Here is a 72,089-nt window from a genome sequence, read left to right on the forward strand (position 1 = left end):
GCACAACATTGGAATAACCCAAATTTAAGCAAGTCAAAGTGCATATAAGAAAGAAGATTTGGATATTCCCACTCTAACCTTTAACTTGTCACCAACCATTTGAAAAATTGTTTTGTGGAAATGATTTAACAACTAACTGAACTTCACTAACAACGGTGTATGCATATGGATCCAGATGAGTCAAGGTCTGCAAGATACCGAAGGAAGATCATCCTTTAGAATAAGTTACACAAAAAACTACCAAACTTAAAGATAGAACCTCATATGCCGTTTATCTTTTTGTAATATAGAATTTAACTTAGCCTTGATGAATTGATTTGTTGATGTAGTTGAGATAAAAATTAGACCAAACAAAGTCCTCAAACCATATCAATTTCTTCTGGAGAAGCAAATTCTGTTTTAAGAACAACTAGACGAGGTTCTGATTGTTGGTTATTATTTAGTGCTAATGTATTAAAATGAAAACTGTATTGCAGATGTCAGTGACAAATCAAACCACAATCCAACAAAGAAAAGGAAGATGGTTTTTAAGCAAGAATCCACAAGCAAAAGGAATAAGTTAACAACTATGTCATATGGATTAAAGTACACACAAAAGGATGTTTCTGACATAAAGAGTATAAAAGAGTTGTGTTTGTCAAGTGATGCAAAGTTACACAGAAAAGCTATGAATATTTTCAGGTTTGGTCTTATATGCAGTATATTTGAAGGAGTTTAGAATCAAAGTTTTATCAATTAACTGCTAACGTTTTGAATATAAAAATGAAAATTTTTCATGCAGATGCACATGACAGTTCATTCAAAAATCTAACAGAGGAACCTACCATTGTTGTTACCCCACGAGATACAACACAAAAGAAAAACTTAACAACTACAAATGTTGGAGAAGAGTGTAATTTTTCACATAATACAATATAGGACTTAGAGAATAGGCAACCCTCATGTCCTTTACGTACAGGTTGGTCTTACAGCTTATCTTATAAAGTGATATTCCATATCATTATATAAATTAGTGATTGTTTATAATATCCTTTAGTCCCACTTAATTTCTCTTCTAATCAAAACACACTGCAATAAAATGCACAAAGGAAACCATTTAACTACTAATTGAACTTCACTAACAGCCATATATGCATATGGATCCAGATTAGTCAAAGTTTGCAAGAAATCTAAGGAAGATCATCCTTCAGAATAAGTTACACTGAAAGGCTACCAAAGTTACAGGTAGAACATCATATGGTGTTTATCTTTTTTGTAATATACAATTTAAGTTTATCCTTGATTACTTGATTTATTGAGATAAAAAATTAGACCAAACAAAGTCCTTATACCACATCAATTTCTTTTGGAGAAGCAAATTCTGTTTTAAGAATAGCTAGATGAGGTTCAGATTGTTGGTTATTATTTAGTGCTAATGTATTAAAATGAAAACTGCACTGCAGATGTCAGTGACAAATCAAATCACAATCCAACAAAGAAAATGAAGATGATTTTTAAGCAAGAATCCACAATCCAAAGGAATAAGTTAACAATTATTTCATATGGATTAAAGTACACACATAAGGCTGTTTCTGACAAAGAGAGTACAAAAGAGTTGTGTTTGTCAAGAGATGATAACTTACACAGAAAAACTATGTATATTTCAGGTTTGGTCTTATATGCGGTATATTTGAAGGAGTTTAGAATCAAAGTTTTATAAATTAATTGCTAACATTTTGAATATAAAAATTTAAAATTTTCATGCAGATGCACATGATAATTCATTTAAAAATCTAATAGAGGAATCTGCCTTTGTTGTTACCCCACAGGATACAACCCAAAAAAGAAAAACTTAACAGCTACAAATCTCGGAGAAGAGTGTAATTTTTCATAGAATGCAATATCAGACTTAGAGAATAGGAAACCCTTATGTCCTTTAAGTACAAGTTAGTCTTAAGGCCTTTCTTATAACGTGATATTGCATATCATTATACAAATTATTGATTGTTTATAATATTTTTTACTCACACTTAATTTCTCTTCTAATCAAAACACACTGCAATCAATTGCACAAAGGAAACCATTTAACTACTAATTGAACTTCATTAACAGTCGTATATGCATATGGATCCAGATGAGTCAAAGTCTACAAGAAACTGAAGGAAGATCATCCTTCATAATAAGTTACATAGAAAGGTTACCAAAGTTACAGGTAGAACCTCATATGGTGTTTATCTTTTTTGTAATATACAATTTAAGTTTATCCTTGATGACTTAATTTTTTTCATTTACTTCAAATCAGAATTACACCAAACAAAGTCCTTAGACAACCACAATTTTTTTTGGAGAATCAATTTTTTTTAACAACAGGTACATGAGATTCTGTTAGTTTGTTGTTATTTAGTGCTAATGTATTAAAATGAAAAGTGCACTGCAGATGTCCCTTACAAATCATACCACAATTCAACAAAGAAAATGAAAATGGTTTTTAACCGAGAATACACAATCCAAAGGAACTTAACAACTACTAATCATGGAGAAGATTGTTATTTTTCATAGAATGCAATATCCGATTTAGAGAATAGGCAACCCTCATCTCCTTTAAGTACAAGTAAGTCTTAAGGCCTTTCTTATATAGGGATATTGCATATTATTATATAAATTACTCATTGTTTATAATATCATTTACTCGCAGTTAAATTTTCTTCTTATCAAAACAGACTACAATCAATTGCACAAAGGAAACCATTATCATATTTGAATTGTAGTAAGTGATGTCTTAAACCTTGAAATTTGATTGATTTGGAAACATTATTATTTGTTATAGATTTCAATTAATAGTGCATTTGTCATATGTCTTATCTTATTTTAAACATTGATGACAAATACTCCAATAGCGTCACAAATATCTTCTTTATGTTCCAAAGTTCAAAAGTCATCTGACTTTATGTCAAATAAAAAATTATATCAACTATCTTTGAATAAATTGTTGAATACATTGAAGTAGCCAACAAGAATTGATGAAGAGCACAAAGGTTGTCATTGTATACGCCCCATATGATTTTATTAATTACTTTTTATATGTACATAGTGTTGATATCAATAATTTTTTTCTATACAGGAAGAATTGAATATGTTCAATGTTCTGAAGTTGTACACCATTCTTACTCTGTCTGTCAAAAGAAAGCTATTAGATATCCTTTGAACATAATAAATTCGATTAGCAAAACATTACATTATGGTGAACGGTCTCCAAATTTTCAAAATAATGGTAAATCATACAAGTATCTTTAACATGTTTCCTTATATTGTATACAAAACTGTTCCCATGTATAAATATGATTCTTATTATGTCAGATGATGTACACAACAATTTTAGAAGTGAACTATATTCAAAATATGAATTGCAAGGTTAGCACATTATTATTACTTGGTTCATAGTACATCGTAATATAAGTCCCGATTGCAGTGTAACGTTTTATCTGATTTTTTTGTAATTTTCAGAAGTTCTTCATGTTGGTGAACCTTCAATTGAATGTGTTCATTGTGGAGCTATTCTCTAGTATGAAGAGCGTGTTGATAAACAAAACGTTCAGGAGAAGTGAGATTTTCTATATGTTGCCAAAAGGAAAAAGTACAACTACCCTTTTTACAAAGACCTCCAGAACTACTAAACAATTTATTAAACGGTGAAGATCCTAGAAGCAAGCATTTCCTAGATAACATTACAACTTACAATAGTATGTTTTCATTTAATTCAATAGGTGGAAAGATTGGTTCTTCTATAATAATGGTTCTGCACCTCCTTAGTTCATAGTGGGCAAAATTATCACCGTATTTGAAGTTTGTTACCAGTTGCAGATTCCAATCCTAAGTTTGCACAGTTGTATATATATGATACAAAGAATGAATTAAGTAATAGAATGAGCCATTTTGAGTAAGTATGTTTGTATTTACTGCTATCTAAATGTTCCAATGATCTCAATGTTTATTGTTAAATTGTTGCATATGGTTTTAGGTCAACTAACAATAAATCCATACTTGACAAATCCTTGATTGGTGATTTCATAAAGATGGTTGATCAATACAATGTTCTTGCTAAATCCTTTCGAAGTGTAAGAGATTTGTCTATTGAGGATACACCATCAGATTTTACATTGCGATTATTTAGAAATAAATTGAAAGATCCAAAAGTGTACAACATGTCGTCATCAAATGAGATAGTTGCTGTACCGACCAGTCCTTGGGCGTTGTTGACCACTGGTAATGTTGGTGCCACGTAAGCGGGGTCCCACGAGCGGCGTGAGCCAGTATCAAGCAAAACACGTGCGCCAAAGAGTGGTCAGACATCGGTCGCCAGGATGTACCGACATGCCACTAGACAGTGTGGAGAGGTCGGACATCGGGGCCCAAACAATAGAGCTGGGCCATGAGAGATGGATCCCAGACCACACACCAGTTATCAGTAAGGGAGAAGCCTAGGTCACGAGGGTCCATGAGTGTAGAGTGGATGACGCGTTTAGACGTAACATAAGTATAGAGCCACTGGAAAGATATGACCTGTGAAGGTCGTGTTCCAGGGACGAGCTGCATGCATGGCTCGTGAACAGCTAGGGCACTCCCGGAGGCAAGTGACCCCAGAGATCAGGTGCACGAGGAGGCACCAGGGTGATCACCCCGTCAGAGGTTGCACTTCAGTTAGGGACCCCACGCGCTAGGTTATCCTAAGAGTAGGGTAACAACAGTGTTGGGCCCGCCCCATCAGAAAAGCCCATTTTTGGTAAAGAGGAAACCCTAGTTTCAGTTTATAAATAGTAAGGTAACAAACTTGGCAAGGTACGCTATTCCCTTGTGCCGCTTAACAGACACAGTGACAGTGATACAGTTTGGTGTTTCCTAGCCCTAGTACTGACTTGAGCATCGGAGTGCAAATGGCCTCTAGGGCACCCTTTGTCTTTGTGTTTTCAGGCATTCATCACAGGAACGACACGTGCAAACGCATAGATTATGGACGAAAAAGTGACGATGCGAGCCCTTCAGGAAGAGATGGCCGCGTCGTGAGCAAACCAAGAACGCATCCAAGCTGACTTGGTAGCGTCACAAGCAATGAGCGAAGAACTATGCAGAGATCTGCAAACCCGTGCAGGTGAGTGTGAAGGTGCAGATCAGGAGCCTGCGACACCGCCCAGGGAGTTCCCGACGCTGTTCTCACAAGAGATCGTGGATGCAGCGATACCAACCACGCTCATAGGGCCCAAGGTGACCTTCACTGGTACAAAGGACCCGGAGGCCCACCTCACGACTTTCCATACGCAGATGATGCTGGTGGGGGGCTCCAATGCGGTGAGATGCAAGTTTTTCATGAGCACTCTGGCGGGAACAGCGATGGACTGGTTCATCAGCCTCCCTGATGGCCATGTAACATCGTTCCCACAACTTACAAAGCTGTTCAGGGCACAATACATTGCGAATCGGGCTCCCTTGTCTGTCTCTTATGATCTTTTTGATGTAAGACAGTATGAAGGAGAGTCTTTGAAGGAGTTCCTCCACCGCTTTGGAGCACAGATAGTGAGGTTGAACCTCAAAGACGAAAGGATGATGGTGCACACGTTCAGGAAGGGCATTGTGCCAGGACCCTTCAGCGAGTCACTCATCCGAAACCACCCTAAGACCTTCGCCGAAATAAGGTGCCGCGCGGTGGCTCATATTGTGGCGGAAGAAAAAGTTAGCGAAAAGCGCACATGCGTGGTTCCCATGCGCCCGGCGTGACAGGTCGTCCTCAAACCCTAAGGGTGCACGAGGCAACGACAGAGACGAAAACCCCCGTGAAGCAGCAACCCTATCAACAAAGGAAGCCTTATGCCAGGGGACGCGAGAGGGACTTTGTGGAAGAATTAAATGACCTCATCCCAAGACTCGGCCTCAACAAGAACGCCTGGTGCGAATTCCACCAAGCATTTGGCTATCCCATACGCAATTGCTTAGCACTAGGACACCAGCTAGACGAGTTGGTGAAGAACGGTCTCTTGAGGAATTACTTGCAAGAAAAGTCGGGAATCGAGGACGTGGCGGCAGCAGGGGGTGGCCCGGGGCACGAAGTCCCTGTGCATGTTGAGGTTCACACTATCGCAGGGGGGGGGGGTTCTCGGGAGGTGGTTGTACTGCTTCTCAGCGGAGGAGATACACACGAACGGAGATGTCGGTAGAAGCACAAAGGACCGACGACGCCTTCAATGTCGACCTGGTCTTCACCAAGGCCGACCTTGAGGACGTTTTCCCCCATGACAACGATCCAGTGGTGATCTCAGCAGTAACCGCAGGAAGGAAGGTGCACTGTGTGCTAGTAGATCACGGAAGCTCGGCTGACGTAATGTTCTAAACAACTTTCAACAAACTGCAACTATCCTCAAACATGCTGAGGCCCTATGGTGGCTATCTGTACAGTTTCGGAGGAGACCAAGAAGAAGTGCGCGAATACTTACAACTGAGGACAACCTTCACGGATGGCACCACGTCGCGTACGAAGAGTATCAGATACCTTGTCGTCAATGCCTCCTCTGCTTATAAAATGCTGTTGGGTAGACCAACGCTGAATAGGTTAGGGGCGGTGGTACCATCAATGTTGTTGGTGGTAACAATACTGAAGGTACAATCAATGTTGGTTGTGGTAACAATATTGATGGTACCATCAGTGTTGGTTGTGGTAACAATACTAATGGTACCATCAATGTTGTTGGTGGTAACAATACTGATGGTACCACCAGTGTTGGTTGTAGTAACAATACTAATGGTACCATCAGTGTTGGTTGTGGTAACAATACTGATAGTACCATCAGTGTTCTTGTTGGTAACAACACTGATGGTACCATCAATGTTGGTTGGTAACAACACTGATGGTACCATCAATGTTGGTTGGTGGTAACAACACTGATGGTACCATCAGTGTTGGTTGGTGGTAACAACACTGATGGTACCATCAGTGTTGTTGGTGGTAACAACACTGATGGTACCATCAATGTTGTTGGTGGTAACAAGACTGATGATACCATCAGTGTTGTTGATGGTAACAATACTGATGGTACCATCAGTGTTGGTTGTGGTAACAATACTGATGGTATCATTAGTGTTGGTTGTGGTAACAATACTGATGGTAACAACACTGATGGTACCATCAGTGTACCATCATCAGTGTTGTTGTTGGTAACAATATTGAAGGTACCATCAGTGTTTAGGGTTTGACATTCTATGGAATCATCTTGAGTTGGAGATAACTTAGGCACTTTTAATAGAATTGGATCAAGGTTCTATGTTTCAAGAACTCACCAAAACTTGCACCAAACACCAAACTCATATGGAAGATCCATCTATTGTCAATTGAATCGAACAAATTGTGTAAAAAGGCAAAAGAACCGATTGAAACTCTTAAGAAAGCAAAAGAACCGAACAGATTATGAAAAGAAGCTAAAGAACCGAATCAAAACAGAAACAATTGAAAACATCCGAACATAAGTGCAAGAAAAGGAAGATGAACCGAACAAAAGAAACTAAGACATGTTTATGCTTCATATGATATTGGAGATGAAAGAAAGAAGAACTTATGGAGATGGATGCTGTGGTTTGATGATCACGCCACTTAGAGGATGAAGGCTCCAAGATGAGTGAGCTAGTGCCGCCACTTGAGAGAACGAAATACACTCAAGATAAGACAAGGTGAAGGAGAAGACAAGTTCTCACAAATTCTTTGTCAAATTGAGTAGAGTTTCTCTATTGCTAATTTCCAATCTGATTTTTACAATGGCAAGCACCTTTATTTATAGCCTAAGAGGTGCTGAAATGAAAAGCTAATTAAACTCAAATTTCCCCCCAAATGACATAAAAGTGGCGCCAACTTAGAGCACGAGGAAGGTGTGACTTCCTCTCTTAGTTTGGCACCTCCCTATTATGCCCACACCTCTCTACTAAGCTCACACCCCCCTAGCTTCCAATTTTCCCTAAATTAAAGACCTAAAGATGCTTTTACAAAAGAGGTGTCTTATGTTTCCCTCTAAGCACCTTCTAACAAAGATATTACAAAAAGAGAAAACAACCTTCCATTATTTCCTAATGCCTTGAATTGACTTCTTGTAAGCCTTTGAGGTGGACTACCAACTCCTTGAGTGTCTAGCACTTGAGCCTCTTCCTCTTCTTGTCTTTGAGTATTGGCCTCCATTTGGTCTTGAACTTGATCTCCATCAGTTGTTGCCAGTAACAATACTGATGGTACCATGAGTGTTGTTTGTAGTAACAATACTGATGGTACCACCAGTGTTGTTGGTAGTAACAATACTGATGGTACCATCAATGTTGATGGTAGTAACAATATTGATGGTACTATTAGTGTTGTTGGTAGTAACAATACTGATGGTACCGTCAGTGTTGTTTATAGTAACAATAATGATGGTACCATCAATGTTCTTGGTAGTAATAATACCGATGGTACCATCATTGTTGTTGGTAGTAATAATACTGATGGTTCCAACAATTATTACTACCAACAACGTTGATGGTACCATCAGTGATGAAGATGTGCCTTCATAGTTTTCGGAATTTGTTGGTGAATGGCGGAAGCATCATGGATTGAAGATGAAGCAAGGTCCTCCTAAGAGTGGTGGTGACTTTGAAGGTGCATGAGAGGTAGGGATTGATTAAATTTGTGAAGATTAAAAGCCTAACCTAGGAGGTTTTGGGCAAGAAGTGAAATTGGCACAATTTGGCAGCAATTCACTAAGTATATTAATCTTACAAAACTAAGAACCAAGGCACTCCTTAAAAAGCTAAGGAGGCCGGTTCACACAATGCACAAATGAGAGGGAAATTCAAATTTTGTGCACGTGGAGATGGTGCCTAAAATTCAGCACATGGGAAGGAGGTTCTAGAATTCTATCATGTGCAATGAGATCTAGAACCTTACGCTCCTCTTTGGGCTAAGGTGGGTCGGTCCTAAGTTTAATTAGGAGTAGGAAACTCTAATTAAACCTAGGTTAGCATTTTAGGTACCATTTTGCATGTTCAACAAAATTACAAAAGAAATAATCTATGCTTCTTTTGACAAGAATGTAAAAAGCTATTCTACGCTAGAAACTTGGCTTCTTGGAGCATGTAGAGGTAGGTCTCTCTGCCGTTAGTAGCAGAGTTCCCATCCTCTTTAAGCTTTCTAGCCAGCCCTAGTGATTGGCCCAATATGGCATGGTGGTTGGCTTTCAGTTGTAGTGATGCTTAACCCTCTTCCATCATCCCCTCCCCCTTGGAAAGGATTTGTCCTCAAATCCATAGCGTCATTTTCTTCATTGGTACCTACATAAGGAGACAAATCAATGACATTAAAAGTATCATGTACTCCATATTCGGTAGGTAAGTCAAGTTTATAAGCATTGTTATTAACTCTTTTGAGGACTTGGAAAGGTCAATCACCACGGGGACTAAGTTTAGACTTTCTCTTAGTTGGAAACCTATCCTTCCTAAGATGAAGCCAAACTAGGTCTCCTTCCTCAAAAATAATTTCTCTCTTCCCCTTATTGTAGGACTTGACATATTTCTCAGTTTGTTGTTGTATTTGGAATTTAACCTTCTCATGCATTTTCTTAACAAATTCAGCTTTGATAGCGCCTTCCTTATGCACAAAAGCTTATGGATTCGGAAAGGGTAGCAAGTCTAAAGGAGTAAGAGGTTTAAAACCATATACAACCTCAAATGGAGAAATATTGGTAGTTTTGTGAACTACTCTATTGTAGGCAAATTCAATATGGGGAAGGTAATCATCCCAAGATTTATGGCTACCCCTCATGACTACCCTAAGCATAGTACCAAGAGATCTATTGACTACTTCAGTTTTTCCATCCGTTTGAGGATGACATGATGTGGAAAATTGTAGTTGAGTGCCAAGTTTTTCCCAAAGCGTTTTGGCTTATAAACTTTGGATCTCTATCCGATACTATGTTTCGTGGTAGGCCATGAAGTCTTACCACTTCTCTAAACAAGAGTTTAGAAATATTTTGAGCATCATCCACTTTGTGGCATGGAATAAAATGTGCCATTTTGCTAAAACAATCCACAACCACAAAGATGGAGTGAAAACCTCTTGCAGTCCTAGGGAGTCCTAAGATAAAGTCCATGCTAATGTCTTCCCATGGAGCACTTGCAATCGGTAGAGGGGTATAGAGTCTGATCCTGCCGGTTGACTTAGCGCAAGAGCGTTGCCTCGTCACAGTCTTCCTCACCAGCTTGTCACCACGTGCCCTCCAAGTCCACACAGCAGATAGCCTCTCTGAGAACCTGAAAAACACACAGTGGCACCTCTGCGGCCGGTGGCGCTCCGACGCTCAAGTCAGTGACAAGAACACCCAAGAAACTAAGAGAAAATATGCTCTGTAGGACCGTACTAAAGGCACACAACCCTAACAGAATGAGCCGTATGAAAAACGTACCTCTGCAAATTCTGTTAAGGTTACCTTTATAGCTAGGTTTCTTCTCTCTCCAGGCCGTTATGCTTTTGGACGCATGGCTCGCATCCAGCCCTGCACGTGTCGCCATCTGGGCTGGGATAGCAGGTAGCGCCCAGCCCTGCACGTGTCGCCATCTGAGCTAGGACAACTTGAGCGTCATTTCTCTATTGCACCCAACCCTACACGTGTCGTCATCTGGATTGGGGCAACTTGAACGTTATTTCTGTGTAGTAACCAGCCGCACAGCTAAGTCTTCTACTCAAGGAGCAAGCTAGCGCACAATGCGCTGTGAAACACCACCTGACAAGGCGAGTATCGGATGCAACAAAGTGCATCATCTCTGTGATACCGCTCGTCGCAAGCGGCACCTTTCTTATTGCTGCGCCGTGCATGTTCTAGCTGGGGAAACCTTGCCACCAATGAATGTCCACTCTGGGAATCCTGTCGCTGATGAGCAAAGTGTTCTCCCCAACCCACTCGACCCTCATGCCCCATGCTGGTGCAAGAATCGTCTTACTGAACTTACACGCTTGAAATTACCCTTCTGAGCCTTCAACAGCTTTAACTAAGCTTACTGGGAGATCCGGCGATGTGCTCCTTGCGGCGGCGTGTAAACCACCCGATCTCCTAGCATTCTCCGGCGATCTCTGATCATCTGATCTCCTAGCACTCTCATACGGCGACTGTGACGTAACTCTGGTGACCGCCGGTTACCACACTAGAGATCGGAGAACGCCAATTTAGCGATCGACGACTATGCCCACCTCTGAACCATTCATCTTTTCTAGCCTACGTGTTCCACTGAGCACGCCCCACCTGAGCACGTGCAAGACACGTTATCACACCCGATGACCTGGTCGGTACAGAGTCCATGAGGCATTGTTTTAGATTAAGATTTTAAACATGAAATACATCTAAAACAATGTCTTTGGACATTTCGTCTCATGTGTGGCCAAAAGAATTTTCCTTTTAAAAGATCAAGAGTTTTATCAACTCCAAAGTGGCCCATGAGACCTCCTTCATGAGATTCCTTTACAAGAAGTTTTATATGTGTGCCTTGAGGTATACAAAGTTTGCCTTCTTTAAAAAGATACCCCTCAGATACATAGAATCCTTCTTGTGCTCTACGTTCACACTTAGCAAAGATAGATGCAAAATCTTGGTCTTCTTGGTAAAGGTCTCTTATGTTGTCAAATCCAAGAATTTGGGCTCCAAGTTTTGAAAAGAGCACATGTCTCCTTGAGAGAGCATCCGCTTCTATGTTTGTACTACCCTTCTTGTATTTGATGACATAAGGAAATTGTTCAAGAAATTCCATCCATTTTGCATTACGTTTATTCAACTTATGTTGACCTTTCAAATATTTCAAAGACTCATGATCACTATGTATAACAAATTCTTTAGAAACTAAATAGTGTTCCCAAGTCTTTAAGGCCCTCACAAGTGCATAAAGCTCTTTGTCATAGGTATGGTAGTTAAGGGTGGCTACATGAAGTTTTTCACTAAAATAAGCAATTGGATGCTCTCCTTGTAACAAAACCGCACCTATACCAACTCCCGATGCATCACACTCTAGCTCAAAAGTTTTGGCAAAATTTGGTAAAGCTAGAATGGGTGCATTAGTGAATTGAGCTTTTAGCCTTTTGAAGGCTTGTTCATGCTTCTCGGTCCAACAAAATGGAGTGTCTTTCTTCACTAAGTCATTGAGTGGTGAAGCTAAACTTGAGAAGTTAGGCACAAAACGTCTATAAAAGTTAGCCAAGCCATGAAAACTCCTAACATCTCCTACATTTTGTGGGGTTGGACATTCTTGGAGGGCTTTGATTTTCTCGGGGTCAACATGCACCCCATTTTTGTTAACTACAAAACCTAAAAACACTACACTGTCAACACAAAAGGTACACTTATCACTATTAGCAAATAAATTATTAATCCTAAGCACTAAGAGAACTTCCCTAAGGTGTCTTAGGTGGTCGTCTAGGCTTTGGCTATAGACTAGAATATCATCAAAGTAAACTACTACGTATTTACCTATGCAATCTCTCAAGACATGATTCATGAGCCTCATAAAAGTACTAGGTGTGTTAGTGAGACCAAAAGGCATCACCAACCATTCATATAATCCAAATTTGGTTTTAAAAGCGGTTTTCCATTCATAACCCTCTTTGATTCTAATTTGGTGATATCCACTTTTAAGATCAATTTTAGAAAATATGATTGAACCATGTAATTCATCAAGCATATCGTTTAGTCTTGGGATTGGATGCCTATACTTGATGGTGATATTGTTGATGGCCCTACAATCGCAGCACATTCTCCACTTGCCATCTTTTTTTGGCACCAACAAGACAGGTACAACACAAGGGCTTAGGCTCTTTTGAACCCAACCCTTCTCCAATAAATCTTGTACTTGAGATTCTATCTCCTTAGTTTCCTCAGGATTAGTTCTATAGGCTGGTCTATTAGGTAGACTAGTCCCCGGAACTAAATCAATTTGATGTTCTATACCTCTAAAAGGAGGAAGTCCTATGGGGCCTTCCTTAGAGAATATATCATCAAATTCTTTTAAAAGCTGTTTTACTTGATGAGGTAGAGTCAAAGTCTCAAGATTTGTGGCAGTGCATGTAAGTGTTCCTTTACAAAAGATAAGGCTAGGTTGTTCAACAAGAAGCATATTTTCAAAGGTGTTTTCAAACGCCTTGTCTTGTTGAATGACCTTGTGGGAAGGAACACTCTTCTCCCACGCCTTTTGCTCCCTAAGGATTCTCTATTTTTCTAGTTTGATTTTTTCTCTCTTCATCCCTCTTTTGTTTCATTTGTACTTGATCTCTTACCACTTGTGAATGTGGTAAAGGATTGAGTATAAACTTCTTTTCATTATGGGTGAAGGTAATCTCGTTGGTTAGACCACTGTGCATGGTTTTCTTGTCAAATTGCCAAGGTCTACTCAATAAGATGAGGCAAGCCTCCGTAGGAACTATATCACATAAAACATTATCTTTGTAGTTACCTATAGAAAACTCGACTTTCACTTGCTTGTCTACTGTTAGTTCCCCATCTTCATTGATCCATTGAAGTTTGTAAGGTTTTGGATGAGGGACTACTTGTAGATTTAGCTTTTCGACCATCCTAGCGCTACAACAATTGCAGCAAGAGCCACTATCCACAATGAGAGAACATATGTTTTCAAAAACTTTGCATCTTGTATGAAAGATGTTCTCCTTTTGTGTTTCTAGGTTCACGCTAGTTTGGTTGTTGAGGGTCCTCCTAATCATCATTAATTCCCCCTCATAAGGATATAATCTCTCATTATTCTCCTCCTCTTCTTTTCCACTAGGTGCATCATCACAACTATTATACTCATCTACCCCCCTTAAAAACAAAGTTCTTTGATTTGGGCATTGAGCTTGCACATGGCCTCTTCCAAAACATTTAAAACACTTAACATCCCTAGTGCGAATGGGTGGAGTGAGCATATCTTTACCTATACTTTAGAGAGTCTCTTTTGGTTTTTCTTTAGGTGTACTCTCCTCCCTTTTAAAATCTCTTCTTGTATACGAGTTAGAGTATGAACCTTCCTTACGACTTGAAGTTTTCCTTAAATTTTGTTGTTCAACTTTGATACATAGTTGAACCAAATAATTCAAGTCTTGGTAAGGTAGAAGTTCAACTCTATCTCTAATCTCAAGATTAAGCCCACTTAGAAATCTTGCCATGGTAGTGGATTCGGATTACCTAATGGAGGTTCTCATCATATATAATTCCATTTTTTGCCTATACTCCTCTACACTCATGGTTCTTTGTTGGAGTCTTTGGAGCTTGTCCATTAACTCCCTATTATAGTATGAGGGAATATGGTGGCGTCTTAAGGCTCCCCTAAGATCATTCCAATATTCTATGGGAGGATCCTTATTAAGACGTCTGTCTCTCTCAAGGGTCGTCCACCAATACATAGCATTGCCTTGGAAACTTTGAGTGGCTAAGGATACTTTGTTTTCTTCACTCACATTATGACAAGCAAACAATTGTTCTACTTTCATTTCCCAATCTAGAAAGGTTTCTACATTCTCTTTGCCATGGAAATGAGGTAGATCTATCCTAACCTCTCTAGGGCTTTCTTTCTTTTCTCTTCTAACTCTTCTAGCGGGTGGTTGATAATATTCATTGATCCTAAGGCTTTGTTCCCCATATGATTCATTACCCCTAGAGCTAGATGTATGCGAACTCTTTTTGGATTTAGTGTATTCATCTTTAACCATTTTCAAGTCATCTCGTATTAGAGAAAATTGAGCATCCCTTTCTTTAAGTTGGGCCTCATGATGCAATTGTCTAAATGAAAGTGCTTGAACATCTTGGGCAACTTTTTCCAAAAGGTTTTTAAGAATTGTTACATCACTTTCATTAGAATTGCGAGATGGAGAAGACATGGTTAAAGACTTGTGTTCTAAGTATTTTACCCCAAAAAAGATAAGGATAGTAGTGAAGGTAGCTTTCAAGAGAGGTGAGTCACTAGGACTTCTTAAGTACCAAGTCTTTCCTTGCCAAAATATATCCCTCACAACTTGTCACAAACCTTTTTCTAAGTAAACTACGTAAATCACAAGTAGAAATGAAAACACAATTTTTTGCAAAGAAAACAATGCAAAACAATTAACAATACAAGCATGTAATTAAAGCAAAACAATTAACTAAGCACAATTTAAAGATTGCTAACTAAAAAGCTTAAAACTAGACGAAGCCTAAGGTGAGGCTTCTAGACACTTGGATCCATTGAAGACACACTCACCGTGTACACGTAATTATTCCACTAATTAACCAAAGTTGAATGTAATTACAACTCAAAGGAAATACAAAAGAAATTGATTACACAAAATAAAATTCAGATTTCCTAAATTATGCACTCTTTGGCTTGTGGTTGATCTTTCTTGATGTGTTTTACAATGTGTATGTGTTTGTATTTATATTTGTTGCAGCTCCTTGCCTTGACCTCTTATGGTTAGCCAATTAAAATCTTCAAAACAGTACCTACTAAGTAGGGATGGACTCACCACAAGATTAATTTCAACTTAACAAGCACCAATTTGAATTTTGTTCACCAACAATTAGAGGTCAAGAAATGAAAGCAAAGAACAATTCAAATTTAAAAATAGGACAACAGCAAATGGATTGATTTGTATGACACAACTAGAAGGCATATTGAATAAATTTGACATTCAATCAAATAGGCACTCAATAAAAAGGTGGCACACAAATTGAACCTAGAGAATGGTACTAGAATGGATTAGAAAAACCAAAACAGTACTACTGGAAATTTTAGGTACAAAAAGTGTGACTTATAAATTTTATGCTGAGCTGGCTATTTGAATTCTGAATCTGAAACTTGAACCACAAACAATCCAAGATATTAAAAAACTTTTGGCGCTGGAATCACACCAAAATTATGCACCAAATATATGTGATAAATTTTTCAAAATTCTTGTCAAATTACCGTTTCTGTTGGCGCTAGGATGTACACTTTTTTTGTTTGATTTATCATTTGTTTTTCTATTTTGTCTTTTGATCTGATTCTTTTTTTCTTGATTTTCTAATACACCAATATATATAAATCCAGATTTTCATAATTTTTCTTCAACGTATTTAAATTTCATAAGAAAAACCAGCCAGCACAGAATTAAAAACAGAGTAATCCTAATTCTGGAATTAAAAACAATTTAAAGAAACTTCAAAAACACAATGGAATTGATGTATATGAATTTGTATGGATCTAACACACAAATATGAACTCAAATCTAAAAATAAAAATGCACCAAAGGATCAAACAAACTCAGATTAAAACTGGACTCAAATCAAATCAAGAAACCAAAATTATCAAAAACAGCACTACATGGAATTGATGACAATTTAGGAGAAACATGACTAGACAAAACACAATTGGATTCAAAAATTAAAATGACTCAAAACACACAATATGAACCGATTAGAATTGCAAATAAGACTCAAATAAACCAAAATCAGAATAGCAACACAAATCTATATGGAATCCTACAAAAATTTGAAAATTAGAAGTTCAAGAACAATTTGAACACATTGCACCGATTGGATTTCTCCAAACAGCACCTAAATCAAATTAAAATGTGAAAAACAGCAAGACAATATGGAAAACTTGAAGAAGAACACGGAAACAAGATGAGCACAAAAAATTAAAACGAAATAAGGCACTTAGCTCTTGAAGACCATGGCTTTAGATACCAAATGATGGAGATGTGCCTTCATAGTTTTCGAAATTTATTGATGAATGGCAGAAGCATCATGGATTGAAGATGAAGCAACGTCCTCCTAAGAGTGGTGGTGACCTTGAAGGTGCATGAGAGGTAGGGATTGAGAGTGGTGATGCCAACTCTACTTGGAAAGGTGAAATTTATGAAGATTAAAAGCCTAACCTAGGAGGTTTTGGGCAAGAAGTGCAATTGGCACAATTTGGCAGCAATTCACTAAGTATATCAATCTTGCAAAACTAAGAGCCAAAGCACTCCTTAAATAGATAAGGAGTTGGCGCAAATGTTGTCCACATGGAGATGGCGCCTAAACTTCAACACATGGGAAGGAGGTTCTAGAATTCAATCATGTGCAATGAGATCTAGAACCTTATGCTCCTCTTTGGGCTAAGGTGGGCCGGTCCTAATTTTAATTAGAAGTAGGAAACTCTAATTAAACTTACGTTAGCATTTTACGTACCATTTTTGATGTGATTCCACTAGCACAATTAGAATGATTCTTGACATTCTTAAGAATCATCTTGAGTTGGTTATGAGATAGGCACTTTAACATAGAATTGGATCAAGGTTCTATGAACAAGAACTCACCAAAACTAGTACCAAAACACAAACTCATATGGAAGTTCCAATTATTGTCAAATTGAACCGATTAAAGTGAAAGGAAAAGCAATTGCACCGAACAAAACAGCATAGAACTGAAATGTACCGAACATAAAAGCTAGAAAATGCAAAAGAAGCAAGGATGAATCGGTAGAAACACAAAACCGAAGCAAGAACAGCAAAAGTACCGAACAGAAAATCAAAGGAAGCAAACTAGGACATGAACAATTAAAGAGAAGGAAGGAAGGAGAAGAGAAAGCTCATGAAGATGGAGGAATGGTTGGATGAGCACGCCACTAGGAGGATGGAGACTCCAAGATAAGTGTAGAAGCCGCCACTTGAGGTAACCAAGGAGCCATCAAGATAAGACTAGTGAAGAAGGCACAAAGCTCTCCAATGCTCTCTCAAAAATTGAGTATAGTTTCTCTAATTAAAATTCAAATCTGAAATGTACAAGGGCAGCACCTTAATTTATAGCCTAGAGATGCTGAAATGCAAAGCTAAAAGAATTCAAAATTCCCCCCATAAATTCAAATGCAACCGGCGCCAACTATGGTCATGAAGAAGGTGTGACCTTCTTTCTCACTTTGGCACCTCCCTAGTTACTCCTACACCTATCTACTAACGCACCCCCCTAATACTCTTAACTAAGGACCTAAAGATGCTTTAACAAAAGAGGTTTCTAATGTTCCCCTCTTAAGCACCTTCACACAAAGAAATTACAAAAAGAGAAAATAAACGTCCCTTAGCTCCTAAAGCTTTGAACATGCTTCTTGTAAGCCTTTGAGGTGGGCTTTGACCTCCATGGGCGTCCTCCACTTGAGCCTCAACCTCTTCTTGCTCTTGATGATTGGCCTCCATGTCCACTTGAGCTTGATCTCCATCAATTTTGCATATTCAACAAAATTACAAAAGAAATAATCTATGCTACTTTTGACAAGAATGTAAAAAGCTATTCTACGCAAGAAACTTGCCTTCTTGGAGCATGTAGAGGTAGGTCTCTCTGCCATCAGTAGCAGTGTTCCAATCCTCTTCAAGCTTTCTAGCCATGACCCTAGTGTTTGCCCCAATATGGCATGGTGATTGGCTTTAAGTTGTAGTGATGCTTGGACCTCTTCCATTAATCAATGTTGTTGGTAGTAACAATACTGATGGTACCATCAATGTTGTGGGTAGTAACACTACTGATGATACCATGAGTGTTTTTGGTAATATTGATGGTACCATCAGTGTTGTTGGTAGTAACAAGACTGATGGTACCATCAGTGTTGTTGGTAGTAACAAGACTGATGGTACCATCAGTGTTGTTCGTAGTAACAAGACTGATGGTACCATCAATGTTGTTGGTAGTAATAATACTGATGGTTCCATCTGTGTTGTTGTTAGTAATAATACTGATGGTACCATAAGTGTTGTTGGTAGTAATAATAGTGATGGTACCATCAGTGTTGTTGGTAGTAATAATATTGATGGGACAATCAATGTTGTTGGTAGTAATACTACTAATGGTATAATCAGTGTTGTTGGTAGTAATAAATTGATGGTACCATCAATGTTGTTGGTAGTAATAATAATGATGGTACCATCAATGTTGTTGGTAATAGTAATATTGATGGTACAATCAGTGTTATTGGTAGTAATAATACTGATGGAACAATCAGTGTTCTTGGTAGTAATACTACTGATGGTACAATCAGTGTTGTTGGTAGTAATAATACTGATGGTACCATCAGTGTTGTTGGTAGTAATAATACTGATGGTACCATCAGTGTTGTTGGTAGTAATAATACTGATGGTACCATCAGTGTTGTTGGTAGTAATAATACTGATGGTACCATCAGTGTTGTTGGTAGTAATAATACTGATGGTACCAACAGTGTTGTTGATAGTAATAATACTAATGGTACCATTAGTGTTGTTGGTAGTAATAATTCTGATGGTACCATTAGTGTTGTTGGTAGTAATAATAGAGATGGTACCATGAGTGTTGTTAGAAGTAATAATATTGATGGTACCATTAGTGTTGTTGGAAGTAATAATTTTGATGGTACCATCAATTGTGTTGTTGGTAGTAATAATACTGATAGTACCATCAGTGTTGTTGGTAGTAATACTATTGATGGTACCATGAGTGTTGTTGGTAGTAATAATATTGATGGTACCATCAGTGTTGTTGGTAGTAACAATACTGATGATGTTGTTGGTAGTAACAATACTGATGGTACCATCAGTGTTAGTGGTATCAAATTGAAGGAGTCCAGGAGCAGCTATCTGAGCTTTACTACAAGCACATGTGACTCTTTTCAAATCTTTCACTTTTATGTCTTGTTGAACAATCTAGTTTTTAATTTCTTGCACTTGTTATGTTTTGATTTATGGTTTGTAATAGAACTTTATGGTGTTTTATTTAAACTATCATGTGTGGCTATGGTATGTTCCTTTTATTCTATGCTCCCATTCTGTTTGATGAATCCAAAGGGGAAGAATAATAGCTTGATACAGGTTGTGTTAGTTGAAGAATAAATCATGTATGTTGTTGATCTAGTTCAGGTATTAAACTGCAGGGAGGTATAACACTTCTTAAATCTGTTCATCTCTATTTTTTACCTTTAAAAGTTTTATGTTTATATTTTGGAATCTAGTGCAGTACAGGTATTGACCATGACCTTCCTTTAAAGCTATGCAACGCAATGGGGATTTGCCTCCATCAAAGAGGGGGAGATTGTTGAAGATGGATGAAGTTTCTTCTCTGCCAAGTCTTAGTGTGTGTTTGATGAAGAAAATAACTAGTTTGCTTTGAAGGTTGTAATGTGTTTTAGGTGACCTTGTATATAGGTTAGAGTGAGTTTACGGTTGCCTTTTGCTTCATGACCTATCCTAGATGCCTAATTAAGGTGGTAAGATCAAGCACCAGAAGTGATTTAATGTTTTCCAAAACTGTGATTTTCATTTTCAACTTGTTGTTTTCACATTTCCATCAGTTATTTGAAAAACTTAATCTCTTAGCTTCTTCATGAATTTTTTGGAAAACATCAAGCAATTGAAAATAACTTTCACACTTATTAGAAGAGGCTGCACTTACTTGACTCGATTCAGATTCTCCCTTGGTCATTAAGCAAACTTCTAAATTGTTTTTAGAAGAGATTGAGCCAGCAGATGACTCTTCTTTATCCATCAAGTCACTCCTTGGATTCTTGTGCCATTCCTCAAGTGTGTCCCACATTCCCTTAGCCGAAGTGAATTCGGAAATCTTGAGTAATTCATCAGAGTCTAGAGCAGACACAATAATATGTTGTGCCATACAATCAAGATGTTTTATAGATGATTCATTACTTTTAGGCATATGCACATAGGTATTATTTGAAATAACATTCCAAATATTCTTATCTAAGGATTGAATAAAGAACTTCATTCTTATGCACCAAATAGGATAGTTTTGACCACAAAATAGAGGTGGTTTGTTCAAAGAGGCACCTTCCCCATAAAAAAAATTATCATCCATCAAAAGATTTTCAAAAAATAGAAATCAAAACTTGAGTAACTTTCAAGAACCTTGCTCTTGATGCCAATTGTTAGGATCGATGGCTAGAACAAGAGGGAGTGAATTGTTTACAAAAGATTTTCACAAATACTTTGCTTAGAATGAAACTTTAACAATTAACTCAAAAAAGCAATCCAGAAAGCCAATCAAATTACCAAACAAAAACAAATATCAGAATTATAATCGGTTAAAATAACTATTTAACCAGTTGTTTATGACAACGGAAAATATCAAACAAATATGGAGAGAAGAGATAGAGAGAATTACACACAAGGTTTATACTAGTTCACTCTATTCCAGAGCTACATTCAGTCCTCAGTCAAATCACTGAGTATTTCACTATGTAACCAATCACAGATTACAAACACACAACACAAAGAGGTGACTTTGAGTCCCACAAAGCCTACTCATCCTCTTTGCACACAACCAACACCTCAAGCCAGAATCACACTGACTTTACAGGATTTTACAACAGTTTTACAGAGAGTAATATGAACAATTACAAGAACCTAAACAAGGTTAGAAAACACCTGGAATCACAGTATATCAGAAACCCTATTGATCAGTTCTTGAATCACAGCAAAGCTCAAAAGCAATCTTGCTAAAACTTGGTAAAACACCTGTCCCGACCAGTCCTCGGGCATTGACCTAGAGGTTGACCTCATACATCGCGCACTGATGCTTGGTAATGGGAGGGGGCCACGTGAGGTGGGCCCCAGACGCACCTACCAGGGGGTTGGTTAGTCTTTGGGTATTGGTATTCTAAGCCCGATGTTGGAGATCGATATTGAACCTCACTAGTAGAGGGAGAAGATCGGACATCGGTCGTCAGGACATTGCAGAGGGCCACGTAATGTGGGCCCTAGAGTTTTGTTAAGATAACAGTTAAAGACAAGAGATATGTGGGAAGCCTATGTCATGAGGGATCCATGCACGTGGTGTGTATGACGCATGGAGGCACAACACGTGTGGATAATCCTAGAAGGCATTAAGACCCATTGGGGTTAGGGTTTCCAAGGAAAGCTGCATGCATGGCACGTGAATACTTAGGGCACCCACGAAGCAGATGGCGCTAGAGATGAGGTGCACAAGTTGGTACTCAAGCGGCCACTCTGTCATTCGTTGCACTCCAGTTAAGGGAAGCTCATGTGCCAGATATGCTAAGATTCTATGAATAGCTGTGCAAGGACATTCTCCAAGGAACCCTAGTCAAGGGCAACGACGCAAAGGTAAACCCTAGTTTTAGCCCATATAAAGGGTGCCCAAACCCTAGCAAGGTACGCGGTTTCTAAGACTGAAGCTAATATACACACTTGGTGTTTCTTTGTCCTAATACTACCTTGAGTTTCGGAGTGCAAACGGTCGCTAGGGCGCCCCTTTGTCTTTGCAAGTGAGAGGTTTCTTGATCAAGAATGCACGATTCTCAAGCAAGATCAAAGGGCCAATGCAGCTATTGGAGTCAACCAGCAAAGAGAGTCAACTGGCAGGAACATTTGGCGCCCACCTTGGGGCCCGTTAAATCAAGGTCCCACTCGCAATCACGTTACGAGTCTTTACTAGCAATATGAGGAGTACGAGGCAAGGCACTGCTGGATCCGCAGGAACTATGCCCCCCGGAGGGGACAATGTTACCACGCAACAAATCTTGGATACGATGCGTGCCCTCCAAGCAGAAGTAGCGACATCACGAGCGGACAACGCAGAATTGTGCAGAGCCAATGAAGAACTGCATAGGGATCTGCAACAGGTAGGGGAACACGCAGCGAGCGAACGTGCGCCACCCGTACCACTTACGGCACGTCCCATGCCGTTCTCACGAGCGATCATGAATATGGCGTTACTAACAACGTCTCTAGGCCCAAAAGTCTCCTTCACCAGAGTAGAGGACCCAGAGGCCATCTCACGGCGTTCCACACCCAAATGATGCTCACAGGAGGATCTGATGCTGTGTACTGCAAGATGCTCATGAGCACGTTGTCAGGCGTGGCGTTGGAATGGTTTGTTAGCCTTCCCGACGGGCAAATCACCAACTTTGACCAGTTTGCGACACTGTTAAGGGAGTAGTACCTTGTTAACAAGGCCCCCACCCGACTTTCTTATGATGTTTTCGATGTCAAACAGTACCACGGGGAGTCCATGAAGGACTACCTGAACAGGTTTGGGGTGCAAGTAGTGAGATTGAAACCCACTGATGAGGCCATGACGGTGCATGCCTTTGTCAAGGGAATGCTACCTGGACCTTTCGTGAATCACTGCTAAGGTTCTACCCAAAGACATTCACGGAGATTAGATGTAGAGCGTTAGCACACATCGCCGCAGATGATTGAGTGACGCAGAAGCAAGGTCTCGTTGGTCTTGTCTGACCTCGAGCGGCTGCACGACCTCAGCCTATGAGGGTGCATGAGGCGACCACAGAGAAGAAGGGGGAGGGAAAACCCTATGAACGGGCCCAGGTCGAGACTCGCGCACGAAGGGACCCACCCCCAAAGCATAATTTCCGAGTGGAGCTCAAGGAGTTGATCGTTATTCCAAACATAACGGCAAGACTAAAGGTATCGGCAAAGACCGATAGGAAGATGAGGCCCAACAAGAACGATTGGTGTGAGTTCCACCAGGCGAATGGCCACTACATACGTAATTGCTTGGCCTTGGCACACCAACTAGATGAGTTGGTGAAGAGCGGTTTCTTAAAGGATTATCTTCAAGAGCCGTAGGACGACCAGGCGTTGGTAGCTGCAGGGGCGGATCAGGGGCACAAGGTGCCTATCCACGGTGAGGTGAACATTATCTCGGGAGGGTTCTCAGGGGGAGGGTGCACTGCCTCCCAGAGAAACAAGTACGCTCGAGGCATAATGGCGGTGGTGGTACAGCAGGTAGACCAATCCCCCGATGTCGACCTCGTCTTCACGAAGGTAGACCTCCAAGATGTCATACCCCATGACAATGACCCGGTGGTAATTTCACTAGTCACAGTAGGAAGGAAGGTACACCGCGTCCTCGTGGACCAAGGAAGTTCAACCGACGTGATGTTCTTGACGACCTTCAACCAATTACAGTTGTTCACGTACCAATTAAGGCTCTACACCGGATGTTTGTATGGTTTTGCAGGGGACCAGGCGGAGGTTCGTGGGCACATCAAGTTGAGAACGACATTCACGGATGGCGCGACTTCACGCACTACCAACATCAGGTATCTCGTTGTTAATGCTCCCTAGGCCTACAATATACTGTTAGGAAGGCCAGCTTTAAACAGGTTGGGAGCAGTTGCCTCCACGAGGCACATGAAGATGAAGTTTCCTTCCCTTGAGGGCGCGATGATCACCATCAAATCTGACCAAAAAGAGGCGAAGAGGTGCTATGAAAACAGTCTCAAAACAAAGATAGGGGTGTTTGTTGTCACTACCAGACCCCTAAGAGAAGATGAAGTGACCCGCGTAGTGATCGCCCGGGAGAACCGACCCGAGCCCTCAAGAGGCGTGGTGGAGAGAGAGATCCGTGGAAAGACGTTCAAACTTGGGTGGTCCTTGAGCCAAGAGTCGCAGGATCGGGTTGCTGAGGTCATAGCACGACACCTTGACGCATTCGCATGGACCACTGCTGACATGCCCGGTATAGACCTTGACTTCCTGTGTCATCGGCTCACCATAGACCCCATGGTCCGGCCTATCCGCCAGAGAAGGAAAAAATTCAACAAAGAAAGGCGTCAGGTCGTACGAGAAGAGACGGAGAAGCTATTGAAGGTTGGCCACATTAGAGAAATTCAGTACCCCAAGTGGGTAGCAAATGTGGTACTAGTAAAGAAGGCCAGTGGAAAGTGGAGGATGTGTGTTGACTTCACGAACCTCAACAAGGCCTGTCCAAAGGATTCTTACCCGCTGCCCAGTATTGATGCTTTGGTGAACAGCGCCTCCGGATGCAGGTTACTCAGCTTCCTAGATGCCTTTTTTGGTTACAACCAGATCATGATGCACCCCAGGGACGAGTGCAAGACAGCGTTCATGACAGAACTATCTTGCTATTGCAAAAAGGTCATGCCCTTCGGGCTAAAGAACGCAGGGTCCACCTACCAACGATTGATGGACAGGGTGCTAGCCCCCATGTTGGGGCGGAATGTCCAAGCATACGTAGATGACATGGTGGTCACCTCCCAACAGAAGGAGAAGCACGTAGCAGACCTGGAAAGTTGTTCATCACGATAGCGAAGTACACGTTGAAGCTAAACAAGGAGAAGTGCGTGTTCGGGGTTGAGGCAAGTAAGTTCTTGGGTTTCCTACTCACTAAACGTGGGATAGAGGCGGATCCCGAGAAGTGCGCTGCTATAATAGCCATGAGAAGCCCGATCTTGGTGAAAAAAGTGCAGCAGTTGACAGGGCGCATGGCCGCTCTGTCCAGATTTGTATCAGCAAGAGGAGACAAGGGCCACCCTTATTTCCATTGCCTGAAGAGAAACAGCAGGTTCATATGGACCCAGGAGTGTGAAGAGGCATTCGTAAAGTTGAAGGAGTACCTGGCCAGTCCACCGGTGTTATGCAAGCCAGAGTTAGGTACCCCACCGCCTATACTTTGCAGTTACAGAGAAGGCGATCAGTTCGGTCCTGTTGCAGGAACAAGACCAGGTGCAGAGGCCAATCTACTTCATCAGCAAGGTATTGCAGGGGCCAAAGGTGAGATACCAGGCCTTAGAAAAAGCAGCCCTGACTATAGTATTCTCAGCGAGAAGACTTTGCCACTACTTCCAGAGCTTCACCGTGATAGTAATGACAGACCTTCCAATCCGCAAGGTCCTGCAAAAGCCAAATGTGGCAGGCAGAATGGTGCGTTGGGCGGTACAACTGTCTGAGTTTGACGTACAATATGAGCCTAGAAGGCCCATTAAGGGCCAAGTTTATTTTGACTTTGTGGTAGAACTCTCCTCGGCTGCCACACACCAAGAAGGAGCAGGTTTCAGATGGGTGCTTTCTGTGCACGGTTCCTCGAACCAACAAGGTAGTGGGGTTGGCGTAATCTTGGAAGGACCTGATGGGTTATTGATCGAGCAGGCCCTATGGTTTTCTTTCAAGGCCAGCAACAGTCAGGCAAAATATGAAGCCCTGATCGCTGGAATGTTGTTGGCTTAGGAGATGGGAGCAAAGGGGCTATTGGCAAAGAGCGACTCTTCGTTAGTTACAGGCCAAGTCACGGGGGAGTACCGAGCTAAAGATCCTCAGATGGCCGCATACTTGGAATATGTCTAAGCCAGAGAACAGAATGCCCAAGCTTACTTACTTGCAAAGCTCGCCAGTTCGGGCAAGGGGGGCAGGCAGAGGACTGTGATTCAGGAGACCCTGAAGACACCTCAAACCACCGCGGACAATATGGCAGAAGTCCAATAGATTAGCACAGTAGAAGGGATGAGGAGGAGTCATTGGTCGTTAACACAGGAAACGGTGAAAACACCTAGAGTAAACAGGTACTCGGTTGCTAGGGAGATAGCATCGCAAATTTACCAGGTCGAATCAAGAGAAACCTGGATGACGCCCTACCAACGCTATTTGGCTGATGTAGTACTCCCGATAGAACCCGCAAAAGCTCAAAAAATCAAGAAAAATTCGAGCAAGTACACCCTGATCGATGGGAAGATTTTCAGGCATGGATTCACCCATCCTATTCTAGTATGTGTAGATGGTGAACAATGCACGCACATCATGGCAGAGCTACACGAAGGGATATGCGGTAGCCACATCGGTGGCCGATCCCTCTCATCAAATGCCATTCGTGCAGGGTATTACTGGCCAACCATGAGGGAAGATTACACGAGGTACGTCCAGCGGTGAGCAGTGCCAACAACATGCTGATTGGCACAAGGCACCCTCAGAGGAGTTGAGATCGATCTACAGCCCATGGCCATTTCATACCTAGGGGATCGATATTCTGGGACCTTTCCCTTTGGAAGTACGGTAGATGAAGTACCTCGTGGTTGCCATAGAGTATTTCACGAAGTGGATCGAGGCTGAGCCAGTGGCATAGATCACAGCCCATAAAATCCAGCACTTCGTGTGGGAAAACATAGTGTGCCGCTTCAAAATACCGAAGAGGTTGGTATCTAATAACGGTACCCAGTTTGCAAGCCAGCAATTGGGCAAGCTATGTACAAAGCTAGGAGTGAAACAGGTGTTCGCATCAGTAGAACACCCCCAGACGAACGGATAGGTCGAGTCGGCCAACCGAGTCCTGCTCAGAGGTCTAAAGAGAAGGCTAGACAAGGCCAAGGGGACCTGGGCGGAAGAAGTTCCTAGAACTGTGTGGGCCTACAACACTACCCCTCAATCCACAACCAGGGAAACATCATTCAGCTTGGTATATGGTTCAGACGCTATGATTTTGGCAGAAATCCAGGAGAACTCACCGCATTTCCAGAATTTCGTGGTCGAGGAGTCCAACGAAGAGAGAAAGGTGAACTTCGACCTACTAGATGAAGTGAGGGAGGAAGCAAGGATTAAGGCTGAAGCCTTGAAAATGAGGGTGGAGTAAAAGTTTAACTCCAAGCTGAGACCACGGCAGTTCCAGGTCGCCGACCTGGTGATGCGGAAGGCCCACTAGTACTAGTTGGAAAACAAGTTATCTCTCAAGTGGACTGGCCCTTTCAGAGTAACGGAGGTCCTCGGGAATGGAGCATACATGCTCGAAACGTTAGAGGGTGGCGCGATCCCTCGTACTTGGAACGCGACCAATCTAAAGTTTTATTTTAGTTAAAAACATTTTGCATTGTACGTGTTTAAGGGGGCACTCTTTTTCCCTCATAAGGGTTTTTTAACGAGGTCACCCGAATAAAATACTAGTTATTCAGTTAAGAAATGTGCATTGCAGTTAATGAACCCCTCCTTTGTAGTGATTAAGCCAAGAGCAGAAGTAGTATGGTTCCTCAGTGAACCTCTCTCTTGTGTGAGTTCACCAAGGTCGAGAATAGTATGGTTCGGCAGTTAAATGAACCTCCCCCTTGAAGTAATGCGCCTAGGATGGGAATATTGAACCTCCCCCTTACGCAAGTTTACCAAGGTTGGAAATAATATGGTTCAAACGTTGAAGGCTCGTCCCATGACTTTTTGCAAGTAAGGTCGCAACCAGTTATACAAGCCTGCCCCTTGACTTTGTATAGCAAGGATGAGGCCGGTAAGAGCCGTTCACCCGAGTTAGAAACACCAAGATGGGAGAAGCATGATTCCATAGGGAACCTCCCTCTTGCGTATTAACTCCAGGGTCGAACAGCATGACTCACCAGTTAGAAAGAGTCGTTCACTCGAGTTAGAAACACCAAGACGGGAGAAGCATGATTCCATAGGGAACCTCCCTCTTGCGTATTAACTCCAGGGTCGAACAACATGGATCACCAATTAAAAAGGGTCGTTCACTCAAGTTAGAAACACCAAGATGGGAGAAGTGTGGTTCCTTGGTGGACCCCCCCTCTTGCGTAATTACTCTAGGGTCGAACAATGTGGCTCACTAGTTAAGTCCACTCTTACTACCTTTGTTATGCAGGATCGAGATCGGGAGGACACACTTCTCCCTTGTTGGTAAGCCAAAGTCAAGAATGGTGCGGTTCACCGATATTACTAGTAGGTTGTTCCCGTTGATCCAAGGAGGGTAGGGGTGAGATCAACAAATTGCCCTACGTCACAAAAGAAGATCAAGAACAGCCAGAGGGTTTACCCCCGAACAAAGGTCGAGCCAGTTAAGGGATTCGCGCGCACAAGACATACGAGGTCGAAACGTGCTACCTAAAGGGCAAACCTAGGTCGAAAGCGTTGTTAGTTGAAATCAGTACAAGCAAAGGCAGAGAAGTACATCGGCTAAGGCAAACAGTTAAATAGAAGATAAATACTTATAAAATATTTATATACAAAGGGTAGATTGTTTCTTCAAAAAGAGAGAGTTACAGATAATTACTCTCTCAGTACGAGTTCCCATCGACAACACACTTAGACTCACCGAAAGGGGTAAGATCCACCTCAGGGTGCACGCATGCAAATTGAGCGATGGCATCTTGGAACTCCTCTTCGTAAGCATCAACAACGTCATTGGTGAGTTCTTCCTCTATCTTCTTGAAGGATTCAACCTTCTCAGCGAGCTCCCCCTCAACCTGCCCTAGCAGGACCTCGCGCTGAGTCGCCCTTTCCTCCAGCTTTGCCACTTTCCATTTCATCTTAGCACCAACTCCTCTAGCTCGATCACGTTAGTACGAAGGGGCAAGATCTTCGCCTCTAGCTGGACCGCCTCCTGGCTCTTATCTTGAAGACCTTTCCTGGCGTCTTTCTCAGCTTGGCGAAGGCTTCCCAACTCAACGTACATTGCAGTCTCGCAATTGGAAAAGGTCTTGGCCTGGGTGAACAACTCTTCCTCAAGCTTCGCCATCCTAACCTTGAGATCTTCGGCCTCTTGGGCCCTATTCAGCGCGAGGTTGGATGCGATCAGGAAGTCCCCTAGGCCGTCAACCACGCGATCCTAAGTAAGGTTGCTGCTCAAGCTTTCCACCACCTCCTTGTCTTGGAAGCGGTTGAATAGTCATTGGAGCAGCAGGGTAAGCTGGGAGGTGGAGGGCATATCTTGGCCTTCGAGGGCACTCTCTCCCCCACCCTCATGAACAACAACTTGAAGCGAGGAGGAGGCGCTAAGGGGATGGTCCATGAAGGTTGGGGTCCCACCAAATGCAGAAGTCGAGGGCGTCACGACCACACCAACCCTTTGCCTTTTGAAGACAAGGCCGGTGCAAGTGTCTTCGTCGTCAGATTCAACAGCCACTACCCCAGCTTGCCTATCAACAGCAGGGGCATGCTCGGTTGGATGGGGAGCAGGAGTAGTAGAGGTTGAAGGGGCTACGGGCATTGAAGGGCCCGCCCCAGCAGCCGCCGCCTTTCGCTTGGCCAGAAGATCGGCTAGCTTCTTCTTCTTGTCTTTGTTGAAGCCCATATCTACATAAAGGCAGCAAGTTAACATAGGATATAATCAACAAGGCAAGTATGCGAGCGAAAATGAACTGAAGCAAGAGACATGGGAGCAAGAAAATACCGATATATGTTTTAAGACTCTTTGGGCTGAACTCACACTTGAGTAGTTCCAAAGTGCTGAAGGGAGCAGGGAGTCCAGAGAAGAGCTCGCATACCCCTCGCTCTTGAGGGGCAAGGTCCTTAAGACTTCGAGCCCTCTGAAGAATGGGTTTCTCTGTCTAGTACAAGGGAAACGCATCTAGGAGGGCGGGGTCCCTCCGATTGCTTCTGATCTTGAAGAAATTCTTCTTGAATCGCGCAGAGGCTGACCTCAGACATCGTGCACCGATGCTTGGAAATGGAAGGGGGCCACGTGAGGTGGCCCTCAGACGCACCTACCAGGGGGTTGGTTAGTCTTTGGGTATTGGTATTCTAAGCCTGATGTTGGAGATCGATATCGAACCTCACCAGTAGAGGGAGATGATCGGACATCGGTCGTCAAGACGTTGCAGAGGGCCATGTAAGGTGGGCCCTAGAGTTTTGTGAAGATAACAGTTAAAGACAAGAGATATGTGGGAAGCCTAATTCATGAGGGATCAATGCACGTGGTGTGTATGACGCATGGAGGCGCAACACGTGTGGATAATCCTAGGAAGCATTAAGATCCATTGGGGTTAGGGTTTCCAGGGAAAGTTGCATGCATGGCATGTGAATACTTAGGACACCCACGAAGTAGATGGCGCCAGAGATTATGTGCACAAGTTCGTACCCAAGCGGCCACTCTGTCATTCGTTGTACTCCAGTTAAGGGAAGTTCATGTGCCATATACGCTAAGATTCTATGAATAGCAGTGCAAGGATATTCTCCAAGGAACCCTAGTCAAGGGCAATGACGCAAAGGTAAACCCTAGTTTTAGCCTATATAAAGGGTGCCCAAACCCTAACAAGGTACGCATTTTCTAAGACTGAAGCTAATATACACACTTGGTGTTTCTTTGCCCTAATACTGACTTGAGCATCGGAGTGCAAACGATCGCTAGGGCGCCCTTTTGTCTTTGCAGGTGAGAGGTTTCTTGATCAAGAAGGCACGATTCTCAGGCAAGATTGAAGGGCCAAATCAGTTGTTGGAGTCAACCGGCGAAGGGAGTCAACCGGCAGGAACAACACCTTTTCACAAACAGTTGGTAATCTCTCAAATCAATCACAAATCAGAGTATCAAACTTTTATGTTTCTTCAATCTTTTCACTTTTGAAAGAAGACTAATTTTATATTACTTGAGAAGCTACCATTTGAACAACCAAATCAGTTAAAACAGGTTTTCAAAAAACTGTTATGAAAACAAACATTTAATCGGTTAAAACTGCGATTTAACCAGTTGAATGGTTTTGACAGTTATACAATTGATTCAAAAAACAGTTTCAAAACAACTTTGTCAGCTAAGTGACAAACAACCGATTATCTCGAAACTCTTATCGGTTGTTTTTTCCCTTGCATGGAAAAACCCTTTAATCTTTAAACCAGATTGAAATAAGCTTTGTTTGAGAATCAAGACTTGTCTTACAAAGATTCTAAACCCCATAACAAAACCTAAACCTAAAACACAACACAGCTTCAGGCTTCATGTGGATTTTATATATCAAAGCTAACCATCTTCAACAGTACTAATAATACTCATAGTACTATCAGTGTTATTGATACTAATATAATACTAATAGTACTATCAGTGTTATTGGTACTAATATAACACTAATAGTACTATCAGTGTTATTGGTACTAATATAATACAAATACTACTATCAATGTTATTTGTACTAATAATACTAATAGTAATATCAGTGTTAATGGTAGTAATAATACTATTAGTACTATCAGTATTATTGGTACTAATATAATACAAATAGTACTATCAGTGTTATTAGTACTAATATAATATTAATAGTATTGTCAGTGTTATTGGTACTAATATAATACTAATAGTACTATCAATGTTATTGGTACTAATAATACTATCAAAGTTATTGGTACTAATAATACTAATAGTACTATCAATGTTATTGAAACTAATAATACAAATACTACTATCAGTACTATTAGTATTTATATAATACTAATATTACTATCAATGTTATTATACTAATATAATAGTATCAGTGTTATTAATACTAATATATAAGTTATACTACTATCAGTGTTATTAGTATTAATACTACTAATAGTACTATCACTGTTATTAGTACGAATATAATACAAATAGTACTATCAGTGTTATTGGTACTAATATAAAACTAATAGTATTATCAATGTTATTGGTACTAATATAATACTAATAATACTATCAGTGTTATTAGTACTACTATAATACTAATAGTACAATTAGTGTTATTGGTACTAATATAACACTAATAAGACAATCAATGTTATTGGTACTAACATAATACTAATACTACTATTAGTGTTATTGGTACTAATAATACTAATAGTACTATCAATGTTATTGGTGCTTATAATACTAATAGTACTATCAATGTTATTGGTACTAATACTACTAATAGTACTATTAGTGTTATTAGTACGAATATAATACTAATAGTACTATCAGTGTTATTGGTACTAATATAAAACTAATAGTATTATCAATGTTATTGGCACTAATATAATACTAATAGTACTATCAGTGTTATTAGTACTAATAGTATAATCATACTATTAGTGTTATTAGTACTACTATAATACTAATAGTTACTATCAATGTTATTGGTACTAATAATACCCATAGTAATATCAATGTTATTGGTACTAATATAACACTAATAGTACACTCAGTGTTATTGGTACTAATATAATACTAATACTACTATCAATGTTATTGGTACTAATAATAATAATAGTACTATCAATGTTTTTGGTACTAATAATACTAATAGTACTATCAATGTTTTTGGTACTAATAATACTAATAATATTATTAGTGTTATTAGTATTAATATAATATTAATAGTACTATGAGTGTTACTATACGAATATAATAGTAATAGTACTATCAGTGTTATTAGTACTAATATATAACTAATAGTTCTATCAGTGTTATTAGTACGATCAGTATTATTGGTACTAATATAAAATTAATAGAACTATAAATGTTATTGCTACTAATATAATACTAATAGTTATCAGTTTTTTTAGTACTCATAATACTAATAGTATTATCAATGTTGTTGGTACTAATAATAGTAATAGTACTATCAATGTTATCGGTACTAATAATACTAATAGTTTTATCAATGTTATCGGTACTAATAATACTAATAGTACTATCAATGTTATCGGTACTAATATAATACTAATAGTACTATCAATGTTATCGGTACTGGTAATACTAATAGTACTATCAATGTTATCGGTACTAATATAATACTAATAGTACTATTAGTGTTATGAGTACTAATATAACATTAATAGTATTATTAGTGTTATTCGTACTAATATAATACTAATCGTACTATCAGTGTTATTAGTACTACTAATATTAATCGTACTATTAGTATTATTAGTACTAATAATACTAATAGTATTATCAATGCAATTGGTACTAATAATATGAATCATACTATTAATGTTATTGGTACTAATAGTACGAAATTACTATTAGTGTTATTGGTACTAATAATACTAATAATATTATAAGTGTTATTGGTACTTATAATACTAATAGTACTATCAGTGTTATTAGTCTAATATATTATTAATAGTAATATCAGTGTTATTAGTACTAATATAATACTAATAGTACTACCAGTGTTATAAGTACTAATATAATACTAGTAGTACTAGTAGTGTTATTAGTACTAATATAATACTAATAGTACTATCAGTTTTATTATACTTACAGAGTGATAAGAAACAAATATTGTAATCCTACTTTTATAGGGAAGGAATTTCTGGACTAGGTCCCATGGGTTTTACTTCTCATCTATGAAATATTTTCTGACATTACGACCAAGGAAATTTCATCTATGAAGCTAACAGATTGTTGTGGGGGAGCTAAATTATTGATACCCCTCAATTAAGTCAGGAAGGGGGAGAGTTGTTGGAGATCCCTCATTAATTTAATGGGAGATTATGACCAATTAATATTGGTAACACTATTGTGGGGGAGCTGAATTATTGATACTCGTCAATTAAGTCAATTAAGGGAGAGAATTGTTGGGAATCCCTCCATAATTTAATGGGAGATTATGACCATTTAATATTGGTAATCGACCTATTGAATATATTCAATGATGGCCATTAAAAAGTTTATTTGGAAATTGTAACTCTCTGTTGAAAATATAATGAGAATGAGCATTAATCTCTTTATGAAGAAGCCTTCCTCTCATTCTTTATATAAGGGGAACTTCTGAGGAAGAGAAGGATGAAGCAGTGATGAAGCAATGAAGCAGTGATGAAGTAATGAAAAGACTTTGTAATCCCACTTTCATAGTGGAGGCGTTTTCACCATAATGGTGAGATTAGAGATCCTAGTGAGATGCTAGAGAGACTTTGTATTCCATCATTATTGGGTGAGATTGAGTGTTATCCTCACAGAGTGAGAGAAACAAATATTGTAATCTCATTTTCATAGTGGAGGCGTTTTCACCATAATGGTGAATTTCGAAATCCTAGTTAGATGCTAGAGAGATGTTGTATTTCATCCTTGTTGGATGAGATTGAGTGTTATTCTCAAAGAGTGAGAAGAAACAAATATTGTAATCCTACTTTCATGGTGAAGGAATTTTCTAGACTAGGTCCCATGGGTTTTACTTCTCAAGTTGAAGAAGGTTTTCCAACGTTAAAAAATTTGTGTCATTATTCTATTTGCTCTATTTTCTATTATTTGCTTATTGTTTCCGCAAGTGCCCATCTTGATATGATTCCACTAGCCAAATACAGATGATTCTTTGACATTCTATGGAATCAACTTGAGTTGGAGATATCTTAGGCACTTTTAATAGAATTGGATCAATGTTCTATGTTTCAAGAACTGACCAAAACTTGCACCAAGCACCAAACTCATATGGAAGATCCATCTATTGCTAATTGAACCGATTAAATTGTGTATAAAAGCAAAAGGACCGAATAGAAAGCTACAATACTGAAATTGAACCGAACAAAACAAAAGAATTGAAGAAGAATCAAATAGAAACAGCCAAGGAGAAGATGAACCGAAGCATATTCAGAAACAAGCTAAAATACCGAATGAAAATGCTAGAAAAGTAAACTAAGACATGTTTTAGCTTCAAATGAACATGGAGATGAAAGAAAGAAGAACTTATGGAGATGAAGGACTTGGTTTGGTGATCACGCCACTTGGATGGTGAAGGCTCCAAGATAAGTGAGCTAGTGACACCACTTGAGAGAACCAAATGCACTCAAGATAAGACAAGGTGAAGGAGAAGACAAAGTTCTCACAATTCTCTCTCAAAATGAGTAGAGTTTCTCTATTACCAATTTCAATTCTGAATTGTGAAGGACCCAAGCTCTTCTTTTATAGGATCAAGGGCCGGCCAAATACAAGCTTATTCTAGAAGCTACCTACTCCTACAACACCCCCCCTACTAAGCTCACTCCTAAGCTCACGCTTACTTCTAAGCTCACACCTAAGCTCACGCTTACTACTAAGCTCACTCCCCCCAAGCTCCTAAACTAAAGTCTAAAAATGCTTTTACAAAAGAGGTGTCTCGTGTTTCCCTCAAAGCATTTGTTATTACACAAGAAACTATAAAAAGAGAAAACAACCTTCCATTATTTCCTAATTCCTTGAATTGGCTTCTTGTAAGCCTTTGAGGTGGGCTCAAAACTCCTTGAGCGTCTATCACTTGAGCCTCTACCTCTTCTTGTCCTTGAATATTGGCCTCCATTTTGTCTTGATCTTGATCTCCATCACATCTTATATCTACATCAAAGAGGGAGAATTAATTATGAATTTTTCCAAAAAAATCTAGAGTAAAATGTCCTCTAGAATTGGTTGGGTCCTAGAAAATGAGACTAAACCATAATCATTACATTTTTATTATATTTTTACACATGTCCATTTTGTTTGCTTGAATGAGAGAATATTAAAGTGGTTTAGGGTTTAGAAAACAATATGGATGGAATAGAAAAAAGATAAATGAGTGTAATGAATGAGGATATAGCAATGTGTTAATGTAATTTTACTTTTTAATGGTTTTTGTTCATATATTTTAAGTATAGGGAAAAAGATAAAAGAAAGAAGTTAGCATCCTCGTAAAAACAAAACTATATTTTTTCTTATTTTTACACAAGTTTATATTTATACTTTATTATATATATATATATTAAATAAAATAAAATATTTTTTATTTTCTATTAAATGACATTTTTTATTTTAATATTTTAATATTATTTATTATTTTTCTAAACTTTTACTTTTGTTGAAGATCTCATGTGACTAAATATAAAAATATTTTATAAAATATAAGTGAATATATATCTAATTTTATAATTTAAATTTATAAAAATAAATTAGACTTAAATATACTTCCTATCATAATATCAAAATCAATAGAGGTTATTGTTTATATATATATATATATAATTGTGTGTTAAAGCGAACATGGAGATAACTTTCCTCCTAAAATGTTAAATTAGTTAAAATCATTTTTAATTAGCTTTAGCTTACGCTTTTGGTTTAATGAATTTTATATAATTCAATGCTCTTTTACAAGTCTCCAAGTTCTCCTTTCTTTCAAGTTGTTTTTCTTTACCCTGCAAAATAATGTATTTATCAATTACATAACATCCAAAAATTAAAGGATTCAATTTTAATAAATAATAAATTATTATCTATTTATATATTTATTCAAAATGACAATTTATTAGTTAAAGAAGTAAAAACATTGTCATCATAAATTATAATTAAAGATGACAATTGAAATTTTTACCTTCTCAGGAGCCTTTGACCTCTATACAGCCTTGAAATTGGAAATGAAACTATTTTACGATACTTGGGCTTGAGGCCCGTTATGGGTTTGTTTTTATGTTTATAGGGACATTGCATTTTGCACCCTGATGTTTCTAAACTTGCACTACCATGAGAGGTTGAAATGATAAATTTATTTTTATAAAATACATTTTAAATTATATATTTTGGAAATATAATTTTGAATTAAAAAATTCAATAATAGATTTTTAATGATTTCAAATATAATCTGTAATGTATTAATCAAACTCAGAAATTCTGAAAACACATCCCATAATTTTGAATCTAAAATTTATTAATACATTTTATAACATATTTTATATTTCAGATGTACATTCTGAAACGTATTCTAGAACGTATTAATATATTTTAGATTGTATATTTCAAAAAATTATCTCTGGATTCATAAATACATTTTGAAATATATAATTCAAAATATATATTTTTGAAAAATAAAATAAAAATTTTAATTTTCATAGGTGTCATCAATATATGCGGGTGCAGTTTTCTTTTATAGGGTGGTCTATACTGCTTTTGGATTTTATGTTTAGTAATCAATAAACTGAAAAATATATTACAAGCATACAAGAGGGTTCAAAATTTATTAAAAAGAAGTATATATAAACTTTGGTACTTTCAATTTCATCCAACACTTCCTTCCATACAAAATAAAGTAATAGTAATGACAACATAATATTCTCAATTCTCTCCCTTGTTCATTAGTTAAGTAAAAGTAATGAGATCTGAACATACATTTTAGATTTTTTTTTTAACTTTTGTACAATATTAAATTAAAAATGAACTAATAATGTTAATGAGTAGAAATATTACAATTTTTATATCAAATATTTAGATTTAAATTAATAAATTAAATAATGTTAATTTTTTTTAAAACATTAAATTGTGTTTGATCAATTTGTTATAATTCATATTAACAGTTATCTAAACAACGACATTCTATTATCAGAGTTTTTTTTTTTTTTATCTTTAGTACACATTAATCATACTTAAAAATAATATTTAATATTACTGTGAACTTAAATTACAGAAAGTAGACCATTTTTAAACATAATTTACTTCATAAAAAATAGAATTCTAGTTTATAACATACATTTTGTATCTAAACAGTCAATTAATATTCCATATACAAATTCTTGAAGGGTTCTTGCACATACAAAAGAAAAAAAATATATTAATATTTTCACTTCTCTAAATAACATTCATCCCAACAACAAAAATATACTTAGGTTATAAACCGGTATTGTTGTAGAACAATCGACATCATAACTTTAACAATTAAAAATTATATAATTATATATTTTATTATTTATTTAACAACTATTTATGAAAAAAACTAACTAATATTTTAAATAATTAAAATTTAAATTATTAAATACTAATTGAAATATAAATAAATGTTATAGACACTAATAATTTGATAAAAACTCCTAAGATTATATAAAATTTCATATTTTAATCATCATAACTAATATCAATTATATGTTAATGCTAAAAATAATAAATTAAATTTTGAAATAATTATGATGACTAATATAATCGAAATGTGTAATTTTAAAATAAAGTAAGATTTTTCCAAAAAAGGAATTTTTGTGAAGTGTAGATCTCTCAATGAGAAAGATACCCTTATTGATGTATTTATCACCTTATTAATGAAAACTATTAATATAAAATAAAATAAAAAGTTGAAATTATATGTAAGTCATTCTATTTATTCTTAAGAAAATGGATCTCATTCTATTAATTACATTAACTAAGAAAGTAATTAAAACTCCTTTTTTAAATTTTTTTTTAAGATATTTGTTTATACTGTCAAAATTTAAAGCAATATGTTTAAAAAAAGTTATTATTCTCACTAATGGAAAAAATATTTTTATAACGATGAAAATAGATTTTTTTTATGTCAGATCTCTCATAGATATACATTTTTGTATTTTTATTACGTTGCATACGTCATAAAATTTTTTTTATGTCAAATACAAAAGAACTGTTATAAAAAATAAATTAAAATATTATTTTTTATGATAGATAATATTTTAACCGTTGTAAAATATATTATTTTCTATAGCAGCTATGTTTTAGCCGTCATAGAATCTATTACTTTTTATAATAATTAAAGATAATATTTTTTGACAATTTTAGTAATAATCGTCATAAAAAGTGTATTTTTAAAAAAAACTTGATACATTTATTTATTATAATATTTGTTGCAATAAAATAATTTTTTATTACGGATAAAAGTTAATTAAGAAGAGAGTAAATAATATTAAAAATTATACATATTAAATAGTTGTTTGAAGACCAAGTTAGGTAGGTCAAAAAAGATAATAAACAAATCACTTAGCACATTCATTATTGATTCATTCACACTAAAATTAATTAAAAGTCTTTGAATTCATATAACAATGTCATAAACTTTAAATTTTGTCTTATAAATATAAACATAAAGTCACAAATTCTTCTAAAAAAAGTCAAAGTTTATGCTTCTAGTCTAGCCATTACATTTCTGCTAAAGAAAACATGAGTCAAACATCTAATGGATGTTAACAAGTAAGAAAGAAAAAGGCGAAGGAAAAGAATGATTAAAATATATTTTTATAGTGTGTGTGATTATAAAAATGCACAACCATACCCTATACCCTATTTAGTCTTTTGCGACATCTTTTAAATTATCAAAGTACCATTATTATCAGTTTCCTTGAACCCCCTTCTCCGTACAAATCATTCCACTGTTTCAGCTCACTCATTCCAGCCCCTTCAACTGCAAAGCTTGCAGCAACCTGTGGTTCAAGAAGATATAGATCAGATTAAACAATATATATTGAAATCACAAGAAGAATAAACATTCTAATGCAATAAAAAATCGATCTTATCATATATATTTTCCCTGTTTTCCACAAAGGATAGTGCTACTATAATTCTGCATTAAATAGATTCAAATGATAGAAAATATTGTTGAGCTTCATGGTCTCGGGTTGTCATACACCGGAACCAGTTACATTGTTTGATTTAATGCGTTCGGCTGAGACATCCCCTAAATAAGCATTAATACCTGTCAATGCAGAATCACAAAGTTATGCAACTAATTTCAGATGCACCAACCTCGATTGTTGTCCACATCCATTGGCATTGCAGGACTGATGCTTGCTCCACGGACCATCTGAAATATGACAAAAAATAGTATTATAAGCATGGGAACATTCAAACATTTATACACGTAAAAAAACAAATATACTTACAGACATGCGAGGCTGGACTATATTCTTTTGTGCCTGCTGGTACATTAAAACAGTCCAATCAAATGAATCAAGCTTCTCATTCACCTCTTCATAGTCATTACCACAATCTATTACACGTGAACCAAGAATCAAAATGGGTCCAGATAGTTTCTTCAACATTTTCTGGAACAAGTAATATATCCTTTGCCATTTGTATTATCAACATCCCGCAAATATAGCACAATGGGATATATTTTTTACACGAAAACCAGAACCTCCAAGTTAATTTCCACTTTTGGAGGAATATGATCTAAAGGCATGTTCAATTTTGATAATGCTCTTTGGGTGAAATATCCATAAAATTGAAAGTAATATTACCTTGTAAAGAGACTGTATAAAAGTGGCTCACTCAAAGGGGATCCATGCTGGTTTATCTTTATATGTACATGTTATGCAGCAAAACTAGATATACTTGTACCGCCCTGGTGGTCGGGTGTGATGACGTGGCGTCCTGCTACAGTGTAGGCGTGTTGACAAGGCGCCAGGTTGGCAGAAAGGAAGGAAGTCGGGGGGCACGTGTAGTCGCCAGTTGTTAAGCTGGCGTGTTCCGACTTCCAGCTTACCAGAATCGGCGATCGCCAGGTTAAAGATCAAGTCACCAAATGTAGATTCAGGCGACCTAGTCATTGGAGATCGCCAGAGAAAGCACATCGCCGAAGATGAAGGAGAAGCAGATTATGAAGGCGGCCGGCGAGACCACAGGGAAGGTGTATGAAGGCCCCTAACTCGCCAGTTCCAGTAGAGATCGCACTCCTAAGTTAGCTATGCACTGGGCAGTACCATGCATAAGTAACTTAGCCAAAATGAGAGTAGAAGCAGCGCCAAGTCAGGGAGCCTCCAGATGATGGCACGTGTACGGTTGGATGCGAGCCACGTGTTCGAGTCTGTAACTGCCAGGAGAGAGAAAGCCACCAGGTATATAAGAGTTCTTAACAAACTTTCTGAGGTACGCACGTTCAGTTCATACACTTTACGCTTGCGAGTGATAGAGCTGACTGTGAGAGAGGATTTGTACGGTTCCAGTTCTCTTAGTTTTTGGTGATACCGTCACTGACTTGAGCGTTGGAGTGCGATCGGCCGCAGCGGCGCCGTGCTGTTTCTTTGCAGGACCTTGAGATAGATCCCGAAGAGGAACGGAGGTGAGAAGCGGTGCGCACGTCGATCCTTTGACGAGGCAGTTTCCAGCGTTCCGGTCAACAGGCAGGATCAATACTAAAGAAAGTTAAGGTCGCGATACGCACAGTTACCTCATGGGTGTGAGCATACTTGCAAAACGCAGGGGCACGTGTTCCTTGGTATATGTCCTTGCTCAGTATATTTCTATATAAATTAAAGATCAAATATAAGTCCAACGATAGCATACAAGCAGGAAAACTATCATATGATGAACAATATAAAATCTGCCAGCTTAAAATGGAAAGGGAAACCAAATCCATAATTGGTTAATGGGCAAAGGTATATATTACTTACAATTTTTTCTATCATTCCAACCTGATGTATGGTACTGAGAAGGTTCCCATTTTCAAATGGGACTAAAGCTTCTACCCAAACCATGGAGTCCTGTCAATGAATAGATTTTTTATTAGCAAATGTAAATAGTTCAAAGTTACATGGTATGAAATACAAAAATGCTATGTCTTGAGTTATATTCAGATTGTTTTCAAGTTTGTACCTTTAGCCTGTCTTGAACTGCATTACAAAATTCTTGTAAACCATTACCACTTATATAGCATATATGCATACAACATCATCTCTTTTTTCAGCTTCTAGCCTGAGTTTATGGGGGATCACTAACTTTATCAACCTATAATAAGAAGTTAGATACACCAGTACATAAAGGTAGATTAACGACGGTTAAAATCAACATTTAAAGACGGTTCTGGAACCGTCGTTATTACAGGAGTCGTTAAAAGGTATGGTTTTTTCACAACGGTTCTCAGAACCTTCGTTAAAGGTGGTTTGTGATTTTTTTTATTAAAAACTTTAAGGCACTTTTGAAGACGGTTCCCAGAGGAACCGTCGTTGTAAATATGACTTTTAAAGACGGTTCCAAGTGGAACCGTCGTTATATGTATTGATTAAAAAAAAATTATTTATTTTTTTAAAATCTCAAATAACATGTATAAAGTTTTCAATTACAGAAAATAAAAACATTTCAAATTATAATTTAAATATAAAAATTAAATACAACAAATTATAACATTATACAAAAAAGTTTGGTAATATATGAAAAAATTTGTCATTGTAATGATTTATCTATACTAGAGTGTTATACATGGTTACAAGATACTTTGACCATGTTGTTCTCACATACTCCAATGCTTCTAAATCTAGCGGGTGTTGGTCGTTGAACAACTGTGACATTTGAAATATTTTGAATTAGTGCATGAATAATAAATCTCAAATTTTAATGTGTTTATTGTATTAAGGTATTACCTTATCCCAACCTTTCTTAATTTCAGCTTGCAAAATAGTCAACATCCACTGCATAACATAATAACCGCACTCATAATTTTCAGGTTGCCTGTTGGACTGCATGTGAAAATAAATGTATTAAATGAATGAGTGAAACACATTAAATTAAGTAAACAAATATACTTTAAATACCTTAAGGTACATCCAAGTGAGTTTTTGTGCGTTTGATGTTCTCCTCCCACACAAGATATTATATCCAGAGTAAGCACTAAAATAATAAGATTTCATGTTAGAATACATAACATTATATAATATATAAGTAATAATAAATGTTAAATGAAACTGTCGTACCTATCTATAATGTTTTTAAAATAGGCAGGAGGTTTTTTATGCAAGGAGCAAAACCATGCAGCGGTATGATCTTGAACAGATATGATCAATAGTTGCCAATGACGCCTGTATAACAAATCAGTTAATTAGTTTCTCTTATTTCAATAATTTATTAAAAATTATTTAATAAATAAGAACTTACTCATGGATGTACGGAGCAAAATAAATGTGTTTTCCACCATTCTTTAAGGCAGTGGTGATGTATGTTTGTGTTTCCGACTTCTTGTTTCCAATTGATTGAGTGATTTGAGGGTCTAAAAACCCATATATATTGTGTTTCCCCTCATCAAAGCATAATCCAGAAAGATACCTAAATTTCAATAAGTTAGTAATAATATATTTAATAAATCAAAAGTATAAAGATTTTAAAATTTGAACTTACATCATCCATAATTGCAGAACTGTTATGTTAATCTCTTGATCTCCGGATGCAAGGTCCAACAAATTAGACATGTGAACATACAACAGTAGATTACTATGCCTTCCAAAAACATTGGCATCCCATGGAACCTCTAAGACGGTTGTATCTAAAGCTGTAGCAACTTCCACCAATGCCGCCAGAGGATCATCAATGGAGACTATTTTCTTCTTTCCCAGAGGCAGATTTGTCTTAGGTTCTTGATACTCATCAAAACAAAAAAATACTTAAATTAGTTAGAATGTAATATATTTGATATATAATTCTATTAGTATTAGTGCAAATATATACCATAGAGTCTAAAGGTCTGACGAGATGTCTAGGTCAGGCAACGAAAGTATGTAATGCCTCTGCCACAATTGTCACCTCTGATGTCGGCACAGGAACTGCAAGATCACCATAAAGGACCTTCTCCACCGTGACCTTCATGAAATTAGAAGGAAGAGGCACATTGTGTAACATTGTGACCCCTTCATAACACTTACCCAAGGCAACGAATCGAGTCAAAGAATTACACTCAACATATAATTCGCATTGGCTAGTTGAGCCAAAGTCATCCCCTGATAGATCAACTGCTGAACAACTCCCTTTAGTGCTGACTTTCATAATAGGAGGCGGAGGTGGTTCATCTTCTACCATAGTAGGTGGTTGCTGTGAGTGTCCTAAACCTTCCCACCGCTTTTTGAACTCCATTTCCATTCGCGCACTAAACTCCTCCATGAAGCTTTCTTTAAGTTCTTGAGTTACCTCAGCCTTTAACTGCTCACGTAGTTGTAGTAAATACTCTTGGCTAGGTTCATTGGACAATTGTTCCTTGTTGTGTGATGGAGGTCCAAAATATGACCGAATCCCAACCCCTATCCAGTTACACGAACACGTCCAGGGTGTTCAGGTCGTCCGAGAGCAACATTAAGAATATCATTGCGACCACATGGTTTAAAAGTCCCCTGTGTTGATTGCTCATTAAGAGAATCCTAAAACAAATGAAAAGAAATTGACAAACTTCAACACATTGAATTTAAAATAACACCTAGAATTTAAAATAACACATTGAAAAGAAATTGTCAAACTTACAATGCGTTCAATTGTTTGTTCTGTAGACATAGAACTCCATGCCCCTAATGTGTTTATATGGGCACCCTTCCACATCTCATGTCAGAGTGGTGGGGATGGAGGTCTTAAAGAATCTACACTATTCATTTCCTCAATGGAAGTAGAACGTGCTTTAATCTTTTCTTCAAGCATTTTCTACTCTAGCAACTTATAACCACCATGAGACAATAAGTGTGGGGTATCATTATGTGCCTGATTGGCTTTTGCTTTGTTCCGAACCTCCTATCATAACACTCAAAATTTAGTAATACGTTAATATAAACTATATTCAAATATAAAAGTGATACTAACCTGCCATTTTTCAGTTTGTCGAATATTGACAAACTGTTGCCAAGTTTCTTCATCAATGGATGCATATTTTGCACAAGGATTTTCTTCTTTCCTTTTCCCATATATATAATCTGTTGTCAATTTTGATTTGAACTGACGAAACTTGACACCCACATCTGAAAGAACCTTCGCTTTCAAGGTTTCCACATTCGGGATGTTGTAATGCGTCTACATTGTTTGAAAGAATTAGTTCATAAACAAAAACAAAGTATAAAAGAACTTTAGATTGAGCAAAGTAAAAACAGTTACATACCAGAATATCTTGCCAAATCATGTTTTTCTCGTGGTCAGTCACGTGATCCCAGGACTGAGTTAAGATAGAGATCCTTTCACGAGATAGTACTCCGAGATAACTCCTATATTTCTTTGCATGTTGCCCAGTGGGCACACCAGTGTGGATATCAATAGACAAAGGTATTTTGTCATCTTTATTTATCTTCTTAAACATATTCTTTAATCTTGTAGGTCCTCTACCAGTTTTTGAATGGGAAACTTTATCATCTGCCATGTTCCTGTTATCAAAAAAATATGATAAGCATCAAAAATATGAAATATAATTAAAATGAAATATATTGTAAAACTAAACATGAATCACATGTACATACAAATATATATTCCTTCATCATGATCATTTCGAGTTGTATGTACAACATCAACAACATCCTCGTACTCTTTATTGATGGTCGTTCTTGTAAGTGATTCAATCTCACAAATGTCATTGTTTGTATCTTCTGGGTCATTATGTTGTTTTTTTCCATGTAGCACAACAGACCAGTGGTCAGACGTAGGATCTTGGATATAGAAAACTTGGGGAGCTTGATGTGCCATTATAAATGGTTCGTCATGATAACCTATCTTTCGAAAGTCAACCAAAGTCATTCCTGATTCATCAACTTTGACACCAGTCTTATTGTCAACCCACTTGCATTTGAAAACAGGTACAGTAAACTTGGTATAATTAACTTCCCAAATCTCTACTATGACACCATAATAGGGCATTGATCCCACAACAGGATTTTGATCCTTTGCAGTTGAAAACTGCATAGACTCTGCCTCCAAGGTGACTCCGCTATTTTGCATTGTACTCCTATCATCTCGAGACTTTGTGTAAAACAAACAACCATTTACTTCATAGCCAGAACAACATAAAACATCAAATTTGAGACCGTTTGCAAGCCATGTTAATGTTTCAGATGCTGATGGATCATTCATTATTTGTTGCTTAAACCATGACATGAAAGTTTTGTTATGCTCAATTAACACCCATTTTTCTGATTGTCTTGGATTTTTATATTTGACAATGTCTTTGTGTGTATCTAAGTATGGTAACACCTCATCAGTGTTATTCAAGATATACAAGTGTGCTTGCAGAACCTCTTCTCTAGATTTGCTTATGACATGTACACCTCTTGAAGATTTACTTATGAATCTACGAGAGTGCCAACCTTTTTCAGGAACTCCTATACATTTGGCTTTTGACATGTACTCGGAACAAAACTCAATAGATTCTTCTGAAATGTATCTTTCAATAATGGAAGCTTCTGGACGACATTGATTCTTCACATATCCCTTCAAAATCTTCATGTATCGTTCAATTGGATACATCCATCGCATATAAACTAGCCCACACAATCTGATTTCTCTTACAAGATGAACAACCAAGTGTACCATAATATCAAAAAAAGATGGAGGAAAAAACATCTCGAGTTGACACAAGATAACAATTATTTCTTCTTCAAGTTCATCCAACTTCTGAGAGTCAATCTCTTTACTACATATGGAATTGAAAAATGAACATAGTCGAGTGATTGTATGCCTAACTTTTTTGGGCAAGATTCCACGAATAGCCACCGGTAATAATTGTTGCATTAGAACGTGACAATCATGTGACTTTAAGCCAATTAGTTTCAAATCATTCATAGATACAAGACTCTTCACATTTGAAGAGTAGCCTTGTGGTACCTTAACACCTTTAAGACATTCACAAAAACTTGTTTTCTCTTTCTTTGACAAAGTGTAACACACTGTAGGCAAGTATGTACGTTTACCAACTTCTCTCGGTGCCAATTCCTCTCGTATATTCATTTCAATCAAATCCAGACGTGCATTCACACCATCCTTTGTTTTGCCTTTAATTTTCAGAAGTGTTCCTATTAGACTGTCACACACATTCTTCTCTACGTGCATTACATCTAGACAGTGTCTAACATCTAACTTACACCAATACGGAAGATAAAAAAAGATTGATCTCTTCTTCCATATTTCACTCACCGTTTGCTTCTTCTTCATTTTTCCAAAAGTCACATTAACATTTTTTATTTTTTCATAAATTTCAACACCACTTAAGGGAGTGGGACAAATGTCATGTTCTTGGTATCCGTTAAAAGCTTTTTTCAATCGACGATACCAATGATATTTCTTTAGAAATCTACGATGCCCAAGATACACGGTTTTTCTTCCATGTTTCAACTGCTCATAAGATGTCTTTTCTTGACATATTGGACATGCTCTATGGCCTTTCACACTATAACCTGACAAGTTCCCATATGCAGGGAAGTCATTGATAGTACAAAACAACATCGCATGCAATCGGAAAGATTCATTTTTAAACGCGTCAAACACATCAACCCCTTCATTCCACAATAATTTCAAATCTTCAATCAATGGATTAAGATAAACATCTATGTCATTTCCAGGTTGTTTTGGACCAGAGATCATCATAGATAACATCATGTATTTGCGTTTCATACACAACGCAGGAGGTAAGTTGTAAATCACTAACAAAACGGGCCATGAACTATGATTACTACTTAAATTTCCAAAGGGATTCATTCCATCAGTTGCCAATCCAAGTCTTAAGTTTCTTGGTTCTTTTCCAAATTCAGGAAATTCTTTATCAATATTCTTCCACTGCAAAGAATCAGCATGATGACGAAGTAATCCATCACATTTTCTATTATCTGCATGCCACCTAAGGTTTTTAGCGTCATCTGCATTTGCAAACAAACGCTTAAGCCTTGGAATTATTGGAAGATACCAAACAACCTTAGCAGGAGGACCTTCCTTTGTCAATTCATCAATTTCATCATTCTAGCCAACCTTAACCTTATAACGTGACAAACCACACCTGGGACATCTTCTTAAATCTTCATACTCATTTCTGTATAAAATACAATCGTTAGGACATGAATGTATTTTTCTATACTCCATACCCATTGGACAAAGTATTTTTTTCGCCTCATAATTTCGATTGGGCAAGGTATTTCCTTCTGGAAGCATGTTCTTAAGCAATTGAAGCAATTCGGTAAAACTTTTGTCGGTCCATCCATTCATTGCCTTCAAATTCATCAACCTTAACACTGCTGATAATCGTGTGAAGTTAGTTGAACCAGGATACAAAGGAGTCTCTGCATCATTAGACATATTTTTGAAAATTGCATTAGCAAATGATTCTGCTCCCACATCACGAATCATGTCTTCTAATCTATCATCCATTGAGAAATAAACTTCCTCCGAACCTCCGTGCACACTTGGCAAGTCTAACAATTCACCATGCCACGTCCATGTTGTATAACTTTTCAAAAATCCATCACACAAAAGATGTTCTCTAATTTCGGAAACACTCAATATCCTTCCATTTAAACAATTCACACAAGGACACCTTATCCTTACTCCATTATTACAACTAACGACATTATGTTCTGCGAACTGTATGAATTCTTCCACCCCTTTTTCGTAAGTATCACTTATTCGTGGTGTATTAATCCAACTCCGATCCATAGAACTGCTAAACTAAGAATCAGTGCGGACTCAGAACCAATGCGTTCATTATCTAATCATTAAAAAATAAATCAAAATTGCCGAAGGTCGGACACCTCCGGACTCAGTACCAATGCGTTCAATATGTCAAAACAATATATAATCATTAAAAACTAAATCAAAACTGCCAAAGGTCGGCCACCTCCGGACTCAGAATCAGTTCGTTCAATATATAAAAGCAATATCTAATCATTAAAAACTAAATTCAGATTGTCGAAGGTCGGACACCCTCGGACTCAGACTCAGTGCGTTCAATATATAAAATCAATGTCTAACTCAAAGAAAACACGTTCAAAATATAGTAAATAATAAATAAAAACGTACTAACCTCAAATGTAGAACGAAGCTGAAATGGCGAAGAAGCGAACGGGAACTTTGTTAATAAACGTAACAGCAAAGAGGAGATGCTGGCGGTGAGGAAGATGCAAGGGAAGATGTTGTCATGGGGGGTGCAGAGCAGCGGACGGCGAGGGTTTCGGAGCGGCAACGGCGAGGGTTTCGGAGGGTTTCACAGCGTCAGTTAAGGAGGGCGTGGTCGCACGAGCTGCGGCGGTGGTCTTCACGGCACGGACGGCGCGGGCTTCACATCATAGGAGGCGCGGACTTCTCGGTATAGGCGGCGGTGGTCGCGCGAGTCGCGGTGGAGGTCTTCGCGTGGCACAACGATGGTCACGGCGGTGGTCGCGTAGCACAGGCTTGGCGGTGGTCGCGATGGTCGCAGCAGGCTTGGCGGTGGTCGCAGCAGGCTTGACGGTGGTCGCTGGAGTCACGGCGGTGGTCGCGTGGCACAGGCGGCGCAAAACTCAGTGAAGGTAGAGGCAATGAGGGTTGCGGTGTGGGTGATGAGTGAAAGAGGGAAACAAAAATGAGAGTGAATGAATGAGAGGGAAAGAAAGTTGTTAAGTGCTCACTTACAAAGACGGTTATCTACAGAACCGTCTTTGTATCCTCCCACAATTAACTTATAACGACGGTTCTATACAGAACCGTCCTTGTATCCTCCAAGTTTCACATTTAACGACGGTTCCTGCCTGAACCGTCGTTAAAAATGTTAAAAAAATTCAAAAAAATTACTCATATGCCACCGCCTCGCTTATTACGATGGTTATTTTATAACCGTCTTTAAAGGGAGTCGTGAATGAAGTATTTTGTACTAGTGATGCACTAGAATGTACATACTATATTCAATTTTGGGTGCACAGTTAAGCTTGTTGATGAAGAAAGAAAATGACCTCAGTTCTCTTAAATAGCACACATTACAAGAGGAATTTCATTCATGTGAATTGAGCAAATTTTAAAGAAAGAACCAATTTTGAAATGAAAATTGTACTGTCCGGTCCTCGGGCGTTGACCAAAGTCAACATGATGGGACCCTTGGAAAGTACAGCAGGACAGGAAAGTGTCTCCTTAGGCTCACGGGTAAGGGCGACCGTGGAGGGGGCGACACAGAGGCAGGGCGTGGAGGCTTCGGGCCTCGGCACCTCAATAGTAAAGATAGACAAAGAGAGGTGGTTTTCAAGCCACACCCCAGTTACCAGTAGGGAGAGACCCAACTCACAAAGGATTTGTGCATGGGGTGTAGGGACGCGGTAATACGCACCACCCTTAAAGAGCCACGGGGACAGAGACGACCCGAGAGGGGTCACGTCCTAGAGGGTGATCTGCATGCATGGCACGTGAGTAAGGTAGGGAACTCTCAAGGCGGATGACACAGAGATTGGGTGCATGAGTTGGCATCCAAGTAGTCACCCCACGCCAGGTGCACTATGGCAGGGCAGTCTTACACACTGGATGGCCCTAAGTCTAGGTGTTAGTGTCGCTAACACGCGCCTACAAAATGTTTAAGTCACAGCTAAACAGAAGGGCAATAACACAAAAGGTATATAAGGTCGACAACAGACATAACCAAGGTACGTTTTGACATTTTCTACAAAACACTCTACGTTTTCATTAGTGCAAGTTACGCAATTTTGAGAGAGGAACAGAGTGAGAGAGACACACACAGTGATCACAGAGTTTGAGTTTGGTGTTCATTGCCCATAGACTGACTTGACCGTTGGAGAGCAAACGGCCGCGAGGGCGCCCTTTGTTTCTCTGTTTTCAGGTGATTCCATCGGAGAGAGGGATCGTGGGAGCGAAGGGTTCTTGGAAGCGAAGTCAACAGAAACGCACGAAGACGTTAGGTCAATCGGCGGGAACATTTGGCGCCCACCGTGGGGCACGATCTAAAACATTTGTCCCAACCGCAAGAAAGTTCAAGATTCATCAAGAAAGTTCAAGATTCATCAAGAAAGTTCGAAGATTCATTAAGACAGTTCAAGATTCGTCAAGAAACGTTCAAGAATGAGGAATACCAGGCAAAGCTCTACGGCGCATGTTGGAAGTGAAAGTTTTACCCTGCAGCAGGTTATGGAGATGATGAAGGGCCTCCAGGAGGCGATGGCGTCGAAGGCTGAGCAGGAGCGTATCCAGTTGGACCTGACGGCGTCGCAAGCAAGAAATGAGCAGTTACACCGCACCAATGAGGAGTTGCATCGCAGGTTGTGAAACCAGGCTGGGAATCGCAAAACAGAGGAGCAAGAATACGTTACGCCTCCCAGAGAGTTCCTCATGCCCTTCTCGCAAGCGATCATGGATGCGTTGATACCATCCACGTTCGTAGGGCCGAAAGCTACATTTACTGGTATGGAAGATCCAGAGGCACATCTTTCATACGCAGATGATACTGGTTGGCGGTTCTGACACTGTGAGGTGCAAGCTGTTCATGAGCACGTTGGTAGGGGTGGCAATGGACTAGTTCATCAGTCTCCCAGACGGCCACGTGACTTCCTTTGCACAGTTGTCGCAATTGTTCAGGGAGCAGTATATCGCGAACCGCGCTCCCTCACCCAATTCTTACGACTTCTTTGACGTAAAGCGGTATCAGGGGGAGACGTTGAAGGAGTTCGTGAATCTCTTTGGGGCGCAGGTGGTGAAGGTTGCCACCAAGGATGAAACAATGATGGTTCATGCGTTTCGGAAAGGGATTTGTCCTGGCCCTTTCAGTGAATCCCTCATCAAGAACCGCCCCAAGACCTTTGCTGAGATTAGGCGTCGTGTGGTGGCGCACATCGCAACAGAAGGTGAAGTGAATGAAAAGTGCGCGTGTGTTGTCTCCACACGCCCACGTGCACCGGCGCGTGCGCAGTCCATGAGGGTGCATGAAGCCGCAACGGGCAAGAAAAGCCAGGGGAGGAAGCAGCCCTATGAGTCTAGAAAGCCCCAGGCTAAGGGGCGTGCGATGGAGAATAAGCCTGTGAGGCATAGTTTCGTGGTGGAGTTAAAGGATCTCATAGCCGTGCCCAACATAGCAGAAAGGCTGAAGATCCCAGCAAAGACTGACAAGGTGCTGGGACCCCAGAAGGATGCATGGTGTGAGTTTCACCAGGCGTTCTGTCACTCCATATGCAGTTGTTTGGCGTTGGGGCATCAGCTGGATGAGTTGGTGAAGAGTGGGTTTCTGAATGACTATCTGGCAAAGTCGCAGGGGGCTGGGACCCCAACAACGTCAGGAGAAGATCAGGGGCATGAGATGCTTGTTCATGGGGAGATCCATACGATCTCAGGTGGATTCTCAGGAGGTGGATGTATTGCCTCTCAGCGCAAGAGGTATACACGTTCGGTAATGTCGGTAGAAGCGCAGGTGGAGGATGACGTGCTCGACGTTGACCTTGTTTTCACGAAGGCCGGCCTTCGCGATGTCATTCCACATGATAACGACCCTGTGGTAATTTCGGTGGTGACCACAAGGAGGAAGGTGCACAGGGTGTTAGTGGACCAGGGCAGTTCAACAGATGTAATGTTCTGGTCCACCTTTAACAAGTTGCAGTTGTATCCTGACCAGCTCAGACCTTACACAGGGTGTTTGTACGGGTTTGCTGGAGATCAGGTGGAAGTGCGGAGGTATTTGAAGCTGAGGACCACCTTTACAGATGGCTCCGCCTCCCGCACATAAAATATAACGTATATAATGGTTAATGCACACTCGGCTTATAATGTCTTGTTAGGAAGACCAACTCTGAACAGGTTAAGGGCAGTGGTGTCGACACGCCACATGAAGATGAAGTTGCCAGACCTGAGTGGGAAGGTGATAGTGGTCAAGTCCGACCAACAGGAGGCTGAGAGATGCTATGAGAACAGTCTCAAAGCCAAGAGGGGGGTGTTCATGGTGGTGGAGCGCCCGTCTATCAGGATGACCGCACAGGAATTGCTCGTGCGAAAAGCACTCGGGAGAGGCGACCCGAGCCAGTTGGGAACGTGGTGGAAAGGCAGATTGGTGGAAAGACATTTAAACTGGGTAAGTCATTGGACCAAGCGGAGCAAGACCAGGTGGCTGAGGTGATAGCGCGTCATCTAGACGCTTTCGCATGGTCCTCCTCGGACATGCTAGGAATAGACCCTAAGGTGAGGCCCGTTTGCCAGAGAATAAGGAAGCTCAACGAAGAGAGGCGTCTGGTCGTCCAGGAAGAGACGAAGAAGTTGTTGAACGCTGGCCACATCAGGAAAATTCAATACCCTGAGTGGTTGGCGAACGTGGTCTTAGTGAAGAAGGCCAATGGGAAGTGGAGGATGTGCGTAGACTTCACTAACCTCAACAAGGTGTGCCCTAAGGACTCATACCCCCTACCAGTATTGACGCCTTGGTGGACAGCGCCTCGGGTTGTAGGATGCTCAGTTTCCTAGACGCATTCTCAGGGTATAATCAGATCAAGATGCACCCTGGAGACGAGTGTAAAACAACGTTTATGACCGAGACATCCTGTTATTGTTATACAGTGATGACGTTCAGTCTAAATAATGCAGGAGCCACCTACCAGAGGTTGATGGACAGGGTCTTTGAACCCATGTTAGGGAGAAACGTTCACGCCTACGTAGATGATATGGTGGTGACCTCGCAGGAGAGGGGCCAACACGTAGCTGATCTAGAAGAGCTATTTGCTACAATAACAAAGTATCGCTTGAAGCTAAACCCCGAAAAGTGTGTGTTCGGGGTCGAGGCGGGAAAGTTTTTGGGTTTTCTACTCACCGAGCGTGGGATAGAGGCAAACCTAGAAAAGTGTGCGGCGATTCTTGCCATGAGGAGCCCTGCCTCGGTAAAGGAGGTGTAGCAGTTGACGGGGCGGATGGCTGCCCTGTCCAGATTTGTATCCGCTGGAGGAGACAAGGGCCACCCTTATTTCCTGTGTTTGAGGAGAAGCAGCCGGTTCATGTGGACCGCAGAGTGTGAGTAGGCATTCCTCAAGTTAAAGGAGTATCTGGCCACTCTTCCTGTGCTGTGCAAGCCACAGTTGGGCGTGCCGCTCCGGTTGTATTTTGTCGTAATGGAGCGGGCGATCAGCTCAGTCCTCGTTCAGGAGCAGGACCAGACGCAAAGGCCAATATACTTTGTAAGCAAAGTACTGCAAGGGCCAAAGGTGAGGTATCCGACCCTGAAGAAGGCGGCCCTGGCCGTGGTGTTCTCGGCCAGGAGGCTTCGTCATTACTTTCAAAGCTTTACGGTGGTGGTAATGACGGACTTACCTATCTAGAAAGTGCTGCAGAAGCCAGACGTAGCAGGAAGAATGGTGTGCTGGGCGGTGGAGCTCTCGGAGTTCGTAGATTTTGTAGTAGAACTCTCCCCATGAGGTGCGCAGCCAGAAGAGGAGGTCAGTTTTAGATGGGTGCTCTCAGTGGATGGGTCCTCCAATCAGCATGGGAGTAGAGCGGGTGTAATCTTGGAAGGGCAGAACGGGTTGCTGATCGAGCAGGTTCTGAGGTTTGCTTTCAAGGCAAGCAACAACCAGGCGGAGTATGAAGCCCTCATAGCTGGGATGCTCCTAGCCAAGGAGATGGAGGCACGTAGTCTACTGGTAAAGAGTGATTCCCAACTAGTTACGGGTCAAGTCACTGGGGAGTACCAAGCCAAGGACCCACAGATGGCCGCGTACCTGAGGTACGTCCAAGTCTTGAGGAAGGCGTTCGCGGTGTTTGAGCTGGTGCACGTCCCAAGGGAGCAGAATGCCCGTGCTGACCTACTCGCCAAGTTGGCCAGTTCGTGCAAGGGGGGAAGGTAGAGGACGATGATACAGGAGACCCTCAAAACACCACGGACATTTGTCACTGATAATATGGTGGGCGTCCACCAGATTAGTACGGATAGGGAAAAGGTGAGGAGTCACCGGTCGTTGACTCAGGAAACGCTGAGGACACCCAGTGTAAGTGCTTATCCGGTCTCGGTGGGAGAAGGGGATCCTATACAAGTATATGTGGTTGAAGAAGGGGACACATGGATGACGCCCTACAAACGCTACCTGGCTGATGGGATACTCTCATTAGATCCCGAGGAGGGCAAGAAGATAAAAATAAATTCTGCCAAGGACACCCTTCTGGATGGGGAGCTGTTCAGGCACGGTTTCACTCACCTGATCCTGGTGTGTGTGAGTGGAGAGCAATGTACACGTATAATGGCAGAGCTCCATGAGGGGATTTGTTGTAGCCATGTGGGAGGACGCTCTTTGGCGTCGAAGGTAGTCTGTGCGGGTTATTATTGGCCCACGATGAGATAAGATTGCATAAGGTACGCCCAGCAGTGTATGCAGTGTCAACAGCATGCTGATTGGCATAAGGCGCCTCCAGAAGAGCTGAGGTCGATTTATAACCCGTGGCCTTTTCACACGTGGAGAATCGACATTCTGGGGCCCTTCCCTTTAGCGATAAGGCAGATGAAGTATCTAGTAGTGGCCATCGAATACTTCATGAAGTGGATCGAGGCTGAGCCGGTAGCGCAGATTACAGCCCACAAGGTGCAACACTTCGTGTGGAGGAATATATTATGTTGCTTTAGCGTGCCAAGGCGCCTTGTCTCTGACAACGGTACACAGTTCGCAAGCCAGCATATGGGCAAGCTTTGTACATAGGTCAGGATAAAGCAAGTGTTCGCATCGGTCGAGCACCCTGAGACAAATGAGCAGGTAGAGTCCGCCAACAGAGTCCTGCTCAGGGGTTTGAAGAGAAGGCTCGAGAAAGCTAAAGGGACCTGGGCGGAAGAGGTTCCTAGAATAGTGTGGGCTTACCACACCATGCCTCAGTCCACCACTGGAGAGACATCATTCAGCTTGGTGTACGGGTCGGACGCGATGATCGCAGTAGAGATTCAAGAGAGCTCGCCACACTTTCAGAGCTTCGTGGCTGAAGAGTCTAATGAAGAAAGAAGGGTGAACTTGGACCTGGTGGACGAAGTAAGAGAAGAGGCAAGGATCAAAGCTGAGGCAGTAAAGAGAAGGGTGGAGCATAAGCATAGTTCCAAGTTAAAGCATCGACAGTTCCAAGTCGCTGACCTGGTAATGCGGAAGGCTCGCCCATACCAGTTGGAGAACAAGTTGTCCCTTAAGTGGACTGGCCCCTTTAGGGTGACGGAAGTCCTAGGAAACGGGGCATACATGCTTGAGACCTTGGAATGCAACCAACCTCAAGTTTTATTTCAGCTAAAAACTCTTGCATTGTATACAGTTTAAGGGGACACTTTTTTCCCTTACAAGGGCTTTTTAATGAGGTCACCCAATAAAAATTACATTTTCAAGTATTCCTGAGTTTTCTGTACAATGTAGGGGAGAACGTCGTCGCTCTGGTGTTTAGACACCTCGAGAGGGAGTGGCAGCCTCCTTCGGGGCGCCTCCTCCTCGAGCGTGGGCGCCAAGCACGAACAGCATGGTTCAGTAAGAAACGAACCCGTTGCCTTGATGTTTAGACACCTCGCGGAAGAATGGCAGTGCCTTATGGTACGCCTTTCCTCGAGTGTGGGCATCAAGCGTGACTAGCAAAATTCGACTGGTGATGAACTGGTCGCCTTGGTGTTTAGACACCTGGAGAGGGAGTGGCGGTATCCTTCGGGACACCTCCTCCTCGAGCGTGGGCACCAAGTGCACCTGTCGTCTTGGTGTTTAGACACCTCCAGGAGGGTGGCAGCTCCCTTTGGGACGCCTCCTCCTCGAGCGTGGGCACCAAGCACGAAAAGTAGGCTTCGGCCAGTTAAGTCCTCCTTCACCTCTGAGCGAAGATGAGGCTAGAGACACGCCTTGAGGGTAGACACCTCAAGATCGCAAAGTGCAAGGAAGTGTCAAGCAAAGAAGTTCCTTGTCCAAAGCAAGAGGTGAGAACAAGGGCGTTCGAAGGTTCACGCATGCTCGCTGCCTTCACAAGTAGTTAAGCAAGTTAAAGGAAGAGGGTGAGAAGGCGTGCTACCTAAAGTTCAAAGTTTTAGAGAATCTTAAGAACATCGTATGAAGTTAGCATCAGAGCGTTGTTAGTAAAATAGGCAAGTAAAGGCACAAGCAGAGATGAGTAAAGCATCTAAATTAGGGTGCAAGTTACATTCAAGACCATAAATGTTATTAAGAGTACAATTGTGAAGCCTAAGGTCTAAGCAATGTCCTTCTGAGGACGCCTTGGCACAATTTTTCCATCGACGATGTGGTTCGCCGTTGTGAAAGGCGAAGTGTCCATCTCAAGATGTTTGCAAACAACCTGAGCCAGGGCATCTTCAAACCCGGCGGCGTAGGCATCAACAGCATCACCGAGGAGTTCTTCCTTGGCCTTCTCGAAGTCCCCACCTTGAGCAGTCACCTCCTCCTTGGCTTTCACAAGGGCCTCAGTCTTCTCTGTAAGTTCCCCCTTGGTCTTCTCAAGGGTTTCAGCTTGCTCAATAAGTTCCCCCTTGATTTTCTCAAGGGCTTCAGTTTTCTCAGTAAGCTCAGCTTCAACCTTACCCAGATGCACCTCCTGAGTAATAGAGTGCTCCTCGAAGCTGGCCATTTTAGCTTTGTTGGTCGTAGCTTCTTCTTTGAGTCCCACCACCTCAGCGCGTAGTGGCAACACTTTGTTGAGTAAGGTGGTGTACTTCTGGCCTTTGTCGTGAAGCCTCTTATTGGCCTTCAGCTCATCCTTTCGAAGAACGCCCAGCTCCTGGGTTAGTGCGATTTCCCGAACGAAGATGCGTTGAGCTTGGTTGGCCAGTTGCTCTTTTACTTGCGCCAGTTCATCTGTCAAGGCCTGTTGCTCCTTGGTCTTCAACTCATCCTCGTGGGAAGAAGAGTTGGCACGAGCAAGGAATTCCCCGAGGCTGAGGGCCATGCTCTCTTGCAGTGCCTCGTCAGTAGAGCTCCCCATGGCCCTTTTTTGGTAACCTCTCAGAATTTGTTGGAGGACCAAGGGAAGCTTAGGGGCAGGAACTGGCTCAAGAACACTCTCGGCCCCATCCTCGAGTGCAAGGAGGTTTGAAGGTGAGGAGGCGCTAGGAGGGTTGTCCCTGAGTTAGGCTGGGCACTTGGCAGAAGAGGTGATATGATTCCAATAACATGATATAGTTATAATATGAACATGTTATAGATTCAACCAGAGTTGGAATATGATTAGGCACTTTTTAAGAATTGGATCAATGTTCTTAACATTCAAGAACTCACCAAAACACAAGAAACCAAGCCAAACTCATATAGAAACTCATATTATGACATATGAACCGATTAAAACAAGAAAGAACACAAATGAACCGATTAAAACACAAGGAAACACAACTAAAATCACAAGAACAACAAACTAAAAGAAACTACCGAATAAAAACACAAAACAAACAAGTTCTACCGATTGAAAAGACAAGAAACATCAAAGACATGTTTTAAAGTTTGTTTTGGAATGGTAATGGATGAAGAAGATGAAAAGAACTAGGAAACTTATGTGGTTGGAGCTCTTGGAGATGTGCTCACCACTTAAAGGATGAATGACTTCAAGATGAGTGTAGTTGCCGCCACTTGAGAGTCCAAGAATGCACTCAAGATAAGACTAGAAGAGAAGAAGACACAAGTCTCTCTCAATTTCACTCACCAATTTGGGAGAGGTTCTTTACTCACAAAATCAATTCTATTATTTCAAAGACCCAAGCCTTCCTTTTATAGGGAGGAAGACCGATCATCTATTACAAAAGAAGCTTACAAGAGAAGCTTTACAAGGTAGCCTTCTAACTCTTCCAATTCTAGCACCTAAATGGAGAGTGAAGAGACACTTTCTAGACTTTTCCTAAAACTAACGCCTATAGATGCTATACAAAAGAGGTGTCTTAGGTTTCCCTCTTTAGCACCTTCCTAAACACTACTCTATGTATTTTAAATTTTATACAAAAGAAACTACAAAAAGAGAAAACATTTGAAGCCTACTTCCTAACTTTTTAGCTTTGCTCCTTGTAATCCTTTGAGGTAAAAAGGATGATGAGCTAATGTGTCTTTGAGCATCTTCAACTTCAACCTCATCTTGAAGGAGAACAGCCCTAATGCCTATATTCGAAGCATCGCATTCTATCTCAAATGTTTTAGTAAAATTAGGAAGGGCTAAGATGGGAGCATTTTTTAATTTTTCTTTCAAAATGTCAAAAGCCTTTTGTTGCTCTTCTCCCTACTTAAAAACCACATCCTTTTTTACTATATCATTGAGAGGTGCGGCAATTGTACCAAAGTCTTTCACGATCCTTCTATAAAAAGAAGCAAGGCCATGAAAGCTTCGTACATCATTCACATTGGTGGGTGTTGGCCAATGTTGAATTGCTACAACCTTTGATTGATCTACATGCACCCCTTTAACACTTACAACAAACCCTAGGAATTCTATATGATCAAGTGCAAACATACATTTAGCAAGGTTAGCATACAAATGTTCTTTCCTAAGGGTTTCTAACACTTTTCTAACATGCATCTTATGGTCACCCAAAGACAAGCTATAAATGAGGATATCATCAAAATAAACAACCACAAACTTGCCAATGAATGGTCTTAAAACATGATGCATGAGACGCATGAATGTACTTGGTGCATTCGTTAAACCAAAAGGCATAACTAACCACTCATACAAGCCAAAGTTGGTCTTAAAAGCGGTTTTCCATTCATATCCCGGTTTAATACGAATTTGATTATACCCACTTTTAAGATCAATTTTGGTAAAAATTTGTGAACCATGTAATTCATCCAACAAATCATCTAGCCTAGGGATGGGATGCCTATATTTTATTGTAATGTTGTTTATGGCCCTACAATCCAAACACATTCTCCAAGACCCATCCTTTTTAGGGACAAGTATGATAGGCATTGCACAAGGGCTCATACTATCTTGAACCCACCCTTTGGCAATTAACTCTTCTACTTGTTGGCAAATTTCTCTAGTTTCACTTGGCTTGGTCCTATATGCAGGACGATTTGGTAAAGAAGATCCCGGAATTAAATCAATTTGGTGTTCAATCCCTCTTAAAGGTGGAAGTCCTTTAGGAGGATCTTGAAACACATCATGAAATTCCTCCACCAAATTATCCAAACAATGTGGACTATCCTCACGTTTTTCTAACTCAAGAGGTCTAGGAATAGCTAAAAAAATAGGATTCTGAGAAACTATTACCTTGTTGACCCCATGGCTAGAGATAAGAAGGGCCTTCTTAGAACTTTTTGTATTTTCACTCTCCCTCTTTTTCTTCGTAAGAATTTGGTCCTCATGGACTTCTCTTGGAGAGAGAGATTTTAATATGACCTTGTGTCCATGGAAGTCAAAAGAAAGTTTATTGGTAAAGCCATCTTGAAAAACTTTTCTATCAAATTGCCATGGCCTACCTAAAAGAACATGTGTAGCTTCCATTGGAACAACATCACACCAAACCTCATCTTTGTATTTACCAATAGAGAAATTTATGAGGACTTGTTTGTTAACAATGATCTCGCCTACCTCACTTAACCATTGTAATTTGTAGGGCTTTGTATGAGAGATAGTAGACAATCCAAGCTTATCTACTACTCTTGTACTAGCCACATTGGCACAACTACCCCCATCCACTATCAAAGAACAAATATTGTTTTGAATGAGACATCTTGTATGAAAAGTATTTTCTCTTTGACTTTCATCAAAGGGTTGTAAAACTTGACCAAGAAGACGTCTCACAACCAACAAATCTCCTTCAAGTGGACTTTCGCTCTCATGCTCACTTGATGGCCTAAAAGGTGAAGAATGCCTAGATGAATCGGAATCATGCTCACTAACAACTATGCCATTATGCACATACATATTCCTTTTAGAAGGACAATTAGAAGCAATGTGACCATATCCCAAACATTTAAAGCATTTCTTACTAGACGATTTGATTGGTGATTTAGGAGTGGAAGTAGAAGGCTTAGACTCCTTAGGTTTGAAAGAAGAATCTTTAGAAGGAAGTTTTGAAAAAGCTTTTTTATTTTTCCAAGAGTTGTTGTAGTAACCATCATTGGGAGAGTTTTTGAAAGCATTTTTCTTTGCAAGTTGAGATTCAACCTTCATTGCAAGGTGACCCAAAGATCCCAAAGATGAATACTCTTGAAGTTCAACAACATCTTGAATATCCCTTCTTAGACCACTCACAAACCTAGCTATCTTAGCTTCCTCACTCTCATCCATGTCTACCTTAAGTAAAAGCGTTTCTAACTCCTTAAAGTAAGCATCCACACTTAGCGTGCCTTGTTGAAACCATTGGAGCTTCAACAATAGGTCTTTCCAAAAGTGTGGTGGCACGAATCTAAGGCGCATACACTCTTTCAAATCGTTCCAAGAAACCACGGGAGGTCTCTTGTTGTATATAATTTCCATTACAATGTTATGCCACCATTTCATGGCATAATCTATGAATTCTAAAGAGTCTATTTTCACCTTTTGGTCATCATTGACCTCATAGGCTTGAAAAATTTGTTCACATTTAGACTCCCAATCTAAATACACATTAGGATCACTATCACCACTAAAGCTAGGTACTTTTACAAAAGGAAATTGAGGCTTTGCTTCTTGGTGATGTATTTGTTCACGGTGATGGCTCTCTCCATGAGAATGATGGTGATGCCTCCTTCTTCTATGTTCTTCTCCATGGCCGTGAGCATTGGAAGAACCTTTGGAAGAATGTCTAGGAGAATGGTATCTTCCATGGATGGAATGTGAGGACCTTTTTTGCTTCAATTCAACTTTTTCTAATCTTTCTTCCAACTTTTTCATAGCTTCATCTTTGAGAGCAAGGGCTCGTTTTGACTCTTTTAACTCATTAAGAACATAAGCTTTATGAGTAGAATGTGGTTTGGAAGATTTAGCACTTGAATATGTATCCATTTGAAAAAGAAAACTGCAAACACAATAACAAACAATATTAAGAAAAGACAAGGTTAGAAAATGGAACAATTATAGGGTTGTACTCAAAATTAAAAGTCACTCAAGTCACTCCAAGAAAGAATACTTCCCTCAGCCAATATGCTCTTGAGGTCTTGGTAACTCTCAAATGAAATATGTCAAAGCAAAAGCACTCTTTCTCAAAGCCAATACACCACAAAACTTAAAGAACAATAAAAGACAAGCAAGAAAAGGTGTAAGCAAGAAAGGCTATATCAAAAGGAAGACAAGATATATGACAAACTCAAAGAATAGTGAAGAAAAGACAAGCAAGAAAAATAAGGTACTCAATTAAAGGATGGCACACAAAAGAAACCTAAAGAAAAGCACTAGAATAGATGAAGAAAACAAAAACAGAACTACTGGATTTTTTTTTATAAACTGTGCGTGACTTTACATATTTATCTGGAACTGTATAATGCAAACTGGATTATGAAATTTAAACCACAGAAAGTTCAAGATCTTATCTCAACAATGGCACTGGAATTACACAAAAACAGTAAGCCAATTAATTGTGATAAATTTTGCAAAATCACTGCCAGATTACCGTATTTTTTGGCCAGAATTACACACTGGACGTATTTCATTTATCATTTTTTTTGTACTTGGAATTTTGATGTACTTCTTTTTTCTACTTTTTTATAACACTTTCAAGAACTCAAATCCAGAATTTCAGAAATTTCCAGTATGCACAGAAATTGCAATAAATCAAAACAGTCAGCACGTTTTCAAGAAAACAGAGGAAACCTAACTGGAATGAAAAACAGAATTAAAAACTTCAAAAGACATAATAGAATTGATGTTTAAGAACTTGTATAGGTCTATTACACAAATATGAACTCAAAACTAAAAAGAAAAAAGCACCAAAGGATCAAGAAAACAAACACATAAAACTGTACTCAAAGCAAAATCAAGAAACCAAAATATCAACAAAAGGATTACATAGAATTGATAACATTTTTTGAGAAACATGACTTTGACAAAACTTATAAGGTTTCAAAAATCAAAATGACACAAACACAATGTAATAAGAACAAGAAAACAGCAAAAAATACTCAAAGAAACCTAAAACAGAAAGGTAAAGACAAGAATGTAAAGTTCTTGAATTAAAAGTGCCAAAACAACTCAAATACACACAAGAACAAACCTAAGACTCATGATACCACATGATATGATTCCAATAACATGATATGGTTATAATATGAACATGTTATGGATTCAACAAGAGTTGGAATATGATTAGGCACTTTTTAAGAATTGGATCAATGTTCTTAACATTCAAGAACTCACCAAAACACAAGTAACCAAGTCAAACTCATATAGAAACCCATATTATGACATATGAACCGATTAAAACACAAGGAAAGACAACTAAAAACACAAGAACAGCAAACTAAAAGAAACTACCGAATTAAAACACAAAACAAACAAGTTCTACCGATTGAAAAGACTTCAAACATCAAAGAAATGTTTTAGAGTTTGTTTTGGAATGGAAATGGATGAAAAAGATGAAAAGAACTAGGAAACTTATGTGGTTGGAGCTCTTGGAGATGTGCACGCCACTTGAAGGATGAATGACTTCAAGTTGAGTGTAGTTGCCGCCACTTGAGAGTCCAAGAATGCACTCAAGATAAGACTAGAAGAGAAGAAGACACAAGTCTCTCTCAATTTTACTCACAAAATCAATTCTATTATTTCAAAGACCCAAGCCTTCCATTTATAGGGAGGAGGACTTATCTATTACAAAAGAAGCTTACAAGAGAAGCTTTACAAGGTAGCTTTCTAACTCTTCCAATTCTAGCGCCTAAATGGAGAGTGAAGAGACACCTTCTAGACTTTTCCTAAAACTAACGCCTATAGATGTTATACAAAAGTGGTGTCTTAGGTTTCCCTCTTTAGCACCTTCCTAAACACTACTCTATGTATTTTAAATTTTATACAAAAGAAACTACAAAAAGAGAAAACATTTGAAGCCTACTTCCTAACTTTTTAGCTTTGCTCCTTGTAATCCTTTGAGGTAAAAAGGATGATGAGCTGATGTGTCTTTGAGCATCTTCAACTTCAACCTCATTCTTTTCTTCTTCTTGATCTCCATCAAGAGGAGTGGGAGGTGACTACCATTGTGGTTTTCCGCCTCTTGAAGGAAGGGCCCTCCATGGTGTCCTCATCATCATCTGAAGCGATGAGCACCACCCCTTTGTGTTTCTCTAGGGGGCTGGAGGTGGAGAAGCCCTGATTGTTGCCAGAGGAACAGCCGCAATAGGAACTAGAGAAATGGGGGTAGGCGTAGCTTGTGGAGAAGTGGGAGCAGGGGTCGCTTGTGGTGAAGCAGGGTAGGAGTGGTTTGAATGGAAGGTGCAAGAGGAGTAGTTGGGGAGGCAGGTGAGGCAAGACGTGCAGATGCGCCTGCCTTAGCAATTGCATCATCACGAGTGGACAAGACCTCAGCCAGCCTCGCTCGTTTCTCTGCATTCAACACCATGCATGCACCAAAGAGGAAGAGGTAAGAACCAAGTAAGCAAGAAGAATCACAAAATCAGTACAAGTATAGGTTAACAGATACAAAAGAGCTATAAATAGAGAGGAGTATAAGGAAGAACAAGAGAAGATTCCTATACCAATGTAACTAGCAAGCCCAATGGGGTTATATTCGTTTTTAATAAGTTCTGCAATGTTGAAAATTACCCCCAAGCTGGCCAGAACTTGGCATACCCTGCGATCAGCTGAAGAGAGCTCATCCAAGGTTTTGGCCTTCTTGAGTTTGAGTTTCTCCACCCAATATAGTGGAAATCCATCAAGGGCAGTGCGGTCGTGCTCAGAACAGCACACCCTGAAGAATTTTCCTCTAAATCCTTTATTGGATTGCTGGAATAGAGTGAGGATGACTCTCTCAGTTATCCCGCTGAAGCTAACCCAGAGGTTCTTCCCCGGGTTTTTGGCTTCGAAGAAGTGTTGGAAGACATCTACTGAGGGGGCATGGCCAAAGAAGTTCTAGAGAATGGAAAAGGCCCTGATGAAGGCCCAACTGTTGGGATGCAGCTGAGCCGAGGCAACATTGATCTCAGTTAAAAGCTCCCTCTCAAAGCTATTGAAAGGGAGGCGTTGCCTAATACGCTTAAAGACTGTTTGGTAGAAGAAGAAGAATGGCTCCCCGTCGTTGGCGCGGTTATCTACACAAACAGGTTCACCCTCTACATAAGGGTGAACGGAGATATAGGCGTCACATTCCCTCCCGAACGCTCTACCTTTAAAGTCGGGTTCACTATCCAAGTATGCCCTCCAGTCGGCAAGGGAGGTGAGGGAGGAGGTTTCAACGAGGAGGTCATCAGAAGCCCAGGGGCACAGGGGCTTATAGTTGATGCTAGGAGGAGGAGGGTTGGCAGGGACTTTTGTTCGCGCCATGATGAAAGAGAGCTAAGAAAAACAAGGAAAGGAAGAAACAAAGGTTCAGCAAGGGAAAAACTATGGTGTGAAACTAAAAAGCTCAGAAAACCCTATTCTCGTGAAAATCCAAAAAACAGGGGAACAAAGAAGATGTAGAGGAAGATTCGAAACATGGAAATATAAACAGACCCAAGCAGTTTTTAATGCGCGAAATCAGAAATGAAGAGCAATCAATGGAGAAAAATCATACCTATGATGGTTGATGAGCGAAAGTTTCGATTTTTTGTAGGAAGAAATCAGAGAGCTCGAGGAAGAAGATGAAGAGTGTAAGAAAGTGATGGAACAGTGCATGAAGCGAGCGTTTTTGAAAGGATTAACGTAAACTTGAGAAGCGCAAGCGACGTTAAGTCCCAGCCACATAATTAAGCCACGTGTGCGTTGATTACAGCATGAACAGGAAGGCGTCACTTCAATGCACTGTGCACGTCCTATTACGGGAGGCCACGTAGGTCGGTAGGGCGAGGCCATAGTCTCTTTGTTGAACAATTTGACAGCTCGAGACTAGGGGGCTTGTGTATCGTCCGTTCCTCGAGCATTGACCGGCCTCGGGCGTTGACCAAAGTCAACATGATGGGACCCTTGGAAAGTATACCAGGACAGGAAAGTGTCTCCTTAGGCTCACGGGTAAGGGCGGCCGTGGAGGGGGCAGCACAGAGGCAGGGCGTGGAGGCCTCGGGCCTCGGCACCTCAACAGTAAAGATAGACAAAGAGAGGTGGTTTTCAAGCCACACCCCAGTTACCAGTAGGGAGAGACCCAACTCACGAGGGATCCGTGCATGGGGTGTAGGGACGCGGTAGTACGCACCACCGTTAAAGAGCCACTGGGACAAAGACGACCCGAGAGGGGTCACGTCCTAGAGGGTGATCTGCATGCATGGCACGTGAGTAAGGCAGGGAACTCCCAGGGCGGATGACTCAGAGATTGGGTGCATGAGTTGGCATCCAAGCAGTCACCCCGCGCCAGGTGCACTATGGCAGGGCAGTCTTACACACTGCATGGCCCTTTTTTTTTATCAGCAATGAATAAATAAAATTAAAGAGGATACTTCAGGGGTATCCCAACCCATATACAGTACCCAGAAGTGGACTTCCTATAAAATCCACAAGCGAAACTCTTCTTTATGGTTGGAGCAAAACAACCTTAAAGTGAGAGCACCCTACCCGAAAAAAACCAACATCGGCGACCACCGATTACACAATTGCGAAGTCTGGGTGTTAGTGTCGTTAAGACGCGCCTACTGAATGTTTAAGTCACAGCTAAACAAAAGGGCAATAACACCAAAGGTATATAAGGTTGACAACACACATAACCAAGGTACGTTTTGACATTTTCTACAAAACACTCTACGCTTTCATTAGTGCAAGTTACGCATTTCTGAGAGAGGAATAGAGTGAGAGAGACACACACAGTGATCGAAGAGTTTGAGTTTGGTGTTCATTGCCCATAGACTGACTTGACTGTCAGAGTGCAAACGGCCACGAGGGCGCCCTTTGTTTCTCTGTTTTCAGGTGATTCCATCGGAGGAAGGGATCGTGGGAGCGAAGGGTTCTTGGAAGCGAAGTCAACAAAAACGTACGAAGACGTTAGGTCAACCGGCGGAAACAAAAGAAAATCATTGAATCCTAGAATTTATTTAATCCATTTTGGTTGTATGACTTACATCCCAGTATTTGATGATCCTAATATAAAATGACAGGATAATCAGTGCAAATAAAAAAGACAAGATATCAATTAAAGAAAAAATGAAAATGAAAGGAAAACGTAAGTGTAGGATTAGAAAAAGACAGGATATCAATTAAAGGGAAAATTTGAATGATTGGAAAACATAAGTCTATGATTAGAAAAAGACAATTAAGGTAAAAAAAAGTCTAAGATTTTAAGACGCGTTCCCTCTGGTTTGTATAATGAGTCAACTATCATTAAAAGCTTAAGTTGTTAATGCAGACACGTGAATAATGTTGAAGATGGGAAGCTTTGATGTGTCAAATCCAAGTGAAGCTTGAAGTTGTGTGTTGTTTTAGGTTTAGGTTTTGGGTTGAGTTTTAGAATCTTTGTAAGATCAGTTTTGAATCACAGACAAAGCTCATTTCAATTAGTTTTAAGGATTAAAGTGTTTTTCCATGCAAAGGGAAAAACAACCGATTAAAATGTCGAGATAATCGGTTGTTTGTAACTGCTGGCAAAGAAGGTTTTAAAACTGTTTTATAACTGACAAGAGCATTCAACCGGTTAATTCATGGTTTTAACCGATTAAATGTGTGTGCTTGTAACAGTTTTTTGAAAATTTATTTTTAACTTATTTGCTCCAACGTTAGCATTTTAAGTCTTATAAATATGTGTTTGGTTCAAACGTTTAAAAGATTATGAGAGTGATTGAGATTGATGAAACAGAAACCTTTTAATTCTCTGAGTTGAGACTGATTTGAGAGATTACCAAAACTGTTTGTGAAAAGGTTTCAACCAAGTTTTTAGCAAGATTGCCTTGTGCTTTGCTGTTTTTGATATAACTGATCAATAGGGTGCTGGTGTATTATGTCTTACCAGGTGTTTTCTAATCCTGTTCAAGTTTTGTAATTGTTCATGTAACATTTATGTATAATTGTGTAAAATCCTGTAAAGTCGGTGGGATTCTGGCTTGAGGTGGTTGTTGTGTGCAAGAAGGGTGAGTAGGCTTTGTGGGATTCAAAGTCACCTTCTTGTGTGTGGTGTTTGTGTAATCTGTGATTGATTGCATAGTGAAAACTCAGTGGTTTGATTGAGGATTGGATGTAGCTCTGTGATTGAGTGAACCAATATAATCTCTGTGTATAATTCTCTCTATCTCATCTCTCATTAAACTATTTGTATTTTTCGCTATCATAAACAATCAGTTAAATCGCAACTTTAACCAATTAAATTTCTGATACTAGTTTCTGTTTGGCTATTGAATTGGTTTTCTGAACTGCTTCTGTGTGTTGTTTGTTAAAGCTTCATTCTAAGCAAAGTATTTGCGAAAATAGTTTGAAAACAATTCACCCCCCCCCCCCTTCCGTAGCCATCAAACCTAACAAATAACTTTATAGTTAACGACTTGCTTCACTATACAACTGATAATTGATTATATTAAAAAAAAGGATATTTTTGTCATTTTATACAAAAAATTGAAATTTTAGAAAAAGAAAGAAAGTTGTATACTAGAGCAAGGTTGTCAGTGTATCATTTTTCTTATAGTTATAAGACTTTCTCCAAGAGCCTTTTGGGCATGACGTATGATTATTGCATTGATCCATCTAACTATTGTTCAAATTCAACTCCTTTTACTTTTAGAATTAGGGTAGTAATGACCAACTTCACATCCACACGATCTTGGTCATACAAGATTTGATACCATATCAGTAATCAACTATCCCAAAAAGCTTAAATGATTGAGTAAAAGCACACAAATGATTTTATAACAATAACAATTTCAATAAAATGTTAGCTAAACCCTCCAATTTCAATTGTTTAAATTTTCAAGCTAGTCTTCCACATAACTTGTGTCACTTACATCCCTATTTGTATGATTGTTGGAACAATTTTAAATTTTAATATTCTTTTGGAAACGGAAATAAATTAGTTACAAGGATATAACCATTTCTTTACATTAAAAGCAAAAATACAATGATAAAGAAACACACACACAAAATATCATTTACGTACCTCGAAAGATTAAATTGTAATGAAGCAAATTTAGAATAGACTAACGTCCTTAAAAATGTAACTAAATTCTGAAATTCACAAACCAGATCTTGTTTACATATCTAGCTTACAAATCAGGAACTCATCAATCCAACCGATAATGATTGTAAAATCTTAAGCATTGAATCCCCTTCTTGTTAGCTTCACACTCGATGAGGATGAATTTGTGTAAGTGGGTCTGCGGTATCACTGCTATTTCCAGTAAAAACCAAAAAAGCATAAACATAAATTTGTAATCTGTTATATGAAGCATAGGCACTATCTTTATATGGATCACTTTGTGCTTTTGTGGATATCACCCTTAATTCTTGATGCACCACTTTGCACCTGCATAATTATGCATGTTAAGTATGTATGTGAACCCATCTAATGTTAGCCTTATACAGGGTATTTAGGGTATTCATCACCTATAGTTAGTTTTCTGAATATACTGTATTGTTGTATTCTATAAATATACCCTTAGTGGTATATTTTCTAATAATACAGAATTACTGTTTTTTGCTTCTTAAAACTCTGTTTCTTCTTCTCTGTTTTCCTTACATGGTATCCAGAGCTGATTTTTTTTCTTCAGCCATGTCTTCCGCTACTACGTCTTCTTCTTCTACATCTTCCACCATCAATTCTTCATCTTCCTCTTTTCCCATGGGGTCTCTTCTACCACATCAGTTCACTATTCCCATCACCCTAAAACTGGATAATGACAATTTTCTTCTTTGGAAGCAGCAAGTTCTGGCTACAATTAGGGGTCTTAATCTTGAACATTTTCTTGACGGTAGTGGTGTCCCTGATCGGTACCTACCGTCCACCGCTGGTCAACCTCTCAAACCTAACGATGCCTATCTTCATTATACCCAACAAGATCACTTGATTGTTGTCTGGCTCCTTGCGTCGATGACGTCCACTGTTCTTACGAAGATGGTTGGTCTCGAGAAATCCACTGACATTTGGAAACGCCTCTGCACTTCATACGCATCTCGTACCAGGGCCACAATCAAGAAACTAAAGCTTCTTCTCAAAACCCCCAAAAATGATAAGTCTGTATCCACTTATCTTCTGGATATAAAGAAAACGGTAGATAATTTGGCAGCGGTGGGTGCTGATATCTCCACTGAGGAACACATCGAAGCGATTCTTGATGGGCTCTCCGATGAGTATGATGGTTTCATTACATCAATTTTATCACGCACAGATCCATATAGTGTTGATGATCTTGAAGCCTTGCCACTTGCTCAAGAAGAGCGGTTTGAAAAGCACAAAATGCAATCGTCTCTTCTCCAGGCCAATACTGTTTCGGGAAATATCAATGTTACAAACCCTACAAATTCTCGTTCTCGGTTTAACCCTAATTCTTCTCGTGGTGGCCGTATGCCTTCAAGAAACCATGGTTCTTCTCGCTCCAATCGCTTTACCAATACTCGTATTCCCAACAACAATGCTTCAAATTTCAATATGCCTTGGCACACCGTTAAACATCCGTGCCAGATTTGTGGCAAAATTGGTCATACAACGCTTCGTTGTTGGCACAAGTATGATCCGTCTGAACAACATTCCTTCACTGCTAACATGTCTCAATTTCCTTCTCACCCAGATGAACAATCCTCCATTCTTGGAGCACCATCCACTATATCTGATCCTCTGTGGTACCCTGATAGTGGGGCATCTCATCATATCACAAATGATTCAGAAGTCTTTCTAAATAAATCCTCTTATCAAGGTGCTGATCAAGTTCGAATTGGTAATGGTACAGGTATGCGTATTGCACATATTGGTACTGCGAAATATACTTCATCACACACTAATACGGCTTTTATCTTACGAAATCTTCTTCATGTTCCTCACATCACAAAGAACTTACTTAGCGTTTCTCAGTTTGCCAAAGATAATAATGTCTACTTTGAATTTTTTCCTAACGATTGTTATGTGAAACATCAGGTAACCAAACAGACTCTGCTTCACGGAACTGTTAAAGATGGCATCTATGTGTTTCCTGAGCCTCTTCTTTCTGTTTCTGCTAATGCAAACAACACTGTTCTTAAATCTGTAAATTCTGATATACAGCTTTGGCATGCTAGACTAGGCCATTGTAACTACAATACTGTTAAAATAGTTTTACAAAACTGTAATATTCAATTTGATGGTTGCAAACAGTTTTGTGATGCATGTGTATTTGGCAAAGCTACTCAAATGCCTTTTAAAGACTCAACTACTGTTTATAATTCTCCTTTGCAATTGATCTATATTGATATTTGGGGTCCTGCACCCATTCTTTCTTCCACTGGAGCATGCTATTATATCTCTTTTCTTGATTCTTTTTCTAAGTATACATGGTTGTATGTCTTACATAGTAAATCTCAGGCTTTCTCTATTTTTAAACAATTTAAGTCTTTAGTTGAAAATCAAACTAGTAAGCGTCTTCAGGCTATACAAACTGATAATGCTAAAGAATTTTTATGTTTTAAATCTTTCCTGCATGAGCATGGTATTCACCATAGATTAACATGTGCTTACACTCATGAACAAAATGGTGCCATAGAACGTAAACATAGGCATGTGGTTGATACTGGTTTAACCATTCTTGCTGCTGCTGTTTTACCTTTAAAATTCTGGGCTGAAGCGTTTCATGCTGCTGTTCATATTATTAATATTTTACCTACCTCTGTGCTTAACAATAAAAATCCATATGAAACTTTATTTGGTATTAAACCTGATTATGCTCACTTAAAACCTTTTGGTTGTGCATGTTATCCTCTTCTACGTCCATATCATAAGAATAAATTCAATTTTCGCTCTACATGTTGTGTTTTTCTTGGGTATAGTTTACAAAACAAAGGCTATATGTGTTTATCTAATACTGGAAAATTATATGTATCTCGCCATGTTGTTTTTAATGAAAAATTATTTCCTTACTCTCTCCCTGAGTACAATTTTAACATCTCTTCTGATTCTGTGGATTTTTCTTCTCATACTCCTTCTATGCTTATGCTTTTACCTGCTCCTTCTCATAACACTTTACCTGTTCCAGCACCAGTTTCACACACTACACCACCTATATCTCCAGAACCTGTTTTTCCTTCTTCTATTATTAATGAGGTTTCCCCTGATTCTCC

At 39.5% G+C, this 72,089-nt stretch overlaps 4 protein-coding genes across 4 annotated transcripts; 2 read left to right on the plus strand and 2 right to left on the minus strand.

The window, feature by feature from the left end:
- Nucleotides 1–6,909: 6,909 nt before the first annotated feature.
- LOC137834285 (hyphally regulated cell wall protein 3-like) lies at nt 6,910–8,522 on the plus strand. The gene is made up of 2 exons (XM_068642347.1): nt 6,910–7,144; nt 8,215–8,522. The coding sequence occupies exons 1-2, from the start codon at nt 6,910–6,912 to the stop codon at nt 8,520–8,522; spliced, it is 543 nt and encodes a 180-aa protein (XP_068498448.1).
- Nucleotides 8,523–18,437: 9,915 nt separating this feature from the next.
- Nucleotides 18,438–22,940, plus strand: LOC137834286 (uncharacterized). Its single transcript, XM_068642348.1, has 3 exons — nt 18,438–18,892; nt 19,141–19,628; nt 22,624–22,940. Exons 1-3 carry the CDS (start codon nt 18,438–18,440, stop codon nt 22,938–22,940), a joined length of 1,260 nt encoding a protein of 419 aa, XP_068498449.1.
- Nucleotides 22,941–45,368: 22,428 nt separating this feature from the next.
- On the minus strand, nt 45,369–48,557 carry LOC137834287 (uncharacterized). Its single transcript, XM_068642349.1, has 2 exons — nt 48,155–48,557; nt 45,369–47,827 (listed from the first exon to the last, which is right to left on the minus strand). Exons 1-2 carry the CDS (start codon nt 48,555–48,557, stop codon nt 45,369–45,371), a joined length of 2,862 nt encoding a protein of 953 aa, XP_068498450.1.
- An 8,475-nt stretch (nt 48,558–57,032) lies between these two features.
- LOC137834288 (uncharacterized) lies at nt 57,033–57,779 on the minus strand. Its single transcript, XM_068642350.1, has one exon. It carries the CDS (start codon nt 57,777–57,779, stop codon nt 57,033–57,035), a length of 747 nt encoding a protein of 248 aa, XP_068498451.1.
- Nucleotides 57,780–72,089: the final 14,310 nt, after the last annotated feature.

The sequence above is a fragment of the Phaseolus vulgaris genome, chromosome 5, assembly GCF_000499845.2.
Source record: "Phaseolus vulgaris cultivar G19833 chromosome 5, P. vulgaris v2.0, whole genome shotgun sequence".
In the NCBI taxonomy this organism is placed as follows: Eukaryota; Viridiplantae; Streptophyta; class Magnoliopsida; order Fabales; family Fabaceae; genus Phaseolus; species Phaseolus vulgaris.

Coding starts and splice junctions, on each gene's coding strand:
- LOC137834285 (XM_068642347.1), top strand. CDS start 6,910: ATGGTACCATCAGTGTTGGTTGGTGGTAACAACACTGATGGTACCATC. Junction 7,145..8,214: donor TGATGGTAACAACACTGATG/GTACCATCAGTG, acceptor GATCTCCATCAG/TTGTTGCCAGTAACAATACT.
- LOC137834286 (XM_068642348.1), top strand. CDS start 18,438: ATGCTTGGACCTCTTCCATTAATCAATGTTGTTGGTAGTAACAATACT. Junction 18,893..19,140: donor TTGATGGTACCATCAATGTT/GTTGGTAGTAAT, acceptor TGGTACCATCAG/TGTTGTTGGTAGTAATAATA. Junction 19,629..22,623: donor GAGCTTTACTACAAGCACAT/GTGACTCTTTTC, acceptor GATCTGCAACAG/GTAGGGGAACACGCAGCGAG.
- LOC137834287 (XM_068642349.1), bottom strand. CDS start 48,557: ATGGATCGGAGTTGGATTAATACACCACGAATAAGTGATACTTACGAA. Junction 47,828..48,154: donor GTATCCTGGTTCAACTAACT/TCACACGATTAT, acceptor AAGGTCCTCCTG/CTAAGGTTGTTTGGTATCTT.
- LOC137834288 (XM_068642350.1), bottom strand. CDS start 57,779: ATGGGGAGCTCTACTGACGAGGCACTGCAAGAGAGCATGGCCCTCAGC.